We start from the raw sequence: 63,348 nt of genomic DNA, 5'->3' as shown, positions 1-63,348 counted from the left end.
ATCAGAGGGAGGCCGGGTTTCTCTCTAATTAATGAAAACGTAATTCAGCTCAGAGCGGATGTTCCGCTGGCTGTAATTAACGCGTCTCTATGTGCTTGCCAAGACGTCAATGTCGGGGGGGCTATAGTTGTATCATAACTATATGTGACATGAGAGAGGCTCAGTGGTTAAGGCCTATTGTACTCAAAACAAATTGTATTTGTCACATGCTTCCTAAACAACAGATTGTAGACTAACAGTGAAATGCTTACTTACATGGCCCATCCCAACAACGCAGAGAGAAAGACAATAGAGAAGTAAAATACGTAACCATAAAAATAATACCAATAGGCTATCAGACTCTGGTTGAGTCACAGGGGCTGGAAACCCAGCAGAGGCAATAACAACAGCCATTCTGTAAATGCAAGGAGGATGGATGGTAAAGAAGACACCTACCACCTAGCGTTTATGGCTATAGACTGGAATGGTTAAGATACCCTTTTTTAGAAGGCAAGGGGAAATTGGATTGCAACAATAACCATGGAAATCAATAACCTATTCCAATATCGGTATTGTCTAGACCTCCAACATGTGTTACGATACGATAAAGAAGCAGATGAGACACTCTTTTGCATTTGGCCATCAAAGTATTGGACTCGACCATACACTGACCTTTAACATGTATTGACAGCACTGGAAGAATGCATTAGAGCTCTCATTGTTAAACAGAGGGGCCTTTATCACCAGAAAACTAACAAGCAACTCCAAGGCAAAGAGCTGCCAATAGGGATAAACGCCTGCTGCTAACATCTGTGTGCTAAGAGCAGCCCACAAACCTATCTAATAAGGGGTGAAATGGTGGAGGGTTGGAGAGCGGTGGCTTCAACAATGTTTTTGTTAACTAGCAGGACATATGATTTGAAAAGCAGAGATGATGGTTGCGCAGTCTATTCATATCTGCATTGTTGTATTCTCTAAAACATGTGAAGGGCATTGATTATGGTTGTGTACTGTTAGACTGCACTTTGAGGCAAAGTTGGCAGGGTAAGATCTAAAAGGAGATATGTTTTAATTCAAATGTCGATTAGCACAACACCCCCCATTTGACACTTAACTTTCAATGTCAATCATTGAGTCAAATACAGTGTTCGGCTCCAGAGATTTGATAGGTTAGACAAAAGATGTATAGTAGCACTAGCTACAATACATATCATTGCTGGTCTCAACCAGCAACAAAAAGTGAATGAAATGAGAAGTTGCTACCATTCATCACATGGTGTGGTTCTTGTGGCGAGGAGGAATCTAGTCGATGAATGACAGCAGCTGTTTTTCTCCCAAGGCTCATTATTTGTAAATGAACAGTGATTGAGTTTTCTTCCACAGAAAAACTTGGCCTGGCTGGGCTCCGTATGAGGAGGAGACACAGAGGGACAGACAGGTTTACATTAGCTTTTGCAGCAGTTTGACATTTGTGACTCGTTTTATGAAACTAGGTGTATGTCGCGCGTCACTACTTCACAGAAGAGCCATTTGAACATAAACTTTAAAAAATATATATATAATTTTTGGGCAGAAATGCCTTTTGGAACATGTGAACTTTCACGTGCCTTAATAACAAACTTGTATGCCATCTGTAAATACGAATAAATACGAATAGTTGGTTTAGCCACCGAAAAAGACAGGAACCTTTCCACTAGCCATGATTGGCTGAGATAAAGGCTGAACATGCAGAGAGATGAGTTTGTAGCACGCTTCTGTCTATAACATGAGCTGGTCAGTACGTGTATGTCATTTCCTTTGTAATGCTGCTTTTTTGAAATATATCACATAGTAGAACTACAAAAGTGTTGCTCTCCACTTTCTGGAAGACCCAGTTTTGAAATCAGTGGAATGCCTGGTGCAATTAAGAGTATGATAGCTAAGGAGATGGAGAAAAATCTCACGCTTAAATGCAAATATGCAGAGGGAGTCAAAAAGAGAACACAGAAGGCTGTTGTAAAAAACACTTGTCTCCGGATAACATCTTCAAACTAAGGGCAACCATGGCATCCGTGACAGAGAGGGAGAAGCTTCCATCCATGTATACGGGTAAGATAGTCTAGCTAGCTACATTTTCAGATATTATACGTTCCTAATTTTATCAAAATCGTTTTCATTTAAAGTTCAAACTTACTGTTAGCTAACTAGCTAATGTTAGCTTGCTGGCTTGCTAGCTAACATTACATTACGTGTATGATCTGTGTAGTAATATTAATTGTTTATCAGAGCCATTTAGATTGCTAGTTATAGCCTAATGTTAGCTAGCTAGCTAACATTGAACCTGGTTGGTTAGCTACCTGCAGATTCATGCAGGGTAGTAATGTTATGAGTTGGGATTATGGTTCATTGTTTAGCTAGCTAGCTACATGTCTAAACAAAAGACTCCACTATGCAAGTAACTATTTCACTACACCGTCTGTATCCTATGCATGTGACAAATAAAGTTTATCAAATGAAATCATAGTATGTGTTTACTAGAGACGGTAATGTGAAGAACATGACCTGCACCAAAGTCAAATTAGGATATAACGTAAGGCCAATGAGACAATGTCCAAGTGAAAAAATTATCCGGTAGAATGCCCTGCTTTTATTTCGTCACACTCACAACCGTAAGCTATTTTCTGTAATTAGCTCGACATTAATTTGTAAATAATGATTTTGTTGTGAGTTTATTTTCCTGTAATAATGTAAACAAATTAGCTAAAGTGAAGACGTTGTCAGCTATATAATTATTTGAACTGGCTTGCCAGCTAACTTAACATTAGCTAGTTAGTTAACAAGCAAGAAACTAACCAAAACATTGTTTAGAAAGTGTATTTTAGTAGCCTGGTTTGATAGATTGACATATACTCATTTAATTTTTAAACAGGTGGGTTTATTGGTGTTAAAATACACTTGTTATGATATTTTGAAACACCAGGCTGATGTCATGCAGCCTGTAGTTTTTGTGTTTATACTTTTTCATAACGACAAGTTTGATGTCGGATGACAATAGAATGTTCATGGTGTCACTGCAACAACTGTCCGTAGATGTAGTATAAACCAACCTTTAGTCTTGAAATCTTTGGTTGGTTAGTACATTACATGGCCTCACATGTGAATCCTTAAAAAGATGGCTGGGGCTAAGGCTTAAGAGGGTGTGAACGATGCTGAATGGGTGTAGACAAAGAAGCGCTCCCCAGTTGGTTCACCAAAATATTCAAAGGCCATTTTCTCAAAGTGAGGTTACACGTTTATCAACTTTCAAACCAGAATTACTGAATTACCAGAATTACTTTCCCTTTGTTCCCCAACTGTAGTGTATGATATACCATTTTCTAGCTCTGAGTCTTTACTTTTATCCAATGCAAAAAATAACATTTCAAATTTTGTAACATAAGAACGAATCGAGCTGGTAGGTCACATTTACACCTGTTTATGTTCAAGAAGGAATAATGCAAGGAAAGGATGAGAAAGGGGATTATTTTGTAAATGAATTATACATTATAATATTTTGTAATGGAAAATGTATGCAAACGAGAACCAATGCTGTGGGTCACTGGAAATGTATAGTGTTTATCATTATACACTGCCCCTAATAATGTACATTACATTACGGGAGGTCTGAGTTCTTTTCCATTGATGCAACACTGTGGTTTGGGCTGCCGTTAATTAAGAAGAAACGTCAACCTAGATCTGTAGTGTGTGCATCCTCTCCCTTGAGCTAAAGGGTTAATAATTATAAAATAGACATATTGTCCCATTTTAGAGTAACATAGAATATCTGCCACATGAATAAGGTATGAATAATGGGCACGAATGTATACACGCGCACGCACGCATGCTCACACACACACACACACACACACACACACACACACACACACACACACACACACACACACACACACACACACACACACAGGTATATTGTGCATAACTACCTGCAAAGGACAACACATAAATAATTGCACAAATAAATACATTATCTATATGATACTGAGCCAGGTGTGCATCTCAACCCTCCACTCAGATGCTTCACCCAAAATTTAATATAATCATCATATGGGTCAATTAAAGATTTCTGAGATTAAGCTATTCATAATACAGCATAAGTAGCAAAGAAAAAGGCCCTGGCTTTACCCTTTTCAATTAATTCTAAAGGGTTCGCCCGTGGGTTTCCATGACAGCTGCAAATGTTAATGAATGTGCAAGTGGTGCATCAATGTACAAGAGCCCACTGCTGTGGCACGGAGCAGTGATGACTCAACCCACTTCTCTCATCTTTGAATGATTTGTTCATCCAGTCTTCTCCGAGGCCAACAACTTTCTCGATGGGCCAGTAGTTGTGAGAAGTGGTCGGGGAGCAAGGCAAGTCAACAGGAGGTTGTTGTGTACTTTGATACAGAATCAGACACTTGTGTTCCAACTGGGTCATCATGGCTAGTGTCATATTAATGGCTAATCAGATGGTAGCCTGAAATGAACAATCAGAGTTGGGTCACCTCACATACACAGAGCGTTACTTTCACTCCTCCACTGTTGTGTTCCCCGCTTATGCCGTAGAGAGTTCCTGTGAGATCACAGACGCCAAGCTCTTCTGGGCGGTTCCGTCATACTGTATGCCGAGAGAAAGGAAGAAGGCAATCACGGCCCTGCCTCACTGAGGATCAGAGCAGCAGACCCAAATGCTTTTGATCAAGCCCTGCTTTTAGGGAGGGGTAGGGGGGAGGGATCTAGTCAGGCATGTCTGCACATTGGAGACCAAACCCTGCCTTTAGAGAGGTTGGGGTCTAGTGAGGCAGGGCCGTGATTGCCTTCTTCCTTTCTCTCGGCATACAGTATGACGGAACCGCCCAGAAGTGGAGACCAAGCCCTGCACAGTGGAGACCAAGCCCTGCCTTTAGGGAGGGGGGAGGGGTCTAGTCAGGCATGTCTGCACAGCGGAGACCATGCTTGAGACACTCAGCATACCACACCATTGTTGTAGCTATGTACTGTATTCTGCAATTCTAGCTTGACCCTTTAGTGAGAGTCTGAACAATGCCTGAATGAAAACTCGTTGGTGGAAATGCAGTTACTTGTGTGTACTGATGCAATAATTTCACTTGGATGTTTGGATTACGTTATAATGTACTGTATTTGATTATTAATTAAATTAATCAGCAATATAAATGCAACCAACCACAGGTTAAACAGAAACTTCAGACACAATAATGAGGATTTCTGATCAGTGATGCAGACAATGTCATCTGGTTAAGAGGGAGACAACAGTAGCGCTCTGCTAATAACCACTGGAGTCTGAGGAGAGACCAGGCAGGAGCAACCACAAACCAAATGGACTTCAGATGGAGGGATGAAGCAGAAAACAAAACGGAAGGAGGTGGAGGAAGGCTCATTAACGTAGAGAGTACTGTATAATAAATCAACCTTTAAAAAGGAAATGAAATGCAGTCAAATGGAAATCACCCAGCAAAGGAGTTTTAATTGCAATGCAAATGCTGTCTATGCCTCCCGAGGCTCGATATGTGGGCCCCGCTTCTCACTGCTCCAATCACACCACAGCAGAACAGACACTAGCTCTCTCAAACTCTAGGCAGAATTCTGCTTTCTCCCTAGAGTTCAGAGTGGTTAGCTTCACCCACGCTTGGCTCCATGTGAACTACAATCCTGACACTGTGTTTTAACGTTTACTAACGTCAATAATCATCGCTTAAGATACGTTTTCGAAACATGGCTTTCATATCAGCAAAAACTTATATTTCAAATAAAAAATATACAATTACTGTAGGAGATTTGCATCCATATGCTCCAGTTGATAAACTACACTTCCTCCCCAGTTATGCTGACACATCGGTGTACTGAGCACGCTAGATAGCTAATTAGCACAGGGGGTCACCTCTGTTTTTTGTCTGTCTTCCGTAAACAAGCGCTGTAACATGGCGATATGGAGGTGTGGGAACACTAATCCTATGACGGTGTGTAATAATTTAACCTTTTGTTTTTTGAAAATGTATTCTCGCTGACATGACAGATACGTTACTTATGTGTCCAAAACCGCAAGCAATGAAGAAGATACCTTTATCAATAGGTTCTAAAGTTAGTTGGCATCTATGAATGGGCTAAGCAGACACCCTCTCCCTTCATTAAACCACTGTGTTACTATTACTGCATCCGACACATTGACGTCATCATTTTCGCTGGTCCCGTCATTTGGGATGACATGTTAAACCGAGGTCCTCCTGACTATAGATCCCAAACACTTGGGATCTATTGCACTTATTGCAAGTGTCCTGGCTACATTCCCAATCTAGCCCTCATATCATGGCCACCGAATCATCCCCTGATTAATTGGCATTTGTCGCTCCTCACCTCTCCACTGTGATAGCTGATGTGTGATGATGAGCTCTGGGACAGAAATGTCTGCACAGGCATCACTCAGGAGGGTGCTACACATTGATTGTGGATGAGGTGAGTTTTCCCATACAATGTGAAGCATTTTGAGCTCCTGGTGGAAAAGCTATGTAAAGCTATATAAATTGCTAATTTATTACTCTATACAAACAACACTGTCAGCTATCCCACAGGAGACGCTATACAATACAGAGACATGGTTCTTCTGTAAGAGCATTTAATGAAAGTGCCCTCTAAAAAGCCAGATAACTTCATTGAGCAGTGGTAATGCAGTTAGTGTGTTGCATATCTATTTGTTTTTGAGGAAGTTGTTTTTGTGCATGGAATGGCAGCCATCCATCAAGCAAGCAAGAGGAAGCAGTCAAGACCAGGAAGTGATGTTCTGCATCAGTGAAGTCAGGTGACAGCAAATCCATTTCCCGGATTACAGCTGCCCCATTTAAGAGAAGAGGAAGAAGTGGAAAATACAGAAAAGTTTTGGAAAATGAAGTACAATCATACAATTAAATCCAAATGTGCAATTTCAATCCCTAGCATTCTTAATTCAACTCTCAGTAATACTTTTAAAATCTCAAGCTTCTAACAATTGTGTTTGCTGAACATAGTTCTGCCATTTAGTAAAGTAAACACGTATGTATGCCAAAGGCAGAGCCATGGGTTAGAGTTTAGAGTGCTTCTTATGGTGGTGATGCAACTCAGACAGTGGCTTATGCACTTTCCTGTATGTATGGGGTGACATGCATGCATTACTCAAAGCTATGGTGAATAACAATGAAGTCAATGTCTAAAATTACATCCGCAGCATTCGAATAACATGTGAAGCAGTAGCCTATTTGTTCACACTAGGCTGAGGCTACTGAACAATTAAAGCATGACCCGTGTACCCTGACCATCAGGATATGGAGTGGATATATTTTCAGGATATCTTCCCATTCATAGCAGCAGGGTACGAAGTCCAAACTGATGCCCATTAGGTCCAAATCATTGATGTCAGAGTCATTTCAGGATTAGCTTGACGACTCAAACTGAATTATTCCGCTTGCTCTATGTTCGCTACATACTTCAGTCTGAGACTGCCATCGTTGAAGTCATTTGTGGTGGCGTCAAAAGGATGTCGCCGCAAAACAAAGTCATCAGCGATTGGATCATTTCTAACCAATCAGAGTATCAAAGCCAATAAAACATTTTCAAAACACTGCTTTAACTACGTGTACTGGCCATGGCTGTGAGAAGATGTTTTGGGGTGTAACTTGTCTGTGTTCTCTAAGAGAGGCTGCAGGGGAGGGAGAATTGAGCCGCATCAGTTGGAACCTAAATTATTTTCCAATTGTTTTGTTCTGAACAGAACCATAATTTTATTTCGTTCCATTTCACTGTTCTGAAAAGCAAAATAAAGTTCTGAATCCGTTCGAACTCCAAAAAAAGTACCGGTTTATATTGTTCCTTGTGAAACCTCTGAATTTCACAAAAACATAAACGCAACATGTAAAGTGTTGGTCCCATGTTTCATGAGCTGAAATCAAAGATCCCTGAAATGTTCCATACGCACAAAAAACTTGTTTTTCTCAAATTTTGTTCACAAATTACTTTATATCCCTGTTAGTGAGCATTTATCCTTTGCCAAGATAATCCATCCACCTGACAGGTGTCACATATTAAGAAGCTGATTAAACAGCAAGATCATTACACAGGTGCATCTTGTACTTGGGACACTAAAGGCCACTTTAAAATGAGCAGTTTTGTCACACAACACAATGCCAGAGATGTCTCAAGTTTGAAATGTCCACCAGAGCTGTTGCCAGATCATTTTATGTTAATTTCCCTTCCATAAGCCTCCTCCAGTCTCGTTTTAGAGAATTTGGCAGTACGTCCAACCGGCCTCATAACCGCAGACCGGGTGTATAGCATTGTGTGGGTGAGAGGTTTGGTGATGTCAATGTTGTGAACAAAGTGCCCCATGGTGGCGGTGGGGTTATGGTATGAGCAGCCATAAACTATGGACAACAAACACAATTGCATTTTATTGATGGCACTATGAATGCACTGAGATACCGTGATCAGATCCTGAGCCCATTAGGGCTCCAGAGTGGCAAAGCGGCCTAAGGCACTGCATCTCAGTGCTAGAGGCGTCACTACAGACTCTGGTTTGATCCCAGGCTGTATCACAAACAGCCATGATTAGGACTCCCATTGGGCAGCGCACAATTGGCCCAGTGCTGTCCGGGTTAGGGTTTGGCCGGGGTAGGCCGTCATTGTAAAAATGTGTTCTTAACTGACTTGCCAAGTAAAAATAAAGGCCATTCATCCCCCGCCATCAGCTCATGTTTCAACATCATAATGCATGGCCTCATGTCGCAAGGATCTGTAAACAATTCCTGGAAACTGAAAATGTCATCATGCTGAACGACAGCATGTTCCAGTTCCTGCCAATATCCAGCAACTTTGCACAGCCATTGAAGAGGAGTGGAACCACATTCCACAGGCCACAATGAAATCTATGCAAAGGAGATGTGTCGCGACGCATGTGGCAAATGGTAGTCCCACCAGAAAATGACTGGTTTTCTGATCCATGCCCCCTACCTTTTTTAAGTGACAGTATCTGTGATCAACAGATGCATAGCTGTAATCCCAGTCATGTGAAATCCATAGATTGGACCTAATGAATTAATTTCAATTGACTGACTTCCTTATATGAACTGTAACTCAGTAAAATATTTGTAATTGTTGCATGTTGCATTTATATTTTTGTTTAGTATAGATTTTTTAAAACATTTAGCTCAACATTAAATTACTTCACCAATCAGTGTGGATAGAGCAACATGCCTTGGAGCAGGCAGGATATAGGGGGAAAAAATGCCCAGAATGTAAAAGAGCATTATTTACCAGTTCCCAAGCTTTTAAAAGAACAGTTATTTTCTGGAACAGTATAGATCACTTTCGTTCCCAGTTCTGATTCTGTTCCTCGAAAAATGTCATTATTTTTCAGCTCTGTTCCCTAAACCGGTTGCAATGATCCATGCCTGGCAGTCATCTGTCACCAGCCTCAGTCTACTGGAAGAGCAATGCAGGCATTCCATTCTCAATCAGTCTGCACTAATGCCTCTATATACCTTACCTGTTTTCACTTGATCGACTGTATGTACGACACTGAGTCCACTTCGGTTAGACCGCTCTTGCTTTTCATCCTTCCCTTTTTGCATACATTACATATTGTATAGGTTTATATTGAACTAAATCTGATTTAAATTAGTATGCAGTTAACAATCACACAGCACTGCTGTCATTGGCGATGTGGTGATGAACAGGTTTGAGTTTGGAGGACCTTGCCTGGGGAATAAAAATGCATCCACTTTGGGAGCTGTTGCTAGGTTACATTCAGTTTAACAGAATAATGACATGACCTGGTTTAAACTGTTGAGAAACATGCCTCTGCTATTTCTATTTTTAAAAGTTGTGAAGATGTGGCAAAAACTCATTATATAAAATACATATCCAATAAAGACGGAAAAAAATACAGGAATTTGTATGTCTTCCTCGCCTCCTCCAAGCTGTTGTATTGCAAGGCAAAGCAAAGACAGGACCAAGAGTGACAGATGCTATCTGTTTTAATGGGTATATACATAACATTAGTTGGGCTAAAGCCTTGTTTTGATTTGTGCCTGCATGAGTTTCTACCACCGGGCATGTCAAATGACTGGAAGTGACTGAATAAACGTTACTCAGAGAGCATCCCCTTATCTCTGAACATCACATTATACCTGTGGACAGATGTCCTTGGCAAAGCAGGATGGGAGCGAGAGGCAATTCATAACTAAATGCATTATACGCCTCCAGACTGAATGACTAGTTGTATTGTGTAATGCTCATATCTAGCTGGAAAACCACAAACACTTTTTATTACTTTAAAATAGTCAGCCAGATAGTTGCCATTTAGCACTGTATGATGACCCGTTGTGGGTCATCATACAACACACTTTGAAAGTAAAACTTTCACCACTGAAGGGTTGAAAAAGCCCTTGCAATTAGGTTATGTAATTCAACATATGTAAAGTACCTGGAGACGTTCACACCAAGGATAGACAGTAGAGTACACAAACCAAATAAAACTACATACAGTTACATCCCCATCCACTTGATATGCTCAAGAGAAGGGTCATTCCACGAAATGAGTGCCTTTTGCGTCCCTTTAATAATTTAAGTAGAAATTGTACACAAATATTGAATTTTAACCCTTGGATAAAACCACCTAAATTATATTTTTTCAACTTGAAATGTGATGTCTTTATCCTAGAGTGACGCCAACATTAGAAAAGGTGAAACATCGCTTTTGTTCATATTTCCATGAAAGCTGTACACCACCAGGGTACAAAGATTGTCTTAGGTTCATTTTTCACCTGGCAGTTCTAAAATTATTTACACACCACAACAACCAGACACACACACACACAATGATAAATTGAGATTATGTGTGCTACTGATTGAACCTGTGCATTTGCAGCATCTCCCCTCCACAATCCCACACATGACTCAAGTTCACAGACAAAATAAAAACTATTTCAGACAAAATAAACATTTCTTGAAAGTGTTGTTTACTAATGGGGAATGCAGTTAGAGGCTATAAAGGTGCTGCAGGTGACAGTCCCCCCTGTTCTAGCTTTGCTGAAGCCATGAGTGCACGTTTCAGAGCCCAACAGGTCGTAGATCTGATTTTTTCAGATGTCTAGGAGGAACAAGAGAACAATGATTTAGAAGAGGAGGAGGTATCTGAAGAAGACGATGGGGAAGAATACAACCCAGAGCACGATGCATCATCTTCAGATGAAGAAGAAATCCCCCAAGCTGAAAGAGAGACGTTTTTGTCAAATAACAGCAAAATTACATGGTCCCTTTGACCATATGACAACCAGGGCAGAGTGGCAGCACAAAATGTCTTAAGGGTGACCCCAGGGCCCACAAGACATGCAGTTGCCCATGCCCAGGACATCGCCTCAACATTCTACATGTTCATCACACCAGCCATCGAAAAAATCATCCTGGAGATGACAAAGTTTTATGGTTTCCGTAAATATGGAGTCAACTGGAAAAGGATGGATGAGAGTGACCTGTGTGCCTACATAGGGCTGCTAATCTTAGCGGGTGTGTATAAGTACCGAGGCGAGGCTACATGTCGTCTCTGGGATGCAGAGAGTGGAAGGGCGATTTTCCGTGCCACGATGCCACTGAAAGTCTTTCACGCTTTCTCAAGAATGCTACAATTTGATAACCGTGAGTCAAGACGTGTGAGAGACAAACTGCCGGCCATAAGAGAGGTCTGGGAGAAGTGGATGGAGCGTCTGCCATACCCCTACAACCCTGAGCCTGAAGTAACAGTGGATGAGCCACTGGTTCCATTCAGAGGTACATTTTTATTTTCATATCTGTAATGTAAGTGATTTTCACTGTTAATTTGATTATGTATTGCTGTAATACCATTGATTTATGTAATTGTTTTCTGTGATGCTGATACTAATTACTGACAGTAATCTCTTTTGTCAAAAGGTTGCTGTCCTTTCCAGCAGTATATGCCCAGCAAGCCCAGCAAGCCAGCAAAGTGTGGCATCAAGATATGGGTGGCTGTGACGCACAATCGAGCTACACTTGGAAGATGAAAGTCTACACAGCGAAGGTAGAGGCCCGGAGAAGAACCAGGGGATGCGGGCTGTCCTTGATGTGACAGATGGACTTAGGAGGCACAATGTCACGTATGAACTCAGCCAGCAGCTCCTGAAGAGGAAGATCACCATGGTTGGCACAGTTAGAAAGAACAAGGCTGAGCTCCCCCCTGCAATCCTCGCAACAAGGAGGAGAGGGGCCTTCTCATCAAAGTTTGCCTTCACCCCCACCACCACTCTAGTTTCTTACCTCCCAAAGAGGAACAAGAATGTGGTCCTCCTGAGCACACTGCACAAAATGGCTGAGATCAGTGATCGTGAGGACAGGAAGCCAGCCATCATCCTGGACTACAAACACAACAAAGAAGGCGTGGACAACCTGGACAAGGTGATTGGAACTTACAGATGCAGGAGAATGACTGCCTGCTGGCCCCTGGTCATAATATCATTGATGTGTCCTCATACAATGTCTTTGTGATATGGAACAAGATCAACCCTACCTGGATGCCTGATAAGCGGAACAAGAGGAGGATGTTTCTGGAGCAGCTGGGAAAGGCACTTGTAACCCCACACATTCAACGCAAGGAGCGCCTTCCCCGCAAAGTAGCCTCTGCAGCGCTACTGAAAGCTGTTCAGGGGGCTGAATCTTGTCCTGATCCACCTGAGGCTGCAGCTGGGGCAGGTAAGAGGAGGAGATGCCAATTCTGCCCCCCCAAAGAAGGACTGTAAAACAAATACTATGTGTTGCACATGTGCAAAATACATCTGCAAAGTCCATGCACACACATTTGCATACTGTCCTACATGTGCTAATTAGAGTTGAATGATTTATGTTCTTCACGTTTTTGTTTCATATCTATTATCTTATTTTATTCTTATTTATTGTTGTTGTTTACACACCATACTGTGTGGGGGTAATGGTTCAAAAAATGGGAGAAGACCAGTATTTTGTAGTTGAGTTCCTCATTGTACAGTAAATATAAGTGCTACACCTATGCAGTAACTTTAGCAATAATAAAAATAATAACAAACCACTACTTTAGTAAAGAAAATGAGTGGTCCACTGATTAAATGCAATATTTTTGCATTGTGAAGTGAGAAAACCAAGTTTTTCACAAGGTTTGCGATGAACGACAGGTTGTTTCTTCATGCAAAAAATATTTGGGGTTTACAATTTAACTAAGCTGCTTCATATTTGTCACGCCCTGGTCTTAGTATTTTGTGTTTTCTTTATCTATTTGGTCAGGCCAGTGTGTGACATGGGTTTTTGTATGTGCTGTGTTTTGTCTTGGGGTTTTTCACAGGTATTTGGGATTGTAGCTTAGTGGGGTGTTCTAGGTTAATCTATGGCTGTCTGAAGTGGTTCTCAATCAGAGGCAGGTGTTTATCATTGTCTCTGATTGGGAACCATATTTAGGCAGCCATATTCTTTGAGTGTTTCGTGGATGATTGTCCTTATGTCCTTGTTTCTGTCGTGTGTTAGTTTGTACCAGTATAGGCTGTTTCGGTTTTCGTGTTACGTTTGTTGTTTTTGTATTGATTCGTGTTTTCCTTGTTTTATTAAAATATGAATCACAATAGCCAAGCCGCATTTTGGTCCGACTCTCCTTCGCATATAGAAAACCGTTACAGAATCACCCACCACAACAGGACCAAGCGGCGTGGTAACGGGCAGCAGCAGGAGCAGTGTAATAAGGATTTCTGGACTTGGGAGGAAATCCTCGACGGTAAAGGACCCTGGGTACAGCCTGGAGAATATCGCCGCCCCAAAGAAGAACTGGAGGCGACGAAAGCGGAGAGGTGCTGGTATGAGGAGGCAGCACGGCGACGCGGATGGAAACCCGAGAGTCAGCCCCAAAAATGTATTGGGGAGGAGGCTCACAGGGAGTATGGCGACGCTAGGTAGGAGACATACGCCAACTTCCTGTGCTTACCGGGGGGCTAGAGAGACCGGGCAGGCACCGTATTATGCTGTGGTATGCACGGTGTCCCCAGTGCAGGTGCATAGCCCGGTGCGGTACATTCCAGCTCCGCGTATCGGCCGGGCTAGAGTGAGCGTCGAGCCAAATGCCATGAAGCCGGCTCTACGCATCTGGTCCCCAGTGCGTCTCCATGGGCCGGCTTACATGGCACCAGCCTTGCGCACGGTGTCCCCGGTTCGCCTGCATAGCCCAGTGCGGGCTATTCCACCTCGCCGCACTGGCAGAGCGACCGGGAGTATTCAACCAGGTAAGATTGGGCAGGCTCGGTGCTCAAGAGCTCCAGTGCGCCAGCCCGGTCCGCTCTACCCTGTACCACCTCCCCGCACCAGGCTTCCTGTGCGTGTCCTCGGCCCAGTACCACCAGTGCCAGCACCACGCATCAGGCCTACAGTGCGCCTCGCCTCTCCAGCGCTGCCAGAGCCTTCCTCCTCTCCTGCTCTGCCGGAGTCTCCCACCTGTTTAGCGCTGCCAGAGCCTTCCTCCTCTACAGCGCTGCCGGAGTCTGCCGCCTGGCCAGAGCTGCCAGTCTGCAAGGAGAAGCCAGAGCTGCCAGTCTGCATGGAGCAGCCAGAGCTGCCAGTCTGCATGGAGCAGCCAGAGCTGTCAGTCTGCAAGGAGCTGTCAGTCTGTAAGGAGCTGTCAGTCTGCAAGGAGCTGCCAGTCTGCAAGGAGCTGCCAGTCTGCAAGGAGCTGCCAGTCTGCAAGGAGCTGCCAGTCTGCAAGTAGCTGCCAGAGCTGCCAGTCTGCATGGAGCAGCCAGAGCCGCCAGTCAGCATGGAGCAGCCAGAGCTGCCAGTCAGCATGGAGCAGCCAGAGCTGCCAGTCAGCATGGAGCAGCCAGAGCCGTCAGTCTGCCAGGATCCGCCAGTCAGCCAGACTCTTCTAGATCCGCCAGTCAGCCAGACTCTTCCAGATCCGCTAGTCAGCCAGGATCCGCCAGGATCCGCCAGTCAGCCAGACTCTTCCAGATCCGCCAGTCAGCCAGGATCTTCCAGATCCGCCAGTCAGCCAGGATCTTCCAGATCCGCCAGTCAGCCGGACTCTTCCAGATCCGCCAGTCAGCCGGACTCTTCCAGATCCGCCAGTCAGCCAGGATCTGCCAGAACCGCCAGCCAGCCAGGATCTTCCAGAGCCAACTACCTGCCTGAGCTTCCTCTCAGAGCTGAGCTTCCTCTCAGTGCTGAGCTACCCCTCAGTCCCGAGCTGCCCCTCAGTCCCGAGCTGCCCCTCAGTCCAGTGGGGTCCTGGGTGAGGACTACTATGCCAAGGTCGGCGGCGAGGGTCGCCTATCTAAGGACGCGAGGAAGATGGACTAAGACCTTGTTAGAGTGGGGTCCACGTCCCGCGCCGGAGCCGCCACCGTGGACAGACGCCCACCCGGACCCTCCCCTATGGGTTTTGGTGTGCGGCCGGGAGTCCGCACCTTGGGGGGGGGGTTCTGTCACGCCCTGGTCTTAGTATTTTGTGTTTTCTTTATCTATTTGGTCAGGCCAGGGTGTGACATGGGTTTTTGTATGTGCTGTGTTTTGTCTTGGGGTTTTTCACAGGTATTTGGCATTGTAGCTTAGAGGGGTGTTCTAGGTTAATCTATGGCTGTCTGAAGTGGTTCTCAATCAGAGGCAGGTGTTTATCGTTGTCTCTGATTGGGAACCATATTTAGGCAGCCATATTCTTTGAGTGTTTCGTGGGTGATTGTCCTTATGTCCTTGTTTCTGTCGTGTGTTAGTTTGTACCAGTATAGGCTGTTTCGGTTTTCGTGTTACGTTTGTTGTTTTTGTATTGATTCGTGTTTCCCTTGTTTTATTAAAATATGAATCACAATAGCCACGCCACATTTTGGTCCGACTCTCCTTCGCATATAGAAAACCGTTACAATATTAGGGGTTAAGTGAAAGCGGGTCTAAGCTAACATGAAATTGTTTTAAGATGGCTATTTGAAGTCCGGGCTCTGGCTGGGCCACTCAAAGACATTCAGAGAATGTCACTCCTGGTTGTCTTGGCTGTGTGCTTAGGGTCGTTGGCCTGTTGGAAGGCCATGAGGTCGAAGGTGTCACACCCTGAACTGTTTCAGATAAGGGTGTGACACAGATCAGGGTGTGACACCTTCGACCTCATGGCTTGGTTTTTGCTCTGACATGCACTGTCAGCTGTGGGACATTATATACAGTGCATTCAGAAAGTATTTAGACCCCTTGACTTTTTCCACATTCTGTTACATTACAGCCTTATTCCAAACTTTAAAAAAAATCCTTCATCAATCTGCACACAATACCTCATAATGACAAAGCAAAAACTTGTTTTTAGAATTTCTTGCTAATTTAAACTAAATAAAAAAACATGAATGAAAAGCATAAGGCTGTAATGTAACACTGTGTAAGGACCAACACCGGAGATGAGAAGCAGGTAAGGGGAGTCACTATTTAATAAGGAACAGACATGAAACAAGCACAGGCACAACGTCAGCACACTATACAAGGACATATGACAATCAATGCAGCAGCGGGGAACAGAGATGGGGAACTGACAAATATAGGGGAGGTAATAAACAGGTGATTGAATCTAGGTGATTCCAATAATATGCTGATGTGCATGAGTGGGAAAAGCAGGTGTGCGTAATGATGGAGGCAGGAGTGCGCAATGCTGGAGAGCCTGGCACCCTCGAGCGCCAGGGGGGAAGAGCGGGAGCAGGCGTGCATATATTTACATAAGTGTTTAGACCCATTGCTATGATACTCGAAATTGAGCTCAGGTGCATCCTGTTTACATTTATCCTCCTTGCATGTTCCTACAACATGACTGGAGTCCACCTGTGGTAAATTCAATTGTTTGGACATGATTTCGAAAGGCACACACCTGTTTATAAGGCTGGCTCAGAAAATAATCACCATTTTTATCATTCTAACCAACTTGGAGGGTCACTGCTACATATTATATCACTCACACATTATCCTTTGGAAATGCATAATTATGGATATGAATGTCATTCTCTTTATGGTGCAATATCCTTCTTTTCATATTTGAGTATTATCCTACACACGGGCTATTATTTAAATAATCACCACCCCCAAACAAGACTAAATTTGGTTGGACCAAACCTGAACCAATCACAGATGTGTATGTTACAAGTTTGGATATCACAGTAGAGTAGAATACAGTACAGTACAGTAACAGTACAGTAAAGTAGAGTTTAGTACAGTATAGTGCAAAACAGTACATTATACTACTCTCTTCTACTCTAGTGTGCTCTACAGTACTGTACTCTACTGTCTGGACTGGACCACATCTGAACCAATCATGGATGTCTATGTTTAGGCCAAATCATGGCCGGTCCGGTACGGACCCAAAAACTACGCCTATGTACTTTGAAAATCAAGGCCAGGGCAGACTGAATTTCAACTACTTTTCAACGTTCATGGATGTCCGGTGTTGGTCGGGGCTCAGGGGTAAGGATGCTGGTTACAGTAAATGGAAAGAGAGGGTCTTATGGGTATGTGTCAGTAATACCCATGAGCCGGGAGAGGTAACATTAACTAGATATAGAGAAGGCAGAGCGAGGGAGTGAGAGAGTTAGGGGTTGTCCAAATGGTTTTCCCATTGACTACCAGACGACAGAAAGAGAGAGAAAACAGTTATGAGCTGAACATAACAGCATGCCAGTAGAAGATGAGGACAGTAGCAGGTGACCCAACTGTGGCTTGTCACTACTATGATTCTCCATTGTAGCCAATTCAATCGCAGTCATTCTGTTACCAATTTGGCAACAGAATTCTGAATTTTAACCACTTAATAATTCAGAAACAACAAAATTCTTCTCAGTTAAAACACTATAACTAACTGGTAGGTCTACCTTTACTATTACTTCTGTGAAATAAGAAAATATCTTAAAGATATGTGGGTTTTTGGTAACAGAATGACAAGACACAAGGCCATATTTCTTAAAAATAATCAGTAAATGGTTTATAAGGTGCTACATTAATCATCAACTGATGTATTAGTATGTGCATTTTGCTCACATTTAAAAAATGCACTCATTAACAAGTATTAAATATCCCATACATGGCGTATATAAATATATTGATAAATATGCATATAACATAACCATTAATCAACCATTAACAAATGCCTTATAAATAATCTTATGAGTTGACAATAACTCCTTTATCACTGGTTTGTAAGTACATTAGTAATACATTATTATTAATTTATCATTTACACAAATTGTGAACCTACTATGATCAAACACCTTATTCATTATCTTATAAATCATACAATTTAAATAATAAATTATTTAAAATAGTGTTCATGCATGCGGAAATATTTAAAGATTGCTTATTGACGTTTACAAACATAGGAACAATGATTAATAAATGGCAAGTAAACACTTTACAAACTATTTATAAACGTTTTATGAAGGGAGCTAAATATAAAGTGGTACCTAGAATTGTACATCCTCAAGCTGCACATGGCTCTCTGGCTACCGAGGAACTCAAGTAATAATTAAACAACAGACACTTTGAGATATAAAAACAACCTCTCCCTTTCAAACGGAATCCTCCTGCAAGAGCAACATGAGCTCAGAACGAATGCTCACATTGTTGGGCTGAGATAAATTTAGAGCACTCCATCAAAATGGCAGGAACCACTCAGTCTATTTGATTGCTTACCTCTTGCAACAAGATTGGCCTCTAAAAGGCCCACAAATCAATACAGTATACTTCACAAACCCATTTGCATCATGTTACTGTAGCAGTTTTTAAGGCTGACAGCATCATCAACTTCACCCAGTAACAGACCATTTTAGCCCAAAAACTGGTTACCTCTGCCAGGAGGCTGAAACTAAGCCGCAAGTGGATCTTCCAGCAAGACAATAACCCAAAGCACACATCAAAATCTACAAAGAAATGGTTAATTGACCATAAAATCAACATTTAGCAATGGTCATCTCATTCCCCGGACTTGAACCCCATTGAAAACCTATGGTTTGAATTGAAGAAGGCAGTCCATAAGCGCAGACGAAGGATATCAAGAATCTGGAAAGATTCTGTACATAGTAATGGTCTAAGATGTGTTCTCCAATCTCATAAATAATTATTTTAAAGGCTCAGAGCTGTTATTTTTTGCAAGGTGAGGTATCGAAAGGTATTGGAAACTGTCAGGATTTGGCCAGGGTTGTTCCGGGTTTTGGTCACTAGATGCCCCCATTGTGCTTTTTGACCTTATGTTTTTTCCCTTGTTCCCCATTATTATTTGCACCTGTGCCTCGTTTTTCCCTGATTGTATTTAAACCCTTAGTTTCCCTCAGTTCTGTGCTCTGTGTTTGTATGTTAGCACCCAGCCCTAGTGTTCTGTGTATTCTTGTCGATTCCGGTGGATGCTCTTGTGGAATTCTGTTTTTGTTTTTGAGTATCTCTTGAGGCTTTTTTGTGCTATTCCTACCACCTTTTGGATTTGCCATTTTTGTATTGAAGGACTTCTCCTTTTTACTTTATTAAATACACCGTCTTAAGTACTGCTGTGTCTGCCTCATCTTCTGGGTTCTGCTGACTATTCGTGGCTCAGTTGGTTAAGTGACTGTTTCTCACTCCGGAGACCCAGGTTCGTAACCGGGTCCTGACAGGAAACAGGGACACAAATAATTTTGACCCCTATTTTTTGGGGAAAAGAGATGATTACTTGATTTAAAAAAAATCTCTTACTCTGTGCAATTGTATTAGTATAAAATAATATAATAAAAAAATGTTTGTTTGTATTATTTATTTTATACAGTATTTTTGGCTCATCTTTATTAAGGGTGCCAATACTTCTGGACCTGACTGTATATTCTATCACACATCAAAGTAAACATTTCAAAGTCAATATCTATCATGGTTTCTCACCTTGTTTTTTATAGATCTGAATGACAAAAATCTATTTCATGTTGAAGACATACACTACATGGCCAAAAATATGTGGGCGATTAGGCCTGGCTCGCAGTCGGCGTTCCAATTCATCCCAAAGGTGTTCTCTGGGGTTGAGGTCAGGGCTCTGTGCAGGTAAGTCAAGTTCTTCCACACCGATCTCAAAAAAACATTTCTGTATGGACCTTGCTTTGTGCACAGGGGCATTGTCATGCTGAAACAGGAAAGAGGTTTCTCCAAAATGTTGCCACAATGTTGGAAACACAGAATTGTCTAGATTCTAGAATGTCAGCGTTAAGATTTCACTTCACTGGAACTAGCCCGAACCATGAAAAACAGCCCAAGAACATTATTCCTCCTCCACCAAACTTTACAGTTGGCACTATGCATTGGGGCAGGTAGCATTCTCCTGGCATCCGCCAAATCCAGATTCGTTCGTCGGACTTCCAGATGGTGAAGCGTGATTCCTCACTCCAGAGAACGCGTTTCCACTGCTCCAGAGTCCAATGGTGGCGAGTTTTACACCACTCCAGTCAACGCTTGGCATTACGCATGGTGATCTTAGGCTTGTGTGAGGCTGCTCGGCCATGGAACCCCAATTCTTGAAGCTCCCAACGAACAGTTCTTGTGCTGATGTTGATTCCAGAGGCAGGTTGAACTCGGTAGTGAGTGTTGCAACAGAGGACGGCTGAATATAACACGCTACGAGCTTCAGCACTCGGTGGTCCCGTTTTGTGAGCTTGTGTGGTCTACCATTTAGCGGCTGTTGCCATTGTTGCTCCTAGACGTTTCCACTTCACAATAACAGCGCTTACATTTGACGAACTGAGTTGTTGGAAAGGTAGCATCCTATGACGGTGCCACGTTGACAGTCACTGAGCTCTTAAGTAGGGGCCATTCTACTGCCAATGTTTGTCAATGGAAATTGCATGGCTGTGTGCTCAATTTTATACACCTGTTAGCAACAGGTGTGGCTGAAATAGCCAAATACACTCATTTGAAGGTCCACATACTTTTGGCAATGTAGTGCACCTCACATAACTCATAGTGATAATTCATGCTTTTTTTATATATATTAAGAACAAATCTGCCGAAAGTCATAATTTCCTTGGTCATGGAAGTGAGTGCAGTCAGTGGACATCAGATGTCCCATCTAAGAGTTAGTACAGGATTCTAATAAACAATTTAAAAGCATGTTTAAAAGGATCGCCTAGCAGAACTACATGGTTACATTTGAGGATATTTCATGTGTCTGATTGACTTATTATTGTGAGATACTAAGTAAGCCATTGAAATCATAAGACTAGTTTCTGCCAACATGAAGAGTGAAAAACAGGATTTTCCCTAGAGGGGGGAAGCTGTGGAAAAACACAAATAAGAGTGAGCAGTGAGTGAGCAACGACAGATGGTGGGGGGGGGGGACTTTCATGACAGAGGTTCAACCTTAGTGCATCAGTGAACTACCATCTCTCTCCTCTGAAGTAGAACGTCTACTGACCTTTTTCAGAGAGCTGATTTTTTTTATGCAGCTAGATGTCAAAACCAGAATGCAATTCATGGTCAAGTCATGTGACAGGGAATAAAGAGACAATGAGGATACAGCCAATGAAGACCAAATTTGACAGACATTACAAAATGTGTACAGTTTCCCACTTCTGGCTTTATCCCATTTATGGTATGTGGGACCAGTAAACCAGTTAATTTAAATGATTATGAGATGAGCATTATAATTAACTTGATGTTACTTCTACATACTGAAAGTGCAATGCACTTCTTTACAGACAAGACAAAAGTGAAATAAAAGTTTGTCAGATGTTTTGAGGAGTGCAGTTTGATCTCTCAAAACAGGGTTGTTAGTCTGAAGACAGAGTAAATCTTCAGTTTACATGCAAAGATTTATCCACAGGGTATAGTTTCCAAAAATGTCTCGATTCAGGTCACTCTGACATGGCCTAAACTGATTCCACCAGTCAGTGTAATCATCAACGTTCTCTAGTTGAGATCTCTACAACTCCATGACGTTTCCCAAAATGTATTAATAATTCACATCTGGATTTTTACCTCCTTGTGTAAAATAAGACATTATTTTGTCAATTTAATGCAGACAAGCTCTTGGAAACGCGAGCTATGTCTACCAGCTGCTGGTGGTAATTGGTACTACAAACAATGTACAGTATATCTACAGTATGAGTAGCCCATAGAGTAGTGTTTTATGACTCTACATGTCATGAATTTCCTCACTTTTACTGTTTTCTCAAAGCCTACTTTGGTTTCTTGTGGATGATTAGACGCCTTTTTGTTATTCATGTTTTATTTCTTTGTATTGCCACTTTCCACAGACATCATTATTTTAAAAATCACTTTTACGTTTACACAAGCAGCACTGTTTTTCTGTTCTTTATTTTCACTAATTGGTCTTTTTTTGTGTGATATCCAATTGGATATCGGGAGAGGCGAAGGTCGAGAGCCATGAGATGTGTCGGAGGACACCATACATCTGGCCAATGTGGCAGCGTGCATGCGCCCGGGCCGCCACAGGAGTCGCTAGAGCGCGATGGGACAAGGACATCCCGGCCGGCAAAAACGCTCCCCTAACCCGTGCGTCGTCATGGGTCTCGCGGTTGCGTATCTGTAGTGACGCCTCAAGCGTTGCAGTGCGTTTGACTGCTGCGCCACTAATTGGTCTTTTCACTAATCGGATCTGAAAAAGATCTGATGCAATTGGTCAAAAGATCAATTAGTGGAAAAAAAGATCCGAATTGGGCTGCCTGTCTAAACATAAAAATTGTGCTATTACACAAGACTGTTCAAAGGGAGCTTTAAACCAATTTAAGGCCAATTCAAAATTGGTTGTGGTTCTTTTATTTTATGTACTGATTAAATATAAGTAAAGCACCACCTTTCCATGTAACACAATTAATGAAAATAATGTTCTGTTGCAAAAAGATGAGAGAATGTCAATCAAAAGATATTGAAATAATCAAACAAGTTTGTTCAGTTTTCTCTATTGGATGCACTTGTTAGTTAATTGATTGTCTTGTGGAAGTAGGCCCATGTTAGGTTTGGCGAGTCTGCAACATATGGTGGAAGTGTTGCCTTACAGGAAGTAAAATAAACAGCAGTGTTGAGAAATCTCTAACAGGCATGGGGCTGAGTTACATGCTTCTGCTCTTCTCTGGCTTGTGCTCAATTGGTAAGATCTTATTTTAATAGGATGAAATTGTCTGTGTTTAGTAGAAGTAGCATGGCATGTTTGTGAAGCCAGTTTATCTCGGTTTTCTTAGGATTGAGGATTTTTGACTACAATGTAACAATTCTAATTACTTTACCATAACCACACAATGTCTGTAATTACAAAAATGTTGAATAATGAATTGTCTTTTGATCAGTAGCAGTGCATGACCGTTAATGATTATTGTTGTGAAATAATGCAGCTGTATCCTGTTAGCGTTAGGCCCTTATAGCTTGATTTCAGTTTCTTTGTGGGGAGTTAGGTTTCTCTGCTCATGTTGGTTGACTTTATCGGTATGAGAAATATATTGTCACTTGCCTTTTGGTTACAGTTCTGACTGTCAGTTGTAGCACAGTCTTGCGTAAACTGACCTAATTCTGTGTTCATAGGAAGACCTGTCGAACCTAAAACCTAACGTTGCAAACATTTAGTGAATTAGCTTTTTTTTTCAGTCAGTTGCCAAAGGTTAGTGCCTGGCGCTCCATATAAGATCGACACAAATGACAAGGGGGTCCTAAAAGCGGCGCTTCATGGGACCAATTCATTTAACAATCAGAACAATGATGCTTTTCTCTTCAAGCCGTCTGCAATTGAAAAAGCCGAAAGACAGGTATGGAGGACTGACATTTTATACTGAAGTAGTAGTATATTGAATGTGTTGAAATAAGGATGAAAGCTATGTTGAATTGAAGTTCATGCCTCACTGGTATAGTCCAACTGCACTGCTCAAAAAAATAAAGGGAACACTTAAACAACACAATGTAACTCCAAGTCAATCACACCTCTGTGAAATCAAACTGTCCACTTAGGAAGCAACACTGACAAAGTTCACATGCTTTTGTGCAAATGGGATAGACAACAGTTGGAAATTATAGGCAATTAGCAAGACAACCCCAATAAAGGAGTGGTTCTGCAGGTGGTGACCACAGACCACTTCTCAGTTCCTATGCTTCCTGGCTGATGTTTTGGTCACTTTTGAATGCTGGCGGTGCTTTCACTCTAGTGGTAGCACGAGACGGAGTCTACAACCCACACAAGTGGCTCAGGTAGTGCAGCTCATCCAGGATGGCACATCAATGCGAGCTGTGGCAAGAAGGTTTGCTGTGTCTGTCAGCGTAGTGTCCAGAGCATGGAGGCGCTACCAGGAGACAGGCCAATACATCAGTAGACGTGTAGGAGGGCAACAACCCAGCAGCAAGACCGCTACCTCCACCTTTGTGCAAGGAGGAGCACTGCCAGAGCCTTGCAAAATGACCTCCAGCAGGCCACAAATGTGCATGTCTGTTCAAACGGTCAGAAACAGACTCCATGAGGGTGGTATGAGGGCCCGACGTCCACAGGTGGGGGTTGTGCTTACTACAGCCCAACACCGTGCAGGACGTTTGGCATTTGCCAGAGAACACCAAGATTGGAAAATTCGCCACTGGCACCCTGTGCTCTTCACAGATGAAAGCAGGTTCACACTGAGCACATGTGACAGACGTGACAGTCTGGAGACGCCGTGGAGAATGTTCTGCTGCCTGCAACATCCTCCAGCATGACCGGTTTGACGGTGGGTCAGTCATGGTGTGGGGTGGCATTTCTTTGGGGGGCCTCCATGTGCTCGCCAGAGGTAGCCTGACTGCCATTAGGTACCGAGATGAGATCCTCAGACCCCTTGTGAGACCATATGCTGGTGCGGTTGGCCCCGGGTTCCTCCTAATGCAAGACAATGCTAGACCTCATGTGGCTGGAGTGTGTCAGCAGTTCCTGCAAGAAGGCGGCATTGATGTTATGGACTGGCCCGCCCATTCCCCAGACCTGAATCCAATTGAGCACATCTGGGACATTGTGTCTCGCTCCATCCACCAACGCCACATTGCACCACAGACTGTCCAGGAGTTGGCGGATGCTTTAGTCCAGGTCTGGGAGGAGATCCCTCAGGAGACCATCCGCCACCTCATCAAGAGCATGCCCAGGCGTTGTAGGGAGGTCATACAGGCACGTGGAGGCCACACACTACTGAGCCTCATTTTGACTTGTTTTAAGGACATTACATCAAAGTTGGATCAGCCTGTAATGTGGTTTTCCACTTTAATTTTGTGTGACTCCAAATCCAGACCTCCATGGGTTGATAAATTTGATTTCCATTGATCATTTGTGATTTTTGTCAGCACATTCAACTATGTAGAGAAATAAGAATATTTCATTCGTTCAGATGTAGGATGTTATTTTAGTGTTCCCTTTATTTTTTTGAGCAGTGTAGTTCAGGGCTGCCCAACCATCTTCCTGGAGATCTACCATCCTGTGGGTTTTCAGTCCAACCCTAATTTAACACACCTGATTCTACTAATTAGCTGCTCAACCAGACCTTAACTAGCTGAATCAGATATGCCAAATTAGGGTTGGACTGAACCTACAGGACGGTAGATCTCCAGGAAGAGGGTTGGGCAGCCCTGGTATAGTTAGACTGTGCCTCCCTGGTGTAAACTTCTTCAGTTCAATGTAGCTTTCTGTTACAGATTGTCAAGGGACTCAAATACATTTTGGAAGTAGACCTCTCACGGACCGTGTGCCGCAAAAACGGATACAAAGACCCAGACCTGGCCAACTGCAAGTTCCAACCAGATGGTTTGTTGCAGCAGGTATTGTACGTTTTTAGTTTAGAAATATGATACATTATGTTGAAGCTGTATGTATAGCAATTGGGTGAATATCAGCTCTAATTTTGGCTGGCAAGTGGATCGTAGCTAAAAGTAATAACATTGGAGTGACTAAATATAATAGTGCATTTGTGTCTTTCAGACCTTCCACTGTGTCTTTGAGGTTTGGACAATGTCTTGGCTCCACTTCATGAAGACTACCTATTTTTCGTGCAGCCCATCTGACTGATCTTGAAGTTCATAAGCTGTTTCTCTCCATACATGACTGAGCATCTTCATTCCTCAAAATAAAATTGAGCCTTAACGTATAGTTTAACAATGGCTATTACTATGTCTTGAGAACCTAAAATACATTTTGGTAAACTTATCTAACCTGGTTATCCTCAAAATGGTGGACTGCTTTATCCTGTGCAAATTATACAATGAATTATAACTTATGTTTTAGAGTTAGGGTCTGCACAGACTAATACATTCTGATTAACAACACCTTTAAATCCCAAACTGGGTCATCATATCCATAGGAAAGAAAGAATAGAAAATCTGTGCTCGGGCTATCGAAACTTCTAGAGATTCCATCTGAAGGCTTGCTCCACAGGGCCTTTGTACAGAATGGGATGTGATTCTTCTTCAGCACTCTGTGACCTATATCCTTTGAAAAGCCTGGTCTATGATACAGCCTCCATCATTCAAAGGCTCATATGAAACCAGTGCAGCAGCGTCTGATCTTACTGAGTAGAGAGCCAGCAGCAGTGGAGGGGCCCCTCCTACAGAGGGCAGCCCTGGGATCAGGCTCGCTGAGTGGGGTCGGAGCTCTCAGTAACATCTTTGAAGCAGCTCCCTGTGCACCCTCTTAATGAGGCCCTTGATCTGATGAGCTCCACTGGCTCTGAGGCAGGGGAGGGTTTCTGTGTGCTCATTTCTACTGTACATTTGACGTGTCCACTGACGTGAAACTACCCCTGTCCAACTGGTTTCTCTGAAGACATGCAGTGGGGGGCGGTAGTGTATATAAACACTAGAAATGTCATTTTTATTATTAGGCAAACTGTTTTATTTCAAAGGAAGCTCAGCTGAAGGCTGGCAGCATTCAACGTTGAGCAAAAAAATTGACATTCCGTTAAGCAGTTGTGCAATATACAAAATCAGGGAAAATGATTCATACTTATTTCCTTTTTCACCACAGTATGATCAACTTGGTCTAGGATATCTAAATATACACACAAATCAGTTTAAAGTGGCACTCCTAAAATACAGATTCAGTGTTTAAGTCTATTTCTACTGATAAAATTAGGTCTGAAGTACAAGAATAACATCAGTTATTTTTAGGGGTGAGATGAGAGCTCAGTACTGAATGGTTCACAAGAAAAGTAACATTTGGCACCTAATTTCAACAAAACAGACCTGAAAAACAATGTACCTTACATGGGGATTTCTGCACAAACAATTTGGCCCAAGGAATGCTTGGTCAAAAAAAAAGCACTTGAGCTCCAAATGAAACACACCATCATACTTGTCAACAGAGGTTAAAGGGTTAATAGTTCATTGTGGGCTGATAAGACTAGAAAGGATGGATATGCATCCCAGTCAAATGTGCCTCAGTAGTGCAGCTACTTAATGAAGACTAGCCCATGTGTTCCTGAAGCTGGCGAAAAGCAATGCAAACGCAGCACATCAAGCATTAAGCCATTCCGATCAATTCCAACGTATCTGTTATTGGAAAACACTCCTTTGGGAAAGACTAGGTAGGGAGGTGTTAGGTAGGCAGAGAGCAGTCTCACAGTGTGGAACATATTGCTGTCTGATGAAAACCTATTCTCCATTTTTTTTTTTTACATATTGAAAGCGGTAACTCCCCTCAATGTACTCTGAACATTTCATGACTATAGGACCAAGAACATATATTAAAAATAGCTTCTGAAGTTTCATAATAGTATGTTTGTTAATGGGAAAATATGGCAGTTTTTTCCATTTCCTGAAAAGTTCCTGTTTTGGAGATGAGTGGTTTTCATCAGAAAGCAACACTATATGTTTTTTTTTCTCGAGACAGCGGTTGTGCTCAGCTCCCAGCTCAAACCTTGCTGAGATCCAGCTTGCAGAGGTAAGGGGAGCGGAAGGAGCCTAGGTAGAGGTGGCCGTCGTGCTCGTGTGCCTCGCTGACGTAGGCTGCCACCATGCCGTGGGGGTCATGGAAGCTACGCATGCATGCCCCGCTCTCCTGGAGCTCTATCACCAGACTGTAGCGAGGCACAAACTTCATCAGCACGTCCTGACTGAAGAGCTGCAGGGAGAGGGATGAAGGGAGAGGGGAATAGGTCTTATCACCAAAACCAGACTGAAGTAGAGATCACACAGAGACAGTCTAACAAAATGGTCTCATGGTCACAATGAATGAGGTATACTTTATGTATTCCTTCGATTTTTGTTAGGCAGGTTTCCAGCTTGCAAGATCCCAAACCCTTGTATGCAGAAACACCCAAGAAACAGACCAACAGGAATGAATACCAGACTTATAGTCACAGTAAATAGGACACGTCAATCCTCCCTTTAGTCTTTTGGTGGATTAAAATGAACTTCCATGTAAATGGACAATAAAGCTATCGTTTTACAACATATCATATAATACCACATGCTATCACATGTCATATCATCTACCTTAAATATTAGCTTCTTTATCCAGGGCTTCTGGGCCAGAAAGTCCAGCATGGAGAATCCAGGGTTGGGACGCACAGCTGACATGGCCACCCAGTACCCTCCAGAGGAGCTGCGACGGATGTTGTCAGGGAAACCAGGAAGGTTGTCAACAAACGTGTCCATTCCTCCCTTATTGAGACCTGACACATGGACCCTGCACAGACACAGTCAGAAAGAAAGTCGTGGAAATTCAGGAGATGAGGGAAAGAAAGTCCATTCTGTCATGCAGATTAAGGTTAAAATGGCTTGCCTCATGCTTATGGTATGTGTGACAGGTAACAAAGGTATTATGGGAAACAATTCAAAACATTTGACAAAACTCCTGTACGAGCAGTCTTCACAATACGTTGAAGACTGTGTTATTGAAAAACAAGCCAGCTTCAGATCTCTTAGCAGCAGCAGGGGATTTGACTCTGTCTGCATTGATAAAGCCAAAAGAAAATGCATTACTTATGACTATTATAAACCAGTTATGGGAGGGAGACAATCCACTTGCTGGGGACACCTAAAATACCATTTAATTAAAAAAATAAAAATAATTCTGCCCCATTTTTCAGGGAATCTACTTACTGATTTCTATTATGCACAGTCAGCAAATAAAAAACCTTCCCCTAACTGTCTGCATTACCATACGGGCTGAAATGAACAAACAATGAACACCTCCCACTCATTCCCCCTCACCTCCAAAACTAGTGTAAGGACAAGCCAATATAATGTCTTTCTGCTCAGGCAGCTCAGTGAAGGGGCTCTGTTACCGAGGCAACAGTGAGCTTGCATCATTTATACATGTGAGTCGTGGGAGAACTGACTGCTCCCGGCAATTTTTAAAAAGTTTGATATTACAAAGGCAACATATATTCATGAAATCTTGATAAGGGAGAGAGAAAATAATGAAAACCAGAGAAGAATTTTTTAAAAACCTGTTGGCACCAACAAATTCCGGCACCACAACAACCTAGAATCTGATGAAACATGAGATAACTGAAGAACATTTCAATCCCCTTTGGGAAGCATTTCGTCACTCGGTGCAGTAGTTAAATAAGGTTGGTTGTGTTCCTCAGGAGGATCAACTCTACAGTACCTGCGTATCCTAGCCATAGTGGTCTCAGCCACCAGCACAGACTCCTCATCGGGGAAAAGCTGGATCCCGTTGGCAAAACGAAGGTTCTCCATCAGCACGGTCACCTCCTTGGTCTCTGTGTCATATTCCAACACGCTAGAAGACAGACAAAGGGTTACATACGGACAGCTTCGCTCAGCCGTCAGTTTGTTGTCTTAATAAAGTGTTCAATTTCTTAAAAAAATATAAGGTACCTGCATTATGTATCAACACAAATGCTATCATTCTAGAAAATTCAATCTTCAAATATGACAAGGCCCGATACCAGGGGTCTCCAACAGTTCGATCGCGAGCTACCAAAAGCTTGCAGCCCACCTATGAGTAGCTCGCAGCCCACCTATGAGTAGCTCGCAGCCCACCTATGAGTAGCTCGCAGCCCACCTATGAGTAGCTCGCAGCCCACCTATGAGTAGCTCGCCAAACAATTCTGAAAGTACATGCAATTATCAAGTGTTCTACCGCAAACTGTCATAAACAAATATCACAAGTATCAGACACTGCAAGCTCCCAGCTACAATCTAACCAACCCAACACTGACATTATCCCACCCCTGGTTAGCCACTATTGGCTTAAAAAGCCAAACTCAACACAATATCTGACAATTAATTTACAGAAATACGTTCCCCAAAACCTTCTCAATTAAATGTTAACTGTAAAGTAAGCTTACCTGGCAGAAGTATATCACGAGTAAGTATATCATTTGTATCTGTTATTTGTCCATTTTGCCATGAAATGAGCAGCAACAGTACAGAACCATCGCTAGACAGGCACATTAGATGGCACATTCCTCACTCGCTAGATGAGAAATTAAAAAGGGCCAGATGTGCAATTAAAGGGGAATTACACTCCAAAATCCTTCCAGACATAAAATTAATTGTCTCCTGATTTGATTTAAGCATTGACATGGACTCAGAAGATTCCATTTCATTGTTTCTCTACAAAATTAGCATTTTGAGATTGAAAAAGTAAAATATCTAAAACCCAAAAAATAAAACTGAGAGTACATCATTTGGGAGATAAAAAAATGACATATTTTATAGGGCTTTATAGGGATTTTTAGTTGTTTATTAGCCATTAGTACCAGGTATATTGTAAGAAAACAGTGCACTACTTTCTCCTGTACACTAAGGACCTGGGAAGTGTTGCAGAGGAGAAGAGAAGAATGTGCCTATTGAAAGCTAGAAAAGAATGAGTAGCTCACAACATGTTTAATTTTTTTTAAAGTAGCTCTCATGCTACAAAAGGTTGGAGACCCCTGCCCTATATGCATATCAAATATCAATAGAAACTCTTGACGAAGTAGACAAGACCTTGCTATTAGAATGTGCTCAAGGATCTCCATATGTTCTGTGGTAACAGTTACCGTCCATCTGCTGTGGCCTCCATGATGAGATGAAGGTAGTCTCTGCGCTGCCACCTGCTGCTAGAGTCCGTGAAGTACACTTTCCTCCCATCCTGCGTTACATCCAGGTCATTGACAAAGGAGAGCCTCCGGCCCCCAACCATCTGCCCAGCAGACACCAGGTTGGTCACCTCACCTTCGTAATGAGTCAAAGAAACACTAAAATGACTTGCATAATCCAGCACTTTTATTTTGAGGATAGTATATTGAACAAAATTGGTTAAACTGAGTAAAAGGTGAAATTGTTGGAAAATCTAAAACAAATATTTAATACCTTGCAAAAAAACAAACAGGTCTTATTATTGATATTAAAATCGATCCTATAAGGAATAGAGAACTGTGATGCCATTGCTGTGTGTGCTGCTTACCTGTGACAGGGTTGACCTTGAACAGCCCCAGGTAGGCATCAGCTACAAACAGGGTGCCGTTAGGACCCACTCTGATACCCAGGGGTCGTCCACAGCTAGGCTCCTGTTCACGGGATCCATCTACAACAAAGCACATAACACAGTGGACATGTGGTGTGTAAAGTAATTTATAATTTATTGGGAGCAATTATTTCAATCATTTTGAACAGGCTAATCTGATTAATACGAGCAAATGTTTGGGTTAGAGCTTGAGTCTATTCTTGATGTCTTTTCAGTTTTGAGCCAACATGCTAGGCCTGTTGTGCATTAAGCTGTCCTTGTTGTGTAAGCAGAAAAGCAATCCATAAAGGGCATGAGTGAAATGCACCTGCTAAGAGTTGCTTATGAATGAGCATTTGAAACTCCAGTCTTGAGCAATGGGAACTGTTGGGTCATTTGTCTAAATCATGTCATGTTGAGGGTAGAGACAACATTGTGTAATGAAAGGTTAAGAAATCAGATGGACACACAAGATGGACACGCAATCAGATGGACACACAGTGTGTGAGTAACCAGTTAGTCAAAGCCCCTCTCTCACTTACCACAGGGTGGCTTGCCAAGTCTGGCTATAACAGTGATGCTCTTGCCCTCAATCTTCACTATCTTTCCATCAGCCGTACCAGTGTAAATCAAATCTATAGAGAGAGAGCGAGAGAGAGAGATAAACAATCAAAATGTGCATGTTGAAACTGGTCAAACGCAAAGGCAATATGTTGGACATCAGCATAGAACAACCGTTGCAGAGGTAAACTAATAATGCACAAGTCAAATCAAAGGTGACAATGTGTCATGCCAAATATCTGTCCGTCACTAAGACCCACAGGGTATGTGCAGATTTGGAAACTTAAGCATCTGCTATTATTGGTCAACACAGCCATCCAGACAGTATTACCCCAGCATTGCCCCCTCAACTTTGAACTATCAGACTGCTGTCACTGTGAAATCACCACAAATTACACAAGCCCCAAACAAACTGGGTGAAAGACATGAAAGACATTGTCATGTGGCGAGACTCCAGCTGGAATACTCTAGTCCCATACTGACCTCCAAAGTTAGCGATAGACTCTGGGCCAACAAGCTGGTCCTCAAACAGCCGCTGTGCCTCCCTCAGCTTAAAGTTGGGCTCGTAACAGCCAGACATAAGGGGCGGCTCATTGAGGCTGAAAAGACAAGAGGAAAGAAATGAGGAAAAAAAAATCAAAAAGAGCCTAAGGGAAAATTGCAACCGTGCATTCAAACTTTGAGCCGAGTGCCTCATCAATCTTTCTTCAATCAATAATTAAGCAATTACTGAACAAGTCATGTTTGGCTAAGCATTTTGTCTTTGCATCAGAACATCTAGGCCTACATGATCAATTCTATTGATAAGGGATGACTGAAACCATTCTACATACTGACTATATACTACATAATATGTATGCTCTACAAGTAGTATAGGCCTAGTCATTCAGTGGAGTGAGATCTGTGAGAAGGACTAGTACATAATAGTTTCCAAAAACCGATTTCCAGAAAGTTGAAAAGTAAGCAGAAATGTTGACTATGCAGACTGATTCTAAAGTATCTTGCTGTAAAGCTGATTAAACAGTCTTAAGCAGGAAGTACCAGTGACTCGCTATACTACAGGACTGTTTTGCTAGCACAGACTGGAATATGTTCCGGGATTCATCCAATGACATTGAGGAATACACCACCTCAGTCATCGACTTCATCAACAATTGCATCAATGACGTCGTCCCCACAGTAACTGTACGTACATATCCCAACCAGAAGCCATGGATTACAGGCAACATCTGCATCGAGCTAAAGGCTAGAGCTGCCGCTTTCAAGGAGCGGGAGACTAATCTGGACGCTTATAAGAAATCTCGCTATGCCCTCAGACGAACCATCAAACACAAAGCTGCTGGGCCAGATGTTTTACTAGGACGTGTACTCAAAGCATGAGTGGACCAACTGTCAAGTGTCTTCACTGACATTGTTCAACCTCTCCCTAACCACCATAGTCCCTGTGCCCAAGGAAGTGAAGGTAACCTGCCTAAATTATTACCACCAGGTGGCATTCACGTCTGTAGCCATGCCGTGCTTTGAAAGGCTGGTCATGACTCACATCAACAGCATCCTCCCAGACACCCGAGACCCACTCCAATTCGCATACCGCCCCAACAGATCCACAGATGACGCAATCTCAATCACACTCCACACCGCCCTTTCTCACCTGGACAAAAGGAACACCTATGTGTGAATGCTGTTCATCGACTACAGCTCAGCGTTCAACACCATAGTGCCCATTAAGCTCATCACTAAGCTAAGGACTCTGGGACTAAACACCTCCCTCTGCAACTGGATCCATAAAATTGTCAGAGACTCCAGTCACCCAAGTTATAGACTGTTTTCTCTGCTACCACACAACAAGCGGTACCGAAGCGTCAAGTCTAGGACCAAAAGGCTCCTCTACAGCTTCTACCCCGAAGCCATTAGACTACTGAACAATTCATAACAATCGCCACCGGACAATTTACATTGACACCACCTAATTGCTCCTGTAAGTCGCTCTGGATAACAGCGTCTGCTAAATGACTAAAATGTAAATGTCAACATTCCTTGAAGTCAATACGTTTCTGAGACATTAGAGTGAACATGATTCTAAAGAACAGGAGAAAAAAGAGAGAAGGATTTCAATTCTTGACAGCTCACCTAAGCAGCTCAGGGTGAATAGGAGACTCAAGCAGAAAAAAGACTACAAGCATTGGAAGGATCAGGCATCCTCCCAGGGTCACCAGGATCACACGGAATACCTTTCCACTATAGGTACTGGGAAAAACAAAACAGATAAATTAAACACTTTTTTAAATACAGCTGAGGAAATGTTTCCTCTCTCAAATTCATAGACAGGGCACGAGATGCAACGACTGACAGACTCTGACATTCATATGATATATATATTTATACATTGTCGGTTTACGTTGTTGTTAAACAATGGCATAGGCCTATAACCTTTATATTTGAGGTTATAAGTTACGATAGTTGTGTCCTCAGGCATAGGCCTAAGTTACATTCTTCAAGAATCAATGAGTATATCGAACCGATTCCCAGATCCCAGACTAAAGCTTTAATCTCAATATGTTATTGGGTGTTTGAAGAGATCCATGAACTCTGGTCAGCAGTGGATAATACAGTACTCAAAACATACACATAGAATGCACATGTATCTATTTTCAGAAGGAAAGCATCTATGAAAAACCTGAATAGGCCTTACTACCAGTAGCCTACACTAAGTGCACGCTGGTCAACGCTCTCTCCACTTATTACTGACTGTTTGGTTCATACCATGCATGCATAATGCAAAGTAATTGCATATTCAGTCCATCCACTTTTACCTTTAGTCAGAGAGTGTACAACTGACCTAGATATGGATTGTTTACCTCTGCATCTGCCATCAGCTAGGAAGCGCAAATGAGAATCATGCAGTCTAATACACAGTGGTTGATTGTGCATCGTTGCGTGATGCAATACTACAGTAGCAAGGACATCAGCATCTCATGTTAATATCAATACTGAGTAAGATAGCTTACCTGGTGCCCTTGTATTGAGGTTCCTGTAATTCGTCTGTGATGATCTGTGGTCTGTTCAGTCTCCTGAACCGCAGTCCCTCTGGCTCATTCATAATGAAATGAGACTTCTTCTACTATGACTCTATTACCCAAGAATGATGTTTAAAATAAGAAGCTCGCTACATGAGTAGGTTGATCATTTGATTGGTTGTAAAGACAGACAAATACAGGATATCGTAGTGATATCTACAGTATACGACGAGCTTTCCGAGTGGACACCTTTTTCGCAATACGCATTTTTTTCTTCTACGTCAGCGACAGCTGCTGTCTCTAGATCATTGATGTTCAACGCCACCTTCTGTTGTGGAGTGTGCATTACAGACCCTTTTGGAACGTCATATTGCCAGAGATAAATAAAATAAAATGTTATTTGTCACATGCGCCGAATACAATAAGTGTAGACCTTACAGTGAATTGCTTACTTACAAGCCCTTAACCAACAATGCAGTTTTAAGAAAATACCTACACAAAAAGTAAGAGATAAGAAAAACAAATAATTAAAGAGCAGCAGTAAATAACAATAGCGGGGTTATATACAGGGGTACCCATACAGAGTCAATGTGTCAATCTGCGGGGGCACTGGTGTTGAGGTAATTGAGGTAATTATGTACATGCATGTAGGGTTATTAAAGTGGCTATGTATAGATAATAACAGAGAGTAGCAGCACCATGGGGGGTTCAAATAGTCTGGGTAGCCATTTGATTAGCTGTTCAGGAGTCTTATGACTTGTGGGTAGAAGCTCTTTAGGAGCCTCTTGGACCTAGACTTGGTGCTCCGGTACCACTTGCCGTGCGGAAGCAGAGAGGGCAGTCTATGACTAGGGTGGCTGGAGTCTTTGACTTTTTAGGGCCTTCCTATGACACTGCCTGGTAGAGAGGTCCTGGATGGCAGGAAGCTTGACCCTGGTGATGTACTGGGCTGTACTCACTACCCTCTGTAGTGCCTTGCGGTCGGAGGCTGAGCAGTTGCCATTCGAGGCAGTGATGCAACCCGTCAGGATGCTCTCAATGTTGTAGCTGTAAAGCCTTTTGAGGATCTGAGGACCCATGCCAAATATTTTCAGATGCTGGATATAATTACGAGATGCTGGTGTCTCCGCCCTAACAATCAGATTCGTCGACCGTAGAGCAGAACAGCAGAACTCTCTTTGGATTGGTGGATACATTTCGTTATTTAAATACCTTTTGAATATTCTATTAGGGGTGTTGACGTCAACCACCTGTATTCAATGGAGAGTGATATGCCATGCTATTACCATGAATATGTATCACAGGAGGTTGGTGGCACCTTAATTGGGGAGGACAGGCTCGAGCAGAACAGTATCAAATACATCAAACAGATGGTTTGATGCCATTCCATTTGCTCCGTTCCAGCCATTATTCTATGTCGTCAACGCCTCAGCAGCCTGCATAGACTGTTTCGACCTCTGATATAAGATGCTTTTCTCAAAATTGCCGCGATGTGACTTGCATCACACTTATCAGTACACTCGTAACAACCTAAGCACTACGAAACTTCTATTAGATCAAATGAGCCTCACCTATCAAGATAGCAATTCATTTTTTCCTTGACTAAATTCAGCACTCTCTCATTGCCCATTCCCTGTGGTGATACTGATGATTTGTTCCCCGACGTGACCACTAGATGACGCTATAGGCCTACTCCAGGGGTGAACGTAAGGAGGGAATTTCTGGTACTGCATCCCTGCAAAATAAAGATAAAAACGTAAAAAATCTGGCCAACTGACAATCGCCAAATGTCATTAGGTCAACACTTTTTGGCGTTTTGTGTAAAAGATGTCTGTTTCCATTCATCACTGTTTGGAGGCTGTAAATATGTTGTGAGTGGATGAACGTGAGCGGGTAGCCTAGTAAAGGAGCCCTTTGAAGTGATTGTTTGACAATCAGATGGAAACTGGTTGTGTTTATTCAACAGTAAAAGGTAATACATTTTAAAAGTTAAATGATAAATCTTTACGACTAGGCCCACAGAGATCTTATTGAATTAATAGGGATTCTATACGTAATTCTAGGATTAGGTACATAAGAAATGTTGGTGCATGAGGTCCCATATCGGGATGACATCACATCTACTTTCACCCCTGGCCTATTCCATCTAGCCACAATGGTAGAAACATAAACAAACCACTTTCTTAATAATTAATGACCTGCTTAACATGAACAGATTTTGGGCAGAGTATATAAACCCTTTCGCTTCGCCTTCTTCTCTGATATCACCTGACGCAAACTTCCTTGCCCCATGGCCATGAATGTTTACATGTGACACTGGCAATGTCCCAATTATATCTCTCCCTCCCAAAGTGGGCACTTGTTCACTTTCCTTCACTGATTCGAAAGGAAATGACTGGTATAACACATGTGGGGGAAACCCATATCTCTACAATTCCAATGCATTTAGATTTGTGGGAAGAAGTTCATGAGTAGTGAACGAGTGCACACTTCCCACATTTTGGGCAGATTTTCTACATTTTGGTTTTGAAAAGTGCATCATCAGGGAATGGGGTATGCTACTTTAGATTCCATTGTGTTTTGTATTTTTGTTCATTTTCGCAGGTTTTGTGGATGGTAACGTTAAAGGGGCAATCTGCAGTTGCTTCATCCATTTTTGGACTCATAAATTAATGATATGTACCTATTTATTCATGAAGAATATAGATTATAAATGCCTCATGAGCAAAAATACATTTTTTTTACTCCTATGTTTATACACAAAGTAAATGAAAACACTGTATAGCCTCAAAACATGGTTAAAACTATCATATTGGTATTATGGATGCTCACTCCTCGCATCCATAGCTCTGTCTATGAATTTAAGAGTGATAACATTTCTCCATCCCCATCCCTCAGCTTTTTGCCAAAACTGTGAACACTTTGTTGTTGTTTCAACTGTGGATTGCTCCTTTAAGCAACTGTGATGTCACAATGCACATACTCCTGGGGTGACTCCGGTAGCGTTCTCTTGCTCAGACTTAGCATGTGTCAACCAATGGTTGCGTGCCATGTCATCGACTGTGTCATTGACTGACAGGTTACTGTAACATTTGATGTGATTAGGTGACACGTAAAATATCTATCCAGGTGTTGTAAGATCTGGCACGTGTCAGCAACACCTGGGCAGAGGAATGTGCCCATTATTTGCTGTTGCAGAGCAGTTCAAACTGCCAGTAGGGGAAGTAACAGTCTGACTGGTCCTCCACCCTGGAGTTCAACAGCAGGTGGAGATCTTTGGCTTCACTGATTAAGTCTGCCCAGAGCATCCTAAAATGAGTGATGCTGGAGGTAGGCTGCTCTACAGTAACTCTCTCCTGCAGGGTGACAACCTCCTTGCACCTAGGGAAGAGGGCAAAGGGCAGGAGAAGTCTCTGCACTGACAGGGGTTCCCTCAGAGCATTTTAAATAGCCAGTAGGGGAAGCAGCAACTTGACCGATCGTCCACCCTGGAGTTCCTCTTCCAGAGACCTTCAGCTTTGACTCTGAGATAGCCTCGCAGAACATTGAGTCTCTTTGTCATGGCCAAGGTCTCCACCTCAGCCACCGCAAGCAGTCTCGTCTATGACGAGCTCAGCCGCCTCAAGCCGAGTCTCCTCCATGACGGGCTGGTTGATCCAAGGGGGAGGCCACGGTTGCTGTCTGCTCCCTGTAAATGCAGGGCAGAATCTGGTCAATGCACCCAGAAATTAGTGACTGGGCAGATCTGTCCCGGTTCAGTTGCAAATTAAGCTAAATGACCAAATTACCTTGTTTCAGACTCGTTTTATACAGTTTCAACTGACGTCACGATAGCATAATGACATAATAACCTTTTTCGCCTTTTTTTAGGGTGTAGATCAGCTTTAATATTGCAAATAGATTGTGGCTTCCATCATTGTAATTGTCTGCATCATTTCCAATCCCCCATATACACTACCGTTCAAAAGTTTGAAGTCACTTAGAAATGTTCTTGTTTTCCATGAAAACATACATGAATTTCAAAATGAATAGGAAATATAGTCAAGACGTTGACAAGGTCATAAATAATGATTCAAACTTTGCTATCGCCAAAGAATCCTCCATTTGCAGCAATTCCAGCCTTTGCAGTCCTTTGGCATACCAGTTGTCATTTTGTTGAGGTAATCTGAAGAGATTTCACCCCATGCTTCCTGAAGCACCTCCCACAAGTTGGAGTGGCTTGATGGGCTCTTCTTACGGTCAAGCTGCTCCCACAACAGCTCAATAGAGTTGAGATCCGGTGACTGTGCTGCCCATTTCGTTATAGACAGAATACCAGCTGACTGCTTCTTCCCTAAATAGTTATTTCATAGTTTGGAGCTGTGCTTTGGGTCATTGTCCTGTTGTAGGAGGAAATTGGCTCCAATTAAGCACCGTCCACAGGGTATAGCATGGCATTGCAAAATGGAGTGATAGCCTTCCTTCTTCAAGATCCATTTTACCCTGTACATATCTCCCACTTTACCACCAACAAAGCACCCCCAGACCATCACACTGCCTCCACCATGCTTGACAGATGGCATCAAGCACTCCTCCAGCATCCTTTCATTTTTTCTGCATCTCACAAATGTTCTTCTTTCTGATCCGTTCACCTCAAACTTAGATTCGTCTGTCCATAACATTTTTTTCCAATCTTCCTCTGTCCAGTGTCTGTGTTCTTTTGCCCATCTTTTTATTGTATTTTTATTGGCCAGTCTGAGATATGGCTTTTTCTTTGCAACTCTGCCTAGAAGGCCAGCATCCCAGAGTTGCCTCTTCACTGTTGATGTTGAGACTGGTGTTATACGGGTACTATTTAATGAAGCTGCCAGTTGAGGACTTGTGAGGCGTCTGTTTCTCAAACTAGACACTCTAATGTACTTGTCCTCTTGCTCAGTTGTGCACCGGGGCCTCCCACTCCTCTTTCTATTCTGGTTAGCGCCAGTTTGAGCTGTTCTATGAAGGGAGTAGTACACAGCGTTGTACGAGATCTTCAGTTTCTTGGCAATTTCTCACATGGAATAGCCATCATGTCTCAGAACAAGAATAGACTGACGAGTTTCAGAAGAAAGTTCTTTGTTTCTAGCCATTTTGAGCCTGTAATCAAACCCACAAATGCTGATGCTCCAAATACACAATTAGTCTAAAGGCCAGTTTTATTGCTTCTTTAATCAGAACAGTTTTCAGTTGTGCTAACAATTGCAAAAGTGTTTTCCAATGATCAATTAGCCTTTTAGAATGACAAACTTGCCATTGGATGTTGATAATGGGCCTCTGTACGCCTATGTAGATATTCCATTAAAAAATCAATTTAAAAAATCTGCCATTTCCAGCTACAATAGTCATTTACAACATTAACAATAACTACACTGCATTTCTGATCAATTTGATGTTATTTAATGGACAAAAAAAATGTGCTTTTCTTTCAAAAACAAGGAAATTTCTAAGTGACCCCAAACTTTTGAACGGTAGTGCATATTCTTTTGTAAATATATAAAATATATAGTGCATTCGGAAAGTATTCAGACCCCCTGACTTTTTCCAAATGTTGTTTTAAGTTAGCCTTATTCTAAAATGGATGAATACATTTTTTTTTTAATCATCAATCTACACACAATACCCCATAATGACAAAGCGAAAACAGGCTGTTAGAAATATCTTATTTACATAAGTATTCAAACCCTTTGCTATGAGACTTGAAAGTGAGCTCAGGTGCATCCTGTAGCATCGAAAGTCCCTAAGAACACAGTGGCCTCCATCATTCTGAAATGGAAGAAGGTTGGAACCACCAAGACTCTTCCTAGAGCTGGCCGCCCGGCCAAACTGAACAATCGGGGGAGAAGGGCCTTCGTTAGGGACGTGATGAAGAACCCGATGATCGCTCTGACAGAGCTCTAGACTTCCTCTGTGGAGATGGGAGAACCTTCCAGAAGGACAACCATCTCTGTAGCACTCCACCAATCAGGCCTTATGCTAGAGTGGCCAGACGGAAGCCACTGCTCAGTAAAAGGCACGGCATATATATATATATATATATAAACATTCTAGTGGTTGCAAGAATTTTGTATCATCATTTAAATTGAAAAACTCAAAGTTCTGAATATTTTTTACTGAATATCTTTAAACTCACAACATTAGTTAAGCCTACATTAAAGGACACCTTTTCTTTGGTTCAACTGAACAGCGACATGGGTAACACACACATATATATATATATATAATTTGATTCTAAGTAGATTTATTTAATTCAGATTTACAGGGACAAAACACAAGTCAAACACCTCTTGTTACCTGAGTTGTAAAAAGGAGCAAATGTATTGCAACATACTGTAAAATACTCATGCTGCAACATTACTGGTGCAATTGGGTTGAAATATGGAAATGCTAAATTCATATTACACACATATAATAACATAGTAGTACTTATCATTAGACTTGGCCCAGGTTACCTGAGAGACATGATGATAGCAACAGTGATGCAAATTTCAACCCATCCTAATAACATCAGGGGGAATCCATGGAAGGACCATGGACGTACAGTAGAAGGCTTGCATTGTCATTTATACAGCTTGTGTAATAGCTAGATATTCTAGAATTATAATTGCTACATGGATTTGCAACATTCATAGCATTTTTTTGCAAAGCAGCTCCAGTTAGTCAGGTGTTGTGGTATTGTGCCATTATTCAAACATTATTACAGTACTTGTGAGAGTTTCCCAACAGTCACTTCTACTATTTGTTCTTGAACTTCAATACACTTGTGTTCCTTCAGATTTCTCATACAGGAGAAGCTCTTCCTGCATTTGGAGCAGTTGTATGGTTTTTCCCCAGTGTGCACTTGCCGGTGAGCCTTGAGATTGTTCGCTTGGCTGAAAGTCTTCCCACACAAAATGCAGAGAAACGGTTTCTCCCCAGTGTGCACGCGTTTGTGGCGAACAAGGTTCTGTGCAAAACTGAAGCTCTTCCCACACAGGTCACAGGTATGTGGCCTCTCTCCAGTGTGAGTGCGTAGGTGAAGATTGAGGAAACGCTGTTTGGCGAACTGCTTCTCACACATGGTGCAGCTGAATGGTTTCCCCTCAGTGTGAATGAGCCGGTGAGCGTTATAGTAACTCAGGGAACTGTACCCTTGTTCACATATATCACAGGTAAACGTCTTCTTGCCTGTGTGGACCCGACGATGAGTTTTGAGATTGGTAGCAGTGTGGAAATTCTTCCCGCATTCTTCACAAGAGTGAGTTTTTTTCTCTGTGTGTGTCACCTGGTGCCTTTTCAGATAGTTTGCAGACCGGTAGCATTTTCCACACTCTAAGCAGTCATAGGGTTTGTCCCCACTGTGTATCTTCTGGTGGATCATCAGCGAACTCTTCTGGTTGAAGCTCTTTCCACATACGTCACATACAAACGTTTTCTCACCTGTGTGAATGCGCTGGTGGACTTTGAGATGACTAGCTTGAGTGAAACTCTTCTGGCATATGTCACAGGAGAACGCTTTAACACCAGAGTGAGTCTGCTGGTGTCTGCGGAGGTTAGGCGCTAAACTAAAACATTTGCCACAGATCTCACAGCTAAATGCTTTCTCACCAGTGTGAACTACGTGGTGGGTATTAAGGGCACTTTTCAGGCTGAAGCCTTTTCCGCATTGGTCACACATGTAGGGCTTCTCTCCGGTGTGGGTCCTTCGGTGAGCCTTGAGGCCACTTCTCTGGCTGAATCTATTGCCACATATGTCACAGCTGAAAGGTCTCTCTCCTTTGTGTACAGTCAGCACGTGTACATTTAAACTCCGTCTAGCTGTAAAAGACTTCCCACACGCTGTACACTTAAATGGTCTTTCTCCTGTGTGTACACCCTGGTGTACTACCATATCTCTCTGCCTGGCAAAAACCTTCCCACACTGAGAGCACTTGAATCTCTTCTCTCCTCTGTGTACAGCTATCCTGTGAGCTTTGAGGCTACATTTGGCAGGGAAAGCCTTAGCACACAAAGTACATCTTAATACCTTCGCTTTCTCTCCTTTGAAAACCACCTGGTGTTCTTTAAGCTGGCTCTGGGTGCCAAATATCTTCCCGCAGTATGTGCACTTGAATCGCTTCTCCCTTTTGTGGACTATAACGTGGTGTACTTTGAGACTGCACTTTGCTGTAAAGCCCTTCCCACAATGTGTACACTTAAATGGCCTCTCACCTGTGTGGACAACCTGGTGGGCTTTCAGGTTACTTAGTTTACTAAAAGCCTTCCCACACTGTACACAGCTTAAACATTTGTCTCCTTTGACAGATTTCTGGCCCTGGGTGCGTCTCACTGCACGCAGTCTCATTTGACGTACTGTGGGAGCCGCCATCTTAGCATCATTGGATATGTCTGTGGGCACAGCAGGCTCTAAGTCTTGGTCATCTTGGGCCTTTGCTGGTGAGAGTTGTGTAGTAATCTCCTCCTCTAAGTTGCGTTCAATAGTAGCATCCTCCCCATCCTCTGTCCTGGATTCTCCATCTGGGCAGTAGACATTCCATATTAATATCACTGCTGTTGTGCTGCAGTTTCAGCATTTCATTTAAACTTTCGAAGTTGTGAATATAAGATGTAATGCAGTCAGTTGTCTACATTCAGACTATTCTGAACGTATTGAAAGGTAACTTCATAACTGCTTACCTGTGTGCTCATGTGTGTGTCCTGTCTGGGTGTCCTGTTGCAGGGTACCCTCCTTCAAGGTGATCCATTCAGCACATTCCTCCTCCGTCTCTGAAGACTAGATGTGAAATAATAAATCAGTGGAAAGTATCCTTCCCCAAACACACTCTCTCTCTATCTCTCTCTCTCACCTCTAACATAGGCTAGCTACATTCCTTAAATAGCAACTAATTTGCATCCTATTCATATTCAAGATATTGGTGACCAGTGATATGGATATATGGGAGCTTACCGTGCCACTGTTGACTTCAGACAAGCGCACAAATTTAGTCAGGTCTTTTCCTTGGGTCTTCCTGTCCTCTGCATCCACCTCTCCAAGCCCTCCAGTCGACCTCAGGTCATCATCCATCACCTGGAGATTCTCCTTCAGAACCGGATTATCTCTCTGACACACAGACACTTGCAGACGCAGAGAAGCTGTATCCTCATCTATGAGACTAATGATTTTTTGCATGGCCTCTTTGCACAATCTCTTCATGGTGGCAGACAGCTGTATATGGAGAAGACACAAACATATGACACTGACTCTTTTCTTAACTTCTGAGCTAGCTAGTCTCAATGACAATTTTCTGACCCAAGACATGACATAATAATGTCAAACAAACAATTAAGGTTAGCTACCCATACAATTTATCCTATGTAACACACACGTCCGTGCCAACACAATGCAGGCTGGTTAGCTAGGCAAATGTAAACTCTGCTTGTGACCCACTTACCTCAGTCCCAGGGCCCGTGCACTGCCTCTGTGACTCGGTGTAAACGTTTTGACTCGTGCACTCATCCATCAATTTACTTATTTCCACCACGGCTGCATTTACTAAAAGCCTCATGACGGTGGCCAGTTGATCCTTTAAACGTGACATTTTCCCTGAGATTTAAAAGCCTACATTTAGGCAAATATAACGTTATGATTACGCAGCAGATGGTGTCACATTGTAGTTCACTGGCTAACTATTTCATTCAACAAGATGACATCAGCATCTCGTCAACAACAATGGAAAAGTACTTCCGGGGTTTCTTCTTCTTTGATGAGGTTAACGGAAGTTGAATTCCAACGTGTTGCATTACCGCCACCTACTAGACTGGAGTACAACTCCCTTATACTTTGGTTAAAAAAATATAAATAAAAAAATATAAATACTCTACCAAACACTAAAATCACAAAACAAATGTTAAAAAATCAATAAAATAAAAATAACACCATCCTACTCCACTATTTAAATATATTTAGTCCTACCTCATGCCAACCTGAAATAGATGGGACTTCACCACTTAACACACCCTGTAACTCTTCTGATGTCAAGTCTTGCATACCCAAATACTTCTCTGCAGCTGCCACCACAACCTCAGTTTTCTGCAAAATACATTCCAACCCTGCAGTAAAGTTGAAAACCATTGCTATAAATGCTAAAAATCAAATTTTCCTGAAACATACCGTTGAGGTCGGAAGTTTACATACACTTAGGTTGGAGTCATTAAAACTCATTTTTCAACCACTCCACACATTTCTTGTTAACAAACTATAGGTTTGGACATCTACTTTGTGCATAACACAAGTCATTTTTCCAACAATTGCTTACAGACAGATTATTTCACTTATAATTCACTGCATCACAATTCCAGTGGGTCAGAAGTTTACATCCACTAAGTTGACTGAGCCTTTAAACAGATTGCAAAATTACAGAAAATGATGTCATGACTTTAGAAGCTTCTGATAGGCTAATTGACATAATTTGAGTTAATTGGTGGTGTACCTGAGGATGTATTTCAAGGCCAACCTTCAAACTCAGTGCCTCTTTGCTTGACATGAGAAAATCAAATGAAATCAGCCAAGACCTCAGAAAGGAAATTGTAGACCTTCACAAGTCTGGTTCATCCTTGGGAGCAATTTCCAAAAACCTGAAGGTACCACGTTCATCTGTACAAACAATAGCACACAAGTATAAACACCATGGGACCACACAGTCGTCATACCGCTCAGGAAGGAGACGCGTTCTGTCTCCTAGAGATGAACGTACTTTGGTGCGAAAAGTGCAAATCAATCTCAGAACAACAGCAAAGGACATTGTAAAGATGGTGGAGGAAACAGGTACAAAAGTATCTATATCCACAGTAAAATGAGTCCTATATTCACATAATCTGAAAGGCCGCTCAGCAAGGAAGAAGACACTGCTCCAAATCCGCCATAAAAAAAGCCAGACTATGTTTTGCAACTGCACATGGGGACAAAGATTGTACTTTTTGGAGAAATGTCCTCTGGTTTGATGAAACAAAAATAGAACTGTTTTGCCATAATGACCATCGTTATGTTTGGAGGAAAAAGGGGGAGGCTTGCAAGCCAAAGAAAAGCATGGGATGTTTAAAGCTTGGGAAATCTTTTTGTATCCAAATCCGGCTTTAAACTTCTTCACAACAGTATCTCGGACCTGCCTGGTGTGTTCCTTGTTCTTCATGATGCTCTCTGCGCTTTTAACGGACCTCTGAGACTATCACAGTGCAGGTGCATTTATGCGGAGACTTGATTACACACAGGTGGATTGTATTTATCATCATTATTCATTTAGGTCAACATTGGATCATTCAGAGATCCTCACTGAACTTCTGGAGAGAGTTTGCTGCACTGAAAGTAAAGGGGCTGAATAATTTTGCACGCCCAATTTTTCAGTTTTTGATTTGTTAAAAAAGTTTGAAATATCCAATAAATGTCGTTCCACTTCATGATTGTGTCCCACTTGTTGTTGATTCTTCACAAAAAAATACAATTTTCTATCTTTATGTTTGAAGCCTGAAATGTGGCAAAAGGTCGCAAAGTTCAAGGGGGCCGAATACTTTCGCAAGGCACTGTATATACTGTATACTGTGTCCTTCACTATCTATTCTATACTATCTATTGCATCTTAGCCGCCTGTCACTGATAATCAATTTATTTTATATTTATATATTCTTATCCCATTCCTTTACTAGATTGTATGTATTAGGTTTTGTTGTGGAATTGATAGATATTACCTGTTAGATACTGTTACACTGTTGGATATAGAAGCATAAGCATTTTGCTACACTAGCAATAACATCTCCTAACCATGTGTATGTGACTAATAAAATGTGATTTTAAGACAAATTCAGTGCATGGAGATTATACTGTACTTCCATGTAGATGTACTATTTACTGAAATGACTAGTAAAAGAAGTGGAGGAGATGTTTAGTGGGGAGGTCACATTTCCACTCCAACAAAGCCCTGTAGATCTGTTAAATAAGGAAAGGAAGCATATGCTGTCTAGTTTTAATTGCGAAAGGAAGTAAGGCGGGTGTGACCCATCTACCAAAGGGTCACATCAGGTCAAGTCTAAGGGATTGGTGGACATAAAGCTATCTATCTCCGTTCTAAAGTCTCTGTTCTGAAGATGAAAAGACTGGGACTAACTAGAGACTCCACAATTCATGTAAAAAAAAGAAGCAAGGAACAGATCACCTTCTCCTCCATGAAAACAGGCTGAAGCCCGAATGCCCGAAGAAGGGCCTCATGGCTATGGCCCCTCATCTGGCCGAGACAGGGAGAGAGACATGAGACGCATGGAAAAGTGCAATAAGCAGGGTTAAAGGGATGTGATGCTGACTTATTGGAGAGTAGTTGACATGTACTGTATTTGACCAAAGTCTGGCTGCACTACAGATTGTCTACGTTTTCCTGACGGGGAAGAGTGGTGTGGGGTGTATTCAAAGGAACCCCTGTGGCTAGTAATATGTGATAATCACCTTAATAAAAAAGGAATTGTAGTACTGGACAAGAAAATTGCACTTCATTTTCTTATTAAGCCTTTGGAAGAACCCTACTCTCCAGTCCCCCTCGAAAGACTTCGCACATATGCTCACGGAGAAAACCCCAGAAAGTGATTTTCGAGGAATTAGGTCATGGCCCTCCCCACTCGCCCGCTGGGGGGTGTGGGGAGTCAGGGAGAAGGGGGCAAGTCTGTTGTGGGTGATGGGGGGGGGATTATTTTAATTCATTTTCAGTGGAGCATGCAGATGTTCCTTGTGCTAATCGGAAATTAGTGTTAAACCACTGATAAACAGTATCAGACAGACTTACTGGCTGGATCAGCACAGAAACTACCACAGCAAATCCAGATGTGCCTTAGACGCAGAGCTTTCTCCTCCAGCAGCATGCAACACAACGGCACTAACGTTAGCATTTATTTGATGCAGAAAATAAGCTTGCTTATGTATGATTGTCTCCTCCTTCTTACAAACTTAACTTGACCTGATTTTTTTAGAAGCATTTGATAAGCCCCTGGCGCCATGTTATGTACTGCATTATGATGCTTGTTCCATCATGGTGGTGCAATAAAATCTTGAAAGACTTTACAAATTACGACGCCTCTTTAAAAAGCCTGATAATTCTGCCATTCAGCTAAGACCATCAAAGCTGAAGCCTTTACCACACCAGGCAACCTGGGCCGAGACAGTCAGCAGAACCGAGGTTACCTGTCCGTCACCATGTATCCACTGAAGGGCATCTTCCCATTTGACCCCACGTTGTAGAATCATTACCATGCCTCGTGATTGATAGGCAAAACCCCACTGCATGAAGAAAGATCTGTTCAGTGCAGTTACACTCTGTGATAGTTCAAGACATTGTGAAATGTACTCTAGGCATATAAATGCTGTATTATCCGGGCTGCCTTTTTACTGATGGGCTTTTCAGCTATAAGATACTAATAATAAAGATTTTTTTTTTTTTTACTGTTTTGATTCATTCTCATTTTGGTCTATAAATGTGATGCTGATAGCTATAGCCAAGAACTGAGAGACACATCTTTTGTTAATGTCATTGTAACACTGACAGGAATCACTGTAATCAAGTCAAGTTTCCATAATACGCAAAGCCATTAACTTTGAATTTGGATTGGCATCTATGCGACTAAATTACAAACAGAACAGTTAATCGGGTCATTTAATCTATCTGGTAGAATCACCTGGTTGATAGTATAATAAGTTGTGCTGGATGGGTTGACAACATTGGTTCGCTCACCAGAGCCGAGGTTCTTGAGGGAGAACCTGTCATACTTTTTCACCCAGCGCTCCTAATACGGTACTTCAGCAGCAGCCTGATGGCAGTGGCAGCACAGTCGAGCCGGTTAATACCAAGTTCCTCCACTGTCTCCCAGTATCACCCTGAGGGGACAGAGACAGATCATCATCGTGGCACAGCCATCCACTACATGAATACACATAGTTATTACCCATCAGAAATAAAGTATATCATTCCTGTCTCTATAACCCACTTAATATGGGCACAGAGAGAAGAACAGGACATTTCCAATTATGCCAAAGCTACAGAGCTCAATGGCCGATGTCCCACCACTACATAGTCACAACAAACCTTAACAATCAACTGATAACTCTGGAGTACCTCTTCAGTTGACAACCCAAGGTAGTGAAACCAAGACTAAACTTGTCGTCAACTCAGTGAATGAGTCACTCAACACTGGAGAAATGCCTATACTGCATACTATATGACAATGTTTGCTTTCATAGCCAAGGAATATATACTGTAGCACAACTTTGTATTTCACCCCCATCTCATGATCAAATGGTTTAGTCCACAGGTGTCAAACTCATTCCACGGAGGGCCGAGGGTCTGCAGGTTTTCGCTCCTCCCTTGTACTTGATTGATTAATGAAGGTCACTAATTAGTAAGGAACTCCCCACACCTGGTTGTCTAGGGCTTAATTGAAAGGAAAACCCCCAAACCCAAAACCAGCACACAGTAGGCCCTCCATGGAATGAGTTTGACACCTCTGGTTTAGACTGAGTGGAAGTTTTGACTGCTCGGCGTGAGCTTCTCTTCTTCTCCCACTTTGACCATGCAGTGACGGTAGCAAAAGTGATTGCTGTCCTCGTTATGAAATGATCAACTTTACCCTGTATATGTAAAAATGACCATATACACTGATTATTTCAAGCATAACTACCAACACTATTACGAGTGGTGAACCTGAACAATCAAAATCAAATCAAATGTAAGCCCCGATCAGCATGTGGCCTGATGATCAGAGTCTCTGGCGGCAGCTTACCGGTAGGCTTCTTCATTCCAGTAAAACACAATTTCGATAGCCATTCGATCAAAATATCCTAGCTAATTACTTCTGTGAGTGGAGCTAAACTACAATGCAAACTGATCCCTTTACAGGACTGCTACTGGCTTGTCCTACTCAGACTCAGCATTACCTCCACCTGGCACAAGAAAAAGTGTGAGAAACAACTATTACCTCCTCCAATGGGATGTCTAATTTGCCCATGGAAGTTGGGTTAGTGGTCCTCTGAGCCACAAACATATGTTGGACAGAGGGGCAGTTCTTCACTGCTGCATCTACTGTAGGTTTCAGGTCTATGAACCGACCTCCCCTCACACCTCGGTTGCACATGATCACAGCTTTACACTGGGCTGCAGATGGGGGACACAGTCAGAGATCTGAGACCGTGCTGACATCACTATACAGTCCAATTGAGAATATGAAGTACTTTGAGAAAATGCAAGAAGCTGATAACAATTGGCCGAATTGCAGTTATCTATTGGTTCTGTTTGAGGTATATACTGCACATGTTATAAATGTTTGACGTGACATATTGCTCCTAGTTGTCTGTCCAATCCTTCAGTCCGTTTCCTAATCTGCAGGCCTTCGTAATTGGCCTGGTTTCTGTCTGACCACAAAATTCAGCTTGAAATTGAACAAACCCTTGTCTAATCTCATGATGTTAGAAGCATTTGAGTTCAATAGGACCGTTTCCCACTGGAGTTAATTTGGAAGAAAAGGGGAAGAGACTCACAATGACTGGCGTATCCCAGCTACAACGGCCGAGAACATGTTCTATGCATAATGACTCACCTGGGAGTGCTGAGAACCTCGAAGACTGTTTAAATATCAGTCATTTATCCTGTGCCTTTGAACAGAAAATCTGAAATGACTGTAAACTCTCAACATGATGGAGCTTTATTTAAAGGCGCAAAGCTTAAATATTGGGTCCCGATTTCTATGATTACAGTCTCTAAAATCTCAAAATGTTGAATAGCTGCAGGCATGCACAATTGAAATGCCCTTTATTGCCCTTGTGCTCAGTCAACCATTCAAATGTTATGTTTGGGCTTTATGGAGGCAGCAACTGTATACAAAACACAAACGTCCTTGAAATGCATTCTCGGGTTACCAACTGGACCATGAGATCTCGTGACATACCCAAGGTTTCTAGCTAGAATGACAGCCTGCCCCAACCATTATGGTTGAGCAGTGTTGGCAACCTTGGCTAGTGTGACTTGACCTCTAACATTTGTAAAAGCCTAAATTAAGAGTTCATCTCAGTCAAACATGAGTCCAGGCCCAGTATCACTCACCATCTTGAATCCTCCCAGCCAGGGGCCTCTGAGCTGAACCCAGCTAACACTACCTCGTCTACAGCACCAATACGAGCACACGTAAGCATGGCAGCCACGGCGATGGGCTACACTGGCATATAGATGGCCAACCGGTCACCCTTGTTGACCACATGCCTCTTCAGGGTGTTGGCTAAGCGGCAGGTAGTCTCAAGTAGCTCCCTGTCGAACAATCATATCAAGGTCAGACTAAAGTTATTACTTGGAGCAGCAGTTACCTCAACTGTTGTTGCATGTGTACGTTAGTAAAAGTATGAGTACTGTATTGATTCCGTCAAACACTATCTGACGTGTCGAAAACGAATGGGTGGATTTTTGGGTACAACACAGTATGAAAGTGTTTTCTTATAAGGTCTTTGAGTACTACTGGTACCCCACTCCTTGCAAGCCATATAGGAAGTTTTATATGAGTGACTGTCACACCCTGGTCGAAGTATATTGTGTTTGTCTGCATTTATTTGGTCAGGCCAGGGTGTGACATGGGTTTTTTGTGGTGTGTTGTGTCTTGGGGGTGTATAGCATAGTCTATGGCTGCCTGAGGCGGTTCTCAATCAGAGTCAGGTGATTTTTCGTTGTCTCTGATTGGGAACCATATTAAGGCAGCCATATTCTTTGAGTATTTCGTGGGTGATTGTTCCTGTCTCTGTGTTTGTTGCCACCAGATAGGCTGTATAGGTTTTCCACGTTCCGTTTGTTGTTTTGTATATTTAGGTTATTTCATGTCTAGTTCATTTTCATTAAAGAACATGAGTAACCACCACGCTGCATTTTGGTCCGCTTCTCCTTCAACAGACGAACGCCGTTACAGAATCACCCAACACAACGGGACCAAGCGGCGTGGTAACAGGCAACAGCAACAGCAGGAGAAACATAACAAGGATTTCTGGACTTGGGAGGAAATCCTAAATGGAGAAGGACCCTGGGCTCAGCCTGGAGAATATCGCCGCCCCAAAGAAGAACTGGAGGCGGAGAGAGCTGAGAGGCGCTGGTATGAGGAGAAGCAACAGCGGCAGCAGGAGCAACAATATCTGGACTACACAACTTGGGAGGAGATAGACAGGTGGGCGGTCGACCCAGGGAGAGTGCCGGAGCCCGCCTGGGATTTGATGGAGCAGTGTGCAGAGTGTTACGAGAGAATGAGGTTGGCGAAGCAAGCACGGCGGCGCGGAAGGAAGCCCAAGAGTCAGCCCCAAAAACTTCTTGGGGGGGGGGGCTCAGGGAGAGTGTGGCAGAGTCAGGAGTCAGACCTGAGCCAACTCTCCCTGTTTATCGTGAGGCACCAAGGAGGAGACCAGAACCAGAGCCGGTGTTGGAGCATGGAATTCGCCCAACGGAGCGTGTCTGGGATTTGATGGCACCTGGGTCAGCGCTCCATACTCGTCCTGAGGTGCGTGTTAGTCGGCTGGTTAAGTTGGTGCCAGCCTCACGCACCAGGCCTCCTGTGCACCTTCCTAGCCTTACACGTCCTGTGCCAGCACTGCTCTCAAGATCTCCAGTACGCCTTCACGGTCTAGCCCATTCTGTGCCACCTTCACACACCAGCCCTCCGGTGGCAGCTCCCTGCACCAGGCTTCCTGTGCGTGTCCTCGGCCCAGTACCACCAGTGCCAGCACCACGCATCAGACCTACAGTGCGCCTCGCCTCTCCAGCACTGCCGGAGCCTTCCTCCTCTCCTGCGCTGCCGGAGTCTCCCGCCTGTTCAGCGCTGCCGGAGCCTTTCTCCTCTACAGCGCTACCAGAGTCTCCCGCCTGTTCAGCGCAGCCAGAGCCTTCCTCCTCTCCTGCGCTGCTGGAGTCTTCCGCCTGTTTAGCGCAGCCAGAGCCTTCCTCCTCTCCTGCGCTGCTGGAGTCTCCTGCCTGTTCAGCGCAGCCAGAGCTGCCAGCCTGCATGGAGCAGCCAGAGGTGTCAGCCTGCATGGAGCAGCCTGAGCTGTCAGTCTGCATGGAGCAGCCAGAGCTGCCAGTCTGCATGGAGCAGCCAGAGCTGTCAGTCTGCATGGAGCAGTCAGAGATGTCAGTCTGCATGGAGCAGCCACAGCTGCCAGTCTGCATGGAGCAGCCAGAGCTGTCAGTCTGCAAGGAGCTGCCAATCTGCAAGGAGCTGCCAGTCTGCAAGGAGCTGCCAGTCTGCAAGGAGCTGCCAGAGCTGCCAGTCTGCAAGAAGCCGCCAGAGCTGTCAGTCTGCATGGAGCAGCCTGAGCTTCCAGTCTGCATGGAGCAGCCAGGGCTGTCAGTCTGCATGGAGCAGGCAGAGCTGTCAGTCTGCATGGAGCAGCCAGAGCTGCCAGTCTGCATGGAGCAGCCAGAGCCGTCAGTCTGCATGGAGCAGCCAGAGCCGTCAGTCTGCATGGAGCAGCCAGAGCTGTCAGTCTGCATGGAGCAGCCAGAGCTGCCAGTCTGCATGGAGCAGCCAGAGATGTCAGTCTGCAAAGAGCTGCCAGTCTGCAAGGAGCTGCCAGTCTGCAAGGAGCTGCCAGTCTGCAAGGAGCTGCCAGTCTGCATGGAGCAGCCAGAGCCGTCAGTCTGCATGGAGCAGCCAGAGATGTCAGTCTGCATGGAGCAGCCTGAGCTTCCAGTCTGCATGGAGCAGCCAGGGCTGTCAGTCTGCATGGAGCAGGCAGAGCTGTCAGTCTGCATGGAGCAGCCAGAGCTGCCAGTCTGCATGGAGCAGCCAGAGCCGTCAGTCTGCATGGAGCAGCCAGAGCCGTCAGTCTGCATGGAGCAGCCAGAGCTGTCAGTCTGCATGGAGCAGCCAGAGCTGCCAGTCTGCATGGAGCAGCCAGAGATGTCAGTCTGCAAAGAGCTGCCAGTCTGCAAGGAGCTGCCAGTCTGCAAGGAGCTGCCAGTCTGCAAGGAGCTACCAGAGCTGCCAGTCTGCAAGAAGCCGCCAGAGCTGTCAGTCTGCATGGAGCAGCCAGAGCTGCCAGTCAGCATGGAGCAGCCAGAGCCGCCAGTCAGCATGGAGCAGCCAGATCCGTCAGTCTGCCAGGATCCGCCAGTCAGCCAGACTCTTCCAGATCTGCCAGTCAGCCAGACTTCCAGATCTGCCAGTCAGCCAGACTCTTCCAGATCTGCCAGTCAGCCAGACTCTCCCAGATCTGCCAGTCAGCCAGACTCTTCCAGATTTGCCAGTCAACCAGACTCTTCCAGATCCGCCAGTCAGCCAGGATCTGCCAGAACTGCCAGCCAGCCAGGATCTGCCGGATCCAACTACCTGCCTGAGCTTCCTCTCAGTGCTGAGCTTCCTCTCAGTGCTGGGCTTCCTCTCAGTGCTGAGCTTCCTCTCAGTCCCGAGCTTCCCCTCAGTCCCGAGCTTCCCCTCAGTCCCGAGCTGCCCCTCAGTCCCGAGCTGCCCCTCAGTCCCGAGCTGCCCCTCAGTCCCGAGTTGCCCCTCGGTCCAGTGGGTTTCTGGGTGAGGACTACTAGGCCATGGTCGGCGGTGAGGGTGGACTATCTTAGGACGCGAGGAGGAGGGACTAAGACATTGATAGAGTGGGGTCCACGTCCCGCGCCGGAGCCGCCACCATGGACAGACGCCCACCCGGACCCTTCCCTATTGTTTTGATGTGCGTCCGGGAGTCCGCACCTTAGGGGGGGTTCTGTCACGCCCTGGTCGAAGTATATTGTGTTTGTCTGCATTTATTTGGTCAGGCCAGGGTGTGACATGAGTTTTTTTGTGATTTGTTTTGTCTTGGGGGTGTATAGCATAGTCTATGGCTGCCTGAGGCGGTTCTCAATCAGAGTCAGGTGATTTTTTGTTGTCTCTGATTGAGAACCATATTTAGGCAGCCATATTCTTTGAGTATTTCGTGGGTGATTGTTCCTGTCTCTGTGTTTGTTGCCACCAGATAGGCTGTGTAGGTTTTTCACGTTCCGTTTGTTGTTTTGTATATTCAAGTTATTTCATGTCTAGTTCATTTTCATTAAAGAACATGAGTAACCACCACGCTGCATTTTGGTCCGCTTCTCCTTCAACAGACGAACGCCGTTACAGTGACTTTGTGGCTTCTTTTGGGCACTGCCATTCACTGGCATGTGTGAGATATTTACAACTGAACAATGGAGATTCTCAATTAATCATCTTCAGGTGCACTGAAATGTTCCACATTTTGTTACATTACAGACTTGTTCTAAAATTGAATAATATTTATTTTTCCCCCTCACCAATCTACATACAGTACCTCATAATGACAAAGTGAAAACAGGTTTTTAGAAATGTTTGCAAATTTATAGAAAATTAAATAAAAATACTTGAAATTGAGCTCAGGTGCATCCTGTTTCCATTGATCATCCTTGAGATGTTTATACAAATTGGAGTCCACCTGTTGATTGGACATGATTTGGAAAGGCACACACCTTTCTATATAAGGTCCCACAGTTGACAGTGCATGTCAGAGCAAAAACTAAGCCATGAGATTGAAGGAATTGTCTGTAGAGCTCCAAGACAGGATTGTGTCGAGGCACAGATCTGGGGAAGGGTACCAAAACATTTCTGCAGCATTAAAGGTCCCCAAGAATACAGTGGCCTCCATCATTTTTAAATGGAAGAAGTTTGGAACTACTAAGACTCTTCCAAGAGCTGGCCGCCCGGCCAAACTGAGCAATGAGGGCCTTGGTCAGGTATGAGGGCCTTGGTCAGGGAGGTGACCAAGATCCCGATGGTCACTCTGACAGAGCTCCAGAGTTCATCTGTGGAGATGGGAGAACCTTCCAGAAGGACAACCAACTCTGCAGCACTCCACCAATCAGGCCTCTTATAGTAGAGTGGCCAGACGGAAGCGACTCCTCAGTAAAAGGCACAAGACAGACCAATTGGAGTTTGCCAAAAGGAACCTAAAGGACTCTCAGACCAAGAGAAACAAGATTCTCTGGTCTGATGAAACCAAGTTTGAACTCTTTGACCTGAATGCCAAGTGTCAGGTCTGGAGGAAACCAGGCACCATGCCTAGGGTAAAGCATGGTGGTGGTAGCATCATGCTGTGGGGATGTTTTTCAGCTGCAGAGACTGGGAGACTAGTCAGGATCGAGGGAAAGATGAATGGAGTAAAGTACTAAGAGATCATTGATGAAAACCTGCTCCAGAGTGCTCAGGGCCTCAGACTGGGGCGAGGGTTCCCCTTCCAACAGGATAACAACCCCACACACACAGCCAAGACAAGGCAGAAGTGGCTTCAGTACAAGTCTCAATGTTTCTTGAGTGGCCCAGCCAGAGCCCGGACTTGAACCCAATCAAACATCTCTGGAGAGACCTGTAAATAGCTGTGCAGCGACACTCCCCATCCAACCTGACAGAGTTTGAGAGGATCTGCAGAGAGGAATGAGAGACACTTCACAAATACATGTGTGTCAAGCTTGTAGCATCATTCCCAAGAATACTTGCGGCTGTAATTGCTGCCAAAGGTGCTTCAACAAAGTACTAAGTAAAGGGTCTGAATACTTATGTAAATGTTATATTTCAGTTGTTTTTATATATGTGCAAACATTTCTGAAAACTTGTTTTTGCTTTTGCTTTGCTACTACAGATCAAGTTGTAGAAACATCTCGAGGGTGATCATTGGAAACAGGATGCACCTGAGCTCAATTTCAAGTCTCATAGCAAAGGATCTGAATAATTAGGTAAATAAGGTATTTCTGTTTTTTATTTTGAATACATTTCTAAACCTGTTTTTGTTTTGTCATTATGGGGTATTGGCAGTAGATTGATGAGATTTTTTATTTATTTAATCCATTTTAGAATAAGGCTGTAACGTAACAAAATGTGGAAAAAGTCAGGAGGTCTGAATATTTTCCGAATGCACTGTATATACTGAACAAAAATATCCTACGATGAAACGTACAGAGGAAAGTTAGTTACAGGTATCTTAGCCTATGACAAGCAGCCAACTGTATTTTACACTATTTTCATTTTTATATTTTTACTGCAACAGTGAAATTCTGCAAATAAGTTTTGGGGTGCAATTTCTGACTCAGCTGGGGCAACATTCCATTTCACTTTTAATAATTTACATGTCCTATAAAGTAGATTGTGGTATTTAGAAGACATATCAAAACAAAGATTAATAAAACAATATTTGTGTTAAATATTTAAGTTTAACCTATTGATTTCCTTTTCTATAGCCTAATGTGTGGTAATACATTTTCCTTTGAAATGTTCATCAGCGTCATCTCGTGTATGCCCTTAATTAAATAAGTTAAACACTTCAATTAAAACTCTAAATGGGCTGCTACTCTGTTATTACATGTATTCTCATTCAGGAAAAGTGCTGCCTACTAGAGGGCCATAAAGAAGGCTGAAAGTGTATTCTCATTTAAGGACATCTCAATCCCATCATCTGGATTAGTGGAAAACAAAATGCAATCGTTTCAATATAACCTGCAAACACATTCCAACACTTTGTTCAACAACAATTAACCCGTCAGTGTGGATACATTTAGACCTTTTTCCCCTCTCAAATCCCTAGTTGAAACTTTACATTATATTGGGTTTGTCAATGGACATAATGTCTAAAAAGCCTAATACAGGCCTATTATGCTGAGGGCAGTCATTTCCAACCCTTGCTTGAATAGTATAAATTGGTAATTTTAACAGAAATCAATTCTTAATCAACACACTGAATATCTAATGAAAAAGCTTTAGGCCCATATCCTCCTAATAAAGTATGTATATATAAATATATATATATATATGCTAGTGAATTATCCACCATAAATATTAATGTTCATGAACTGAGTCAAACAGACATTTGGCAGGCAGTTCCTGCTTGACAAAACAACAACAGATATTATTATGTTCTTTAAACTAACACTATTTTCCATTAAGAGACAATTCCAACAAAAGGCCAGATTATTTTATAATCTATAATGCTCTAAAGTAGTACCATCATATAATTGTTGTGTAGTTTGGGGGAGGGGATGGAAAGGTATGAAAGTGTCTCATAGATTTGTGGGATAAATTCGGATTGGTGACATTTTACAACCGTCCTTCTTAAAACTGCCTCTGTCTGAAGTGTCTCTTCCCTCCAACCCTAATCTAACACACCTGATTCGAATAACTAGCTGGTTGATAAAAATGTATCAGGTTCGTTACAACTTGGGTTGGAGCGAAAACCTACAGGCTCTCCAGGAACAGGGTTGGAGTGGAAACCTACAGGTTCTCCGGGAACAGGGTTGGAGTGGAAACCTACAGGCTCTCCGGGAACAGGGTTGGAGTGGAAACCTAAAGGCTCTCCAGGAACAGGGTTGGAGTGGAAACCTACAGGCTCTCCAGGAACAGGGTTGGAGTGGAAACCTACAGGCTCTCCAGGAACAGGGTTGGAGTGGAAACCTAAAGGCTCTCCAGGAACAGGGTTGGAGTGGAAACCTACAGGCTCTCCAGGAACAGGGTTGGAGTGGAAACCTACAGGCTCTCCAGGAACAGGGTTGGAGTGGAAACCTACAGGCTCTCCAGGAACAGGGTTGGAGTGGAAACCTACAGGCTCTCCAGGAACAGGGTTGGAGTGGAAACCTACAGGCTCTCCAGGAACAGGGTTGGAGTGGAAACCTACAGGCTCTCCAGGAACAGGGTTGGAGTGGAAACCTACAGCCTCTCCAGGAACAGGGTTGGAGTAAAACCTACAGGCTCTCCAGGAACAGGGTTGGAGTGGAAACCTACAGGCTCTCCAGGAACAGGGTTGGAGAACCCTGGATAATCTCTTTGTGTTTTGTTTTTTTCCCCTGCTTCTAATCTGTTTGTTCAATACATGAGAAAAGCAATCACTCACATAATGTGACCTACGGTTGGTTCACTGAGCATTATCAATAGTTTAATACTTAATGCAATGATGGTAATTGTGTTCAGCCTGTGCAGTTTATTATAAGTATTGTTTTTGTATGTTAGCTAAGATTGGGAGGTATTCTAGATTAATGAGGCTGTGGAGATAAACATAACGATACAAAATAATAATGTGTTTTTTATAGTAACACCCTTGCCTTTTGTGAACTAACACTAACACTTGACTTTTTCGTACGATCACTGACTTTGCTGGTATATTTTATTGAGGAAAAAATGTTATTACTATGACTAAGATGCGGGGTTGTCTCAACTAGCTAAGATGAACGCTCTGGATAAATGACTAATATGTAAATGTAAATTATGTTGAATTAAACATTTTATTTTGCTTGTTGGATTGTACACAGAAACAGATACACAGTCTGGTTATGCATATCTACAATACTAATTCCAAGAGAACCTTGTTTACAAGCGATCATTGTAAAATATTTGCATGTGAAATGATTCATTCGCGCCATTAACTTACAAGCAGCATGTGTTGACAAGCACATTATCATGCTATGATCAATCTCAGGTATTGTTAGGGGTTCAGCAGCTTTAAATGACGTGTAGTTTATAAAGGCTTCATAAACACTACATACATGTGTTGCAAATCATCTATAACCGTATGCATGAGTTATAAAGGGTTCATAAATGTGGCATAACTGTGTGACATAACCACCAATGTGCAATAACCCACTATGTCTAATATGACATAAACCTGTGGTTTATAAAGGGAGGCATAAGAACCACTTAATAAATTGAGGCTTTACAAAGCATTTATAACCCTGTCATAGTGGGTTCGATTCCTGGGACCACCCATACATAAAAATGCATTCAGTCATTACTTTAAGTCACTTTGGATAAAAGTGTCTGCTAAATTGTATATATTATATTACTCTAAAACATTTCTAGAATGGCCCAACCTCTGTAACGGCGTTCTTCTTTTGTTGAAAGAGAGTCGGACCGAAATGCAGCGTGTAAGTTACTCATGTTTATTTAGAGAAGACAAACGAAAGAACTATACACGAATAACTAATAAATACAAAAATAACAAACAGAACGTGAAACCAATTACAGCCTGACTGGTGCACACTACACAGAGACAGGAACAATCACCCACGAAATACAAGGCGAAAACCAGGCTACCTAAATACGGTTCCCAATCAGCGACAACGAGAATCACCTGACTCTGATTGAGAACCGCCTCAGGCAGCCAACCTATTTAACACACACACACCCCTAATCAACTACAATCCCAAACACTACAAACCCCAATACGAAAAAACAATACATAATAACCCCATGTCACACCCTGGTCTGACTAACTAATAAACTAAAACACAAAATACTAAGACCAAGGCGTGACAACCTCTTTCCCTCTTGGGAGCATAGCCAATATTGGATGTGAATTCAACTTTCCTCAAAGTGCTGTGCTGCAGGATGACACACACACTAAAGTGTAGTCATGAACAGCAACAAAAAAAATGTTGTTAGGACCTTTAAAAAATCTGTCTGAATTTATTTGGCCAAATTTCTCCCAATTTCTGTTTTTCCAGGTATTCTTATTGTTTTCCCCCATTTTTCTCACTTTTTTAATAGAAAACAACAAAATTGGATTTTCTGTGTTCACAACGATGCTTTAACACATCAGGGGATGACTTTTGAGGTATAGGAAATATCTACATGCCCTGCACTGTTGTTCGGTTAGTGGTGTTTCTGTAGCACAGTAAGCACACATGATCAGATCGCAAATCAAATGGCCACTTGTGGTGCCAGTGGACAGTGAGAAAAAAATGTAAATTAATCTTTATTTATTGTAATTTAAATTATTTTGGAGTGGTTAAGTGTTTAGTTAGATTTCATACTGTAGCTACCTCAATCATTATTTCAAATTATTTCTGTGGCTTCCACAGTAATTGGTAGCTAGTTGAAATTTAGCCAGCTACTAGCAGGGAAAATAAAAATCTGTCTTGATACAGCCACGTCTCTTTAGTCATGTCATGAGATTTGTAAATGAAAGAGGAATATAATAATACGAATTTAATGGATTTTCCCATTTCCCATTTAGAATATTTCTGGGGCAGCACAGAAATGCCCTTATCCAGATTGTGAGACAAAGGCATTTTCTAACAGACCTGGTAACTTTCTTTGTTGTTACTTTTAAGTTTGGAAACAACATGCAGTACCTCCAGCAGGCAGAGAGGCAAGAACCATTTGTCCTCGAGCTCAGGAACAAGCTACACTGTTCACAGCCTTGTGTAATGTTCAATGTAATTGCATTGCTGGACTTTTTGAACTTTAATGTATTTGTGTTGTTTAAAAAATGTACAAATATGTCTTTGATGTGTATTTGTTATAGCTGTTAGTGCTAATTCCCTAAGTGTTAATACATTTGTGTTGACATCATTAAGACTTTATGTATGTATAATGAATGACCAAAGGTGTCTGACTTTAACGTAATTACAGCGTAGATGCGTTATGAATGACTCAAGGTGTGTCACTTCAAACTAAGTATTACAGGACACTACATAAAGTGTCTGTCCTGGGTTAACGGACCTGCAAAGCTGGCGGTAATGTATTTGTCACAGCCAAGATGATTTGGAGTAGTCCAACCTGAGATTACCACACCAGGTATTCCTCTTCTGTTCCCAATGCTGGAGACCAGGGCTTGATTACAACCTGTTACAATGGTGCCCACATTTTGTTGCTGATCTGTCAGTGTGGGAGTGGGTGAATGAGTCCGCTACAGCACGGCTATATTGTTGGATGTGTATTTATGTACTGAGGAACATGTACTGTAACTTGGTTCCAGAAGAAAGCCCCTTTCAATTTCCTTGGGGACTTTCATCAAGGTAAAGTGTTTTTGTTGGTGTTCGGTCGTCCACAGGCTATTACGCACACAGCACATACAGGCCTGGGATATTAACCATTCAAAGCTGGCCTTAGTGAGAGTGACCATGTCATTCTATGGGAGTGACCTTACTGAGTAAAGAATTGCTAGCAAAAACATTGCCAATGGTCGTCACTGGTTTTCACGGCCACAAAGTCTAAACCTTGCCCATTTTCCACAATTTCTCTTCATAAAATGTGATTTTAAACCCAACTCTAATTAATGAAGGCCAAGTTTGATGAGTTGGTCCATCAAAACTTCCACACATTTAGGCGGAAGTGTCTGTGAATGAGATTAGGTGTAATGTGACCAACATGACTTCACTTTAGAGCATATACCATCCTTCAGTACAACATGTCACCCTTTATAAAGCACATATTTATGTCATATTCGACATAGTGTGTTGTCACATTTTACATTGGTGATTACGTCACACAGTTATTCCACATTTATGAACCCTTTATAATGCATGACATATGGTGATAGATACTTTGTAACACATTTATGTAGTGCTTATGAAGGCATTATGAAGGCTTTATGAAGTCTTTATGAGCTGAAAGTCATTTAAAGATGGACCATTATTCCTCCGTAAGGCCAAAATTCACATGCAAATACCTGTGAGATAACAATACCTAGGAGGATGAACATGGTCATGGGCCACACCCTCTGCAATGCCATGCCAACTGGACAGATTGTGGCGCTATAACAATCTTTTGAAAATGCTAATATTGAAAGCTCATGCCCGCACACTGTGTGACCTAGTCATGAACTTTGTTATACATATGTCCCTCTCCTCACACGGAATACATGTACCTGAAGGACCCATAACGTCCTCCATGATGGATTTTCCAGCATTTTGAATTTTGTGAAAAACACTTAAAATGCGACTCACAGAATGGCTGATCTGTACAAAACTGCATATATGACATCTATTGACCAAGGTCTGTAAACGCACTATAATCCAGGCTAGTATGTCAAACAAGATGGCCACAATGGACTAATAAATATTCATTTGGGCGTGGTCTGTCACAAATGTTTATAAATCAGTCACGGATATCTGTATTGTAACAACATTTGGTACACATGTTCCAATCACTGTGAAGACTCAGCCTATGCAAGCACATTCATATCGACTACGTGGTGGCTCTATAACAGGCAACATTTTATATCTCTTGATCTGTTGGACAGAGTGATGAAATTTGGCATACATGCTCAAGGATATGAGTCTTGCTAACTTGTAAAGTATGGTTGAGTTTGTCCACATTGTGGCACTGTAGGTCAGGAAAAAAACATTCATGCAAGTCCATAGGCTCAAAAAAAACAACAACAAAAAAGTTCATGGGCTCGTAGCGGCCATATTGTTTCAGCTAGAGTCATGGAAAATACTGTGTTTAAATATGTCCATAGCTGCTATATACCAAATTTGGTGATGATTTGACCAGCGGTTCGGGAGAAGAAGACGTTTAAAGTAACATAATTGACAATGGTTCAAAATA

The 63,348-nt window shown here is 42.8% G+C and overlaps 3 protein-coding genes across 3 annotated transcripts; 1 reads left to right on the top strand and 2 right to left on the bottom strand.

The window, feature by feature from the left end:
- Positions 1-23,041: 23,041 nt before the first annotated feature.
- LOC135511658 (cystatin-F-like) lies at positions 23,042-26,134 on the top strand. Its single transcript, XM_064933142.1, has 4 exons — positions 23,042-23,134; positions 23,626-23,783; positions 25,675-25,797; positions 25,958-26,134. The coding sequence occupies exons 1-4, from the start codon at positions 23,086-23,088 to the stop codon at positions 26,042-26,044; spliced, it is 417 nt and encodes a 138-aa protein (XP_064789214.1). The 5' UTR covers positions 23,042-23,085; the 3' UTR covers positions 26,045-26,134.
- Positions 26,135-26,842: 708 nt separating this feature from the next.
- LOC135512397 (adipocyte plasma membrane-associated protein) lies at positions 26,843-35,288 on the bottom strand. Its single transcript, XM_064934398.1, has 9 exons — positions 35,005-35,288; positions 34,127-34,243; positions 32,480-32,595; positions 31,978-32,070; positions 31,397-31,516; positions 30,990-31,164; positions 29,588-29,722; positions 28,468-28,660; positions 26,843-28,093 (listed from the first exon to the last, which is right to left on the bottom strand). The coding sequence occupies exons 1-9, from the start codon at positions 35,094-35,096 to the stop codon at positions 27,884-27,886; spliced, it is 1,251 nt and encodes a 416-aa protein (XP_064790470.1). The 5' UTR covers positions 35,097-35,288; the 3' UTR covers positions 26,843-27,883.
- A 4,885-nt stretch (positions 35,289-40,173) lies between these two features.
- Positions 40,174-44,696, bottom strand: LOC135512395 (oocyte zinc finger protein XlCOF6-like). Its single transcript, XM_064934397.1, has 4 exons — positions 44,439-44,696; positions 43,955-44,212; positions 43,684-43,780; positions 40,174-43,524 (listed from the first exon to the last, which is right to left on the bottom strand). The coding sequence occupies exons 1-4, from the start codon at positions 44,583-44,585 to the stop codon at positions 41,726-41,728; spliced, it is 2,301 nt and encodes a 766-aa protein (XP_064790469.1). The 5' UTR covers positions 44,586-44,696; the 3' UTR covers positions 40,174-41,725.
- Positions 44,697-63,348: the final 18,652 nt, after the last annotated feature.

This window comes from Oncorhynchus masou, chromosome 24 (genome assembly GCF_036934945.1).
Source record: "Oncorhynchus masou masou isolate Uvic2021 chromosome 24, UVic_Omas_1.1, whole genome shotgun sequence".
NCBI classification, from domain to species: domain Eukaryota; kingdom Metazoa; phylum Chordata; class Actinopteri; order Salmoniformes; family Salmonidae; genus Oncorhynchus; species Oncorhynchus masou.
The sequence above is the reverse complement of the archived record's forward strand: the minus strand, read 5'-3'. Positions and strand labels throughout refer to the sequence as shown.

What these genes read in the sequence shown, in the direction of transcription:
- LOC135511658 (XM_064933142.1), top strand. Translation starts at nt 23,086, where the DNA reads ATGGGGCTGAGTTACATGCTTCTGCTCTTCTCTGGCTTGTGCTCAATT. An exon ending in CTCTGGCTTGTGCTCAATTG is followed by an intron (nt 23,135 to 23,625) that starts GTAAGATCTTAT and finishes TTTTTTTTTCAG; the next exon opens with TCAGTTGCCAAAGGTTAGTG. An exon ending in TTGAAAAAGCCGAAAGACAG is followed by an intron (nt 23,784 to 25,674) that starts GTATGGAGGACT and finishes TTTCTGTTACAG; the next exon opens with ATTGTCAAGGGACTCAAATA.
- LOC135512397 (XM_064934398.1), bottom strand. Translation starts at nt 35,096, where the DNA reads ATGAATGAGCCAGAGGGACTGCGGTTCAGGAGACTGAACAGACCACAG. An exon ending in GAGGCCACAGCAGATGGACG is followed by an intron (nt 29,723 to 30,989) that starts GTAACTGTTACC and finishes TCTGTCTTCTAG; the next exon opens with CGTGTTGGAATATGACACAG. An exon ending in TAAAGAAGCTAATATTTAAG is followed by an intron (nt 28,094 to 28,467) that starts GTAGATGATATG and finishes CTCTCCCTGCAG; the next exon opens with CTCTTCAGTCAGGACGTGCT.
- LOC135512395 (XM_064934397.1), bottom strand. Translation starts at nt 44,585, where the DNA reads ATGTCACGTTTAAAGGATCAACTGGCCACCGTCATGAGGCTTTTAGTA. An exon ending in GCACGGGCCCTGGGACTGAG is followed by an intron (nt 44,213 to 44,438) that starts GTAAGTGGGTCA and finishes CTCCATATACAG; the next exon opens with CTGTCTGCCACCATGAAGAG. An exon ending in ACACACACATGAGCACACAG is followed by an intron (nt 43,525 to 43,683) that starts GTAAGCAGTTAT and finishes TCTACTGCCCAG; the next exon opens with ATGGAGAATCCAGGACAGAG.